The sequence below is a fragment of the Eschscholzia californica genome, unplaced genomic scaffold (assembly GCF_041429995.1).
Source record: "Eschscholzia californica isolate CP2 unplaced genomic scaffold, dmEscCali1.0.p SCAF_4, whole genome shotgun sequence".
Taxonomy (NCBI): Eukaryota; Viridiplantae; Streptophyta; class Magnoliopsida; order Ranunculales; family Papaveraceae; genus Eschscholzia; species Eschscholzia californica.
This window is the reverse complement of record NW_028238461.1, coordinates 34,661,735-34,733,823: the sequence shown is the minus strand read 5'-3', so window position 1 is coordinate 34,733,823 and position 72,089 is coordinate 34,661,735. Positions and strand designations below refer to the sequence as shown.

General features: G+C 35.5%; 4 protein-coding genes, 1 non-coding gene and 1 pseudogene across 9 annotated transcripts; 5 read left to right on the top strand and 1 right to left on the bottom strand.

Annotated features, from left to right (window-relative positions):
* The first annotated feature begins 5,341 nt into the window (after positions 1-5,341).
* TRNAG-UCC (transfer RNA glycine (anticodon UCC)) lies at positions 5,342-5,413 on the top strand. The gene has a single exon. It is a non-coding gene; the product is annotated as a tRNA-Gly (tRNA).
* A 4,707-nt stretch (positions 5,414-10,120) lies between these two features.
* Positions 10,121-12,052, top strand: LOC147544290 (uncharacterized). Its single transcript, XM_086635671.1, has one exon. It carries the CDS (start codon positions 10,121-10,123, stop codon positions 12,050-12,052), a length of 1,932 nt encoding a protein of 643 aa, XP_086491797.1.
* Positions 12,053-20,396: 8,344 nt separating this feature from the next.
* CLPP4 (CLP protease P4) lies at positions 20,397-23,764 on the bottom strand. Its single transcript, XM_086635101.1, has 2 exons — positions 23,258-23,764; positions 20,397-21,042 (listed from the first exon to the last, which is right to left on the bottom strand). The coding sequence occupies exons 1-2, from the start codon at positions 23,680-23,682 to the stop codon at positions 20,559-20,561; spliced, it is 909 nt and encodes a 302-aa protein (XP_086491227.1). The 5' UTR covers positions 23,683-23,764; the 3' UTR covers positions 20,397-20,558.
* A 7,339-nt stretch (positions 23,765-31,103) lies between these two features.
* LOC147544288 (Tetratricopeptide repeat (TPR)-like superfamily protein) lies at positions 31,104-34,026 on the top strand. 3 transcript variants are annotated; one of them, XM_086636366.1, is made up of 2 exons: positions 31,104-31,765; positions 32,316-34,026. In XM_086636366.1, exon 2 carries the CDS (start codon positions 32,461-32,463, stop codon positions 33,799-33,801), a length of 1,341 nt encoding a protein of 446 aa, XP_086492492.1. In that variant the 5' UTR covers positions 31,104-31,765; positions 32,316-32,460; the 3' UTR covers positions 33,802-34,026. The 3 variants fall into 3 exon arrangements, with proteins under 3 accessions (XP_086492492.1, XP_086492491.1, XP_086492489.1); XM_086636365.1 differs by having other exon boundaries at positions 31,121-33,313; positions 33,682-34,026; XM_086636363.1 differs by having other exon boundaries at positions 31,121-33,313; positions 33,581-34,026.
* On the top strand, positions 33,907-38,125 carry LOC147544287 (T-complex protein 1 subunit beta-like; annotated as a pseudogene). The gene is made up of 9 exons (XR_015223549.1): positions 33,907-33,916; positions 34,954-34,970; positions 35,113-35,184; positions 35,299-35,410; positions 35,574-35,713; positions 36,110-36,188; positions 36,377-36,494; positions 36,950-37,014; positions 37,538-38,125. The product of XR_015223549.1 is annotated as a T-complex protein 1 subunit beta-like (transcript).
* Positions 38,126-58,937: 20,812 nt separating this feature from the next.
* LOC147544286 (putative methyltransferase PMT20) lies at positions 58,938-63,813 on the top strand. 2 transcript variants are annotated; one of them, XM_086638574.1, is made up of 8 exons: positions 58,938-59,381; positions 60,323-60,621; positions 60,749-60,897; positions 60,987-61,182; positions 61,511-61,721; positions 61,867-62,542; positions 62,624-62,701; positions 63,239-63,813. In XM_086638574.1, exons 2-8 carry the CDS (start codon positions 60,346-60,348, stop codon positions 63,459-63,461), a joined length of 1,809 nt encoding a protein of 602 aa, XP_086494700.1. In that variant the 5' UTR covers positions 58,938-59,381; positions 60,323-60,345; the 3' UTR covers positions 63,462-63,813. The 2 variants fall into 2 exon arrangements, with proteins under 2 accessions (XP_086494700.1, XP_086494701.1); XM_086638575.1 differs by having other exon boundaries at positions 59,281-59,838.
* Positions 63,814-72,089: the final 8,276 nt, after the last annotated feature.

Here is a 72,089-nt window from a genome sequence, read left to right as displayed (position 1 = left end):
ACTCTTAACCTCCAAATGACCAAAGTGCCCTTAAGTGTATCTTTAGCCCGATTTTATCCGGTTTTTGTATTAAACTCCGTAAAGACACCTGAGAAAGAGAAACAAGTAATTCATCAGACTAACTGCTCGAAATGGACTAACTAACCCACGTTATAAGATCCAGATGAGACATTTTCATGTCTCATCAGGAAGCGGAAAAGGTAACGTTGTTTGAAAAAAAATTATGATTTGTATGGAAAGCTAGATGTGACAAATTATTCTCCTCGAGAGACCAATCTCCCATGTAGGTGAAGAGTACCATGACAAGCACTATCGCAAATAAAACTGATACAGGCACCAACACCAAAATCGAGTGGACACCACCTGGAGCCCGACACATCAAAATTAATATCGATGCCTCCTTTACGTCTCTTGATGATCCAGTAGGTATCGGTTGTATCATGCACGATCACAAAGCTCTATGTTCATAGGAGCTCTAGCAGACACCACCAGAGGCCACAATGCAGAAGAATGTGAATGTCAAGCAATTCTATTGGCGCTCCAATGGGCAGCGGATCTCAAAATTCACCATATTCATATTGAAAGTGACAACAAGAACTTAATCCGTTATCTAAATAGCAACAACTTTTCGATCCAATGGCAATCAGAGAAACATATGAACAACATCTCTAGGCTCAGGAACGAGTTCGATAGTCTGATCTTCTCTCACACCCCGAGGCACACCAATGAGAAAACAGATAAATTAGCTAAATGGGGGAAGAAAAACCGCTGCAGACGAACTTGGCACTCTGTTCGAGACCTCTCTTTTGTTTTGTTTCCTAGTTCTTGTGTTCTGTTCCCTCGACAAAAAAAAACGAGTCATGTTAATCTATACATATTACAAACCAGGGGCACAGGAGTTTTTGAGGAAAGCAGCTGCCATTAACACTTACCAGGGGTACCTATATAAAAAACTTGGGTTATTTCCCATATGGTCCCCTACTTTGTGACCAGCTTCCCGCCTGGCCCCCCACTTTACGAAAAATATCCATATGGCCCCCTTCCGTTATAACACCGTCACTCTCTCTCCTCCATCTCTTTTTCTCTCTCTGCCATGTCACGCCACATCATCTGTTACGCCACCTCATGACCTTCTCCGGCAAAGGTCGTCAGCCGGCCAAATTTTTCTTTCCGGCCGGCGACCTTCAAACTAAAAAAAAAAAGTTTTTTTTCTCTCTCTCTCACTAAAATTTTTCTTTTTTTTTTTTTTTTTTTCTTTCCCCTCTCTCTAGGATTGATCCGTTCAAGGTCTGTTCGGACCTTGAACAGATCTGTTCAAGGTCTGAACGACCTTGAACAGATCCGTTCAAGACGGATCAATCCTCTCTCTCTCTCTAGATCTAGAGAGAGAGGGGAAAGAAAAAAAAATTTAGTGAGAGAGAGAGAGGAGAGAGAAAAAAAAACTTTTTTCTTTTTTAGTTTGAAGGTCGCCGGCCGGAAATTTGGCCGGCCGGCGACCTTTGCCGGATAAGGTGATGAGGTGGCGTAACAGATGATGTGGCGTGACATGGCAGAGAGAGAAAAAGAGATGGAGGAGAGAGAGTGACGGTGTTATAACGGAAGGGGGCCATATGGGTATTTTTCGTAAAGTGGGGGGCCAGGCGGGAAGCTGGTCACAAAGTAGGGGGCCATATGGGAAATAACCCAAAAAACTTCCATTGAAATTTTTATTTTAGAAAGCTTGTTCATTAAGAGAGATAAAATATATACATGTTACAAACCCTTGTTCTCTTTCATTCGTTCCCATTTATGTCTACATGTACCAGCAACTAATAGGAGGAACCAGAATTTTTAGTTAGACAGGGCAAGCCTAAAGAAACAAGAGAGAAAACGAGTAAAAAAAACTAAAAAAAAAGTTGAAGAGGGAGATATTTGACCCTAGGTCATACACATCACTAATTTCACCCCTTACCACCGCAGCATCAAACCTATTAGTGTAAATATTAGCTAATTTATTCTAATTAACACACGAAATCTAGACTAGGCGAGAGCCCGGTCTAGTCTCCACATGGGTCCGCCCATTACATTTATGATCCACCATGAATATTCAGATGCAAATTGAGTACAGATTGATTAAAGAAATTACTATTAATTTGAACGAATAACAAAGCAATTACAAAATATGTTACAAGCTTTATTAGATGATGAGAACCTGTGAGATTTTTTAATCAAATAAAAGCTATGGCTACAAGAGAAACTCACTTCTAGATCACCATCGTTCTCTCGATTTATTTTGCCTCACACAAGTAGACGACGAGAGTTTCTCTCTCAAATCCAACCAAACTCAAACTTCTCATTAGAAAAAAAAATTGTTTCCTTTTCGAGGTAAAAAATTGATTTTCCCATCCACGCATTTCTTATGTAACAAATGAACCCCATTAGAAAAATAAGCACAACCAAACCATAAACTCCCGCATTTACCTAGACCGATGTTGATAGGCTATGTTACTTCCTCTTCCTTCTTTCCCTCGTCTGCCTTCGTTATTTTCGTGCCTACATGGTTCTTGTTCATCCTCTCAAGGCGCAACTTTGCATAGGCTTTGAGCGATTTCATCTCATCAGTAACCTTGACAAGTTCCATCGCGAGCCTCTGGCAAGTAGGTACCATGGACTTAAGTAGTTGAGTGGCAGATGTCAGTTCCTCAGGAGTAGAATCACCAGCATGGAGAAATGGATTTGCAATTTAGAAATGAGATTTCCATTAAAATCAAGGATGCAAACATTTTACAAAAGTTCTACATGAAGGAATTTTATTTTATTAGCATATTACCTTAAACTTACGAGCCCGTCTAGGGAAGACAACTAACTTCGCTTTATGTTTAAGCTCTGGATATTAGCTCGAAGACCTTAGAAAGAACGATTCCTTCGACGGTGATCATTGAAATGCCAACCGTGGGAGTTAACTTCTTTGGAATTCCAGTTGCCAGCAAAGTATCTGACAATTATATTGATGTATTCAACACAACAAACAAGACCCCTAAACTGTATACTATATGGAGGAGACCAGGACATGCAATGACAACACTGCAAGGTTTCCCAAGATAAAACAATATTCAATGTTAAGCAAAACGTTTATTCAGAACGTGGAATTCACTTAAGACAAGGTTTTTTTAAAGTTTGACTACGGTGGGGACCGCTTTTGTTTCCAAATGAGGAAACATGTCACCCTCTAAGTACCAATTTCTAAGTCACTCTATCATTTCCCTATTCAGAAACACAACTTAGTTAGGTGGTATTATATGTTGCTTTCAACGGCTGAGAGTGAGTCCCTATCCTCGGAGGTGAGGTTCTTTATTTTCTTTAAAACCATGGCGTCATTAAAACAATCAACTAGGCAACCTATTCCCGAAATCCCTTGAGCTCTTCTAGAGAGAATCCCCTATCAGCTCTAATCTTCATGTTGTATTTTTGGGTTTGCCTGTGAACAGTAGGACGAAGGGTACCAGCTCTAGGCCTTGCGAAAATATTTAGTGCCTCCATTTGCCTACTAGAAATCAGTGATTCATTAAAGAGAAAGCAATCGGCAAACCAAAATGAATATCTCACCATGCATAATTTTAACACAACGGATTAAGTTGTTTACCAAAACGTCGTATAGTATTGCCCGCAGGTTGGTTAATTAAACCATGCTTCTTGAAGTGCCCATTGGGATAACATTGTTGTGCTTCACCATGACTTACCTAAAGACTGTCGGAAAAAACTGATAAGAAAGAGCAAGCAGACACTTGAGAAAAAAAACTATGTGTGTAAATCCAGTGAGACAATGTTTGGCGCGCGAAAATCGAATGTGATTTTTGGGAATTACATTTCTATAACGTGATTCTTGGAAATCAAATTATTTTAGTTTGATGTTTGGTTTGACTAGGAAATGGAGTGTAAAATTTTTGTAAAAGTTCAGTTATATCCCTCTACTTAAACTACATAAATTACACGTCAACTTTATTTACATTTTAATCAGTACTATCTATTCAAATTTGCAAATATGAAATAGAAACGCTATACACTAATTTTAAGTAGTATTTACTGATTTATTTAAAATATATAAAGGTCTTAATAATAGCAAATCAACAACAAAATCTCAGTTTTTGTCTCCTCCTTTATCATTTTTCATTTTTTCTTCTTAAACAACAAATTTTATCATGAAGAAGAAACGGATCAATATAATGTAGGAGCAGTTAACTGAACCATAAGTAATTTGATAGATTGAAAGAGAAATTTGTCATAGTACGATAACTTTTCTTTGTTTATTCGTGGTTGTTCTAATTCTTCATTGAACTAGAAAGAAGCAAGAAAATAATATTTAAAAATAATCTAATGAAGAACCTTAAAAACCCTTATTTTCTTCGCCAAATCATATCCATATGATCTTATGCCCACCTACGAAACCCTATTTTCTTCGACATGAACCAAGCTCTATGCTAATGTTTGTCGATTTTGGTAGGCATAAGATTAGCTCTCGATGTCAAAATCCATTAAAATTAGAATGAACAAAGAAAAAAGATCTCTCTCTCTTTACTCCATCAGCTTCACTCCATCAAAACATCTCCTATATATGCCGAAAGATATAAAAAAAAATATAATCTATTGAAATTAACTTCATTTTCTTATACTAAATCTCTCGGATAAATTTTTTCTTTTTAAACGGCATAAAATCAATTGGGTGAACAAATAATGAGGAGAAGAAAAAGAACTAAAGAGAGAGAGGGTTATGTTGGAGGGAGAGAGATGCTATGGTGGTGCCTAAGAAATTTTTAGCTTTTGTAGTGGTGATATTATGTTAAGGACGATTTTAATATTAGTGTTTTCAATATTTTATTAACGATAATTTTCTCACTAAATTTGAAAACAAATCATTCCGGTGGATTGAAATCATATATTGTCTACAATTGTCATTACAAAAGCATTGAATACATTGATACGATGTGATAAGCACGATAACTACTACTGGCCTAAAGTCCAATGAAACTAACGGCCTAAAACCCGACGAAGTTAATGGCCCAAAGCCCAAAGATATTACTATATTTATATTCAAGTTCAATATTTCTGAATTTGCACTTCCATAGGATCGAACATGAGACTTTCGTATTGTGGAGTAGATGCACTTAGCAAATGAGTTACCAGTTGTTGGCAGCTCTCTCTCTTATAGCTCTTAAGGAACGACCCGTCGAGACTTCCGAGCAATTTAAATCCAAAACCCTAAATCAAGAAACCTCCAACTTTACACCTTTCAGATTGCACATTTAGGATTGAAGATTTTTCAACTTCTCTAAAAAAGTTGTAGTTCAGCAATTGATATGTCCAAGCGTTTGTAGTACAACGGTTAGGATAATTGCCTTCCAAGCAATAGACCCGGGTTCGACTCCCGGCAAACGCATTCGTTTCCTTTTTATTTTCTTGTTACCCGTACCCAAATCAGTCTTATGAGTTATGATCACCCAGGTGCCTGACTAACTCCATTATCGAGCATACGTGTATATATGTTTTTTTTTTTTTTTGTTGAACTAGCTTTGCATTAATTTATAAAAACGTTATTACAATATTTATCAACTAAAATACAAGGAACATTCTTCCACGTCTTGCTTTTGTTTCTTTTCCTTGCCCATTTCGCTAATTTGTCTGCATTCGAGTTGAGTTCTCTCCTTGTGTATTTGAATTGGACCGCATCGAATTCTTTTCTACTTTCTCGAATTCTTCTGATGTGGATATGAGATTGCCAGCTAATTGTATGATGTTTGTTGTGAAGGTGTTTGATGAGATTGATGTTGTCACTTTCAATGATTATTGATTTATGATTCTTTGCTTTCGCCCATTCTAAACCGAATAATATTGCCATGGCTTCACATTCTTCACTGTTTCTCGCTCTCGCTGATTTGACTTGCGCTGCTATAAATTTTGATTCTACATCATGAGCAATTAAACTGATTCCCGTATTGGATGTTACATTTAAGAACGATGCATCTACATTAATCTTAATAAAGTCATTGGTCGGAGGCTGCCATTTTTCTTTGGTTTTTTGGTTGTTTTTCTCGGGTTTTTTGTTATATTTCGGAAAGTTTTCTATCATTTTGATAATTTGATGGAGATCATTGATTTCATGTTGAAAACAGTGGTCACATCGTATTTTCCATAAGATCCATAGGATAGTAGTAAAGTGAATATTCTCTTTCGTATAACAAAGGTCAGGATTTTCTTCCCACGAGAAGATCCACTCCTCAATGGACGTGATATTCTCTGAGATGATATTGAATTTGAACCATATATTTTTCGCTATAGCACAGTGTAATAGAGCATGCTCAATAGATTCAGTGTCTATGCAATTTGGGCATTTAGTGTTGTTATCAATGTATTTACCAATTCTCTCTCTAACCGGGAGAGCTTTGTTACAAATTTTCCATATGAAGATTTGGATACGTGGAATGGTCGGGAGAGACCAGATGAACTTCCAGTTATGAGAGCTAGGATTCTGGGTGATATTATTGGTGCTTAAGTGATGGTACATAGATGCAACAGTGAATTTACCCGATTTGGTGAGCTTCCATTTGAGTTGATCTTTACCTTCGTTGTTCACCGGGATGGCTCTGATGAGGTTCTGAGTATTGGAATCAAAGTTGGCATTGAGTGCATCATTACTCCAATTGTTATTCAAAGTACAAAAGTGTTTCCTGGTTTAATAGTTATCTTTTTCTCAATGGCTCTTTTATGTGTCTTGCTGTCCAGAAAGATTAATATAAAATACTTATTTTTTGGGGTCAAAGGAGGTTAATACCTCAAAGTTATTTTGCTATCTTCTTTAATTCATGTTGGACAAATCTATCTCCAACTGACTTACAAGATAACTCGGAATCTAATAGATTTTTGTAGTCTGATTAACATCACTATTGTAAGCATGCTTAGCAAGAGTGTGAACTACATTATTTGAAGGATATACACGTTTGGTCTGAAGGAGATGTCATTCTGAAGGAGTGTGTTTCGACTAAGGTGGCAATGCGTTCAATTTGTCAGTTAGGATTACGATGACTTAATCTGGAAGATCATCATCTAGTCTGGTCCAACTAGGAGTCGTAATGCTTAGCTAGAAGTCGCTTACGATCGTCGGGTCAGCTAACATAGACTGAATCCTACAACGGGTTACACCAAAGAGTGGTGGCTTGATCGGAGAGAGTTGACTAGTGAGAGCCTGCCTATAGATGGATATAGACTGAATCCTACAACGGGTTACACCAAAGAGTGGTGGCTTGATCGGAGAGAGTTGACTAGTGGGAGCTTGCCTATAGATGGATATGATCCAGTCTGATAGTGCCAAAAGATAGAAAGAATCAAGCTCGAAAGAGAAGTCCAAAAAAGTGAAAACCCCACTTTTGGGCTGACCAGATCAAGCCTAGTAATAGGTTGATCTGAACCGGCCACCAAAGGGGAGTGGGAAGGCCAGGCTAAGCCCATTAATGGGCTTAAGTGGTCGACCACACTAAATTAGGGGAAACCCTAATTTTCAGTCAGAAAGAGTTCTGATGAGTTGTTTTTTCTGGGACTCTTATTGAAATCTAATTTGAGTGAGACTCCTATTAGGATTTCTCTATATAAGGGTCATTAGACAGAAAAGGTGTGAATTTTTCTCAAGATAAAACAACTTTTCTCTCACAATATACAGTTAAGTGGAGAGAGAGGGTTTTAGAGAAAAAGCTCCCAATCTATCTAATTAGTCAAAGGAGAATGGTTCTTCTTCTCAACCTTCAATGGAGTCTTAGCAGACAACAAAGAAGGGAGATCAAGTCACTTACTCGGGTGTCTCAAGTAGAGGAGAGACAATTGGAGCTCTCATCTTCTTCGGGATAAAGTCGTTGGAATCTAGTTCGGAAAAAGCGAATCCAGGTATTCTTCTTTCAGTTTCTAGTTCATTATTAGTTCATGTATCTGATCCTGGTAGCTAGCGTTAAACATATGATGTTTGAGATTCCGCTTACAACGTTAGTTAGATGATTAAGTAATCTTAGAGACTTACAAAACCCAACATTATTAGCTTTACACTTCAATAAATCATTATTTCGTAGCGTCGAAACTTCCTCTGTAATCTCAATGATAAGTGGTTTGATTTCCTATGGAACGTTGTTCTTCTCCTTCGAACAAGCATTTATTTCAATACGCCCCATTGAAATTGATTTTCAAAAGGCCGACCTCCATTGTCAATGATGCATTTGTTTTACTCGATAAAGCCATTACAAAATTCTCATCTTCATTTCTATCCACTGCAGCCGCACCCGCTATAGTATTTCAATACGCCCCATTGAAATTGATTTTCAAAAGGCCTTTTAGAGGCGACTTCCAACCATCCACTTCTTTCACCACCTAATGATCCCTGAATATTACAATTGTAGTGGAAAATTATTAATACAAGCATCAATTTGTCTTCTCCATAAATATACAATTAAAGCATTTTATAACTTTTACAGAGCTTCTTTGCCTCTACTATTGTCATGTCGAGGGATAAAACTTGAAAATGTTCAAGTTTTTTCTTCTGCGATAACCGCATTCAGATGAGGTATTTCAGATAAATTTTTGACACTCACCAGATCTTCAAGCTTATCCTCTATAATCATGTTATGCAGTATAATGCACGCGCACACTATATCAAGAATTACACTTTTTATCTAAATAGATGTTGGGTCCCTGATAAAGGCAAACCAATATAGCAAACTTTAAATGCTCCCTTAACCTCTTTTAATATTGTACTTTGGTTGTTGGTATTCTAAGTCTAGTGGCGGCGCGGTGCATCAAGTTAATCTTCTTTAACGTTATTATCTAGATAACTAAATTCATTAGCGGGTTATTGACAGTAATATAACATACATCATAATTTATATATATTACTAGTTATAACCCGTGCCCCTAGGGCACGGACAATTTTGTCTCGCAAATCATAGAAAGTCAATGATTAAGTACATCGCATAGTTTTGAAGTACATCGCATAGTTTTGAAGTCGTATAATGAAGGTAAAAATTCATTTGACTTTTACAGGAGGTAATTCGAATTGTTTAAAAGAATTGATAAACAATTCATATTTATTGAAATCAACAGAAGAAATCAAGAAAAAAGTTATAATAAAGAAACTCCTGTTAAGAAATTACCGGCAAGATATATATATATATATATATATATATATATATATATATATATATATATATATATATATATCTGTTTACATAATTTGTGAAGTCTTGTTAAAAGATTGTAAGACTACCACCTAATTGACACTTACAGGGGTGTGCAGTGCCCAGTGCGGGCAGGGCGCCCGCACTGGGCCCACCACCCATGTGGGGCCCAAAAAAAATTTTTGGTTTTCAAGTTTCAATGTTTGGTAGTCTGTTTTATAGTTATGCCATTTCCAATTAAAAAATAAAAAGGGAGTTTGAAAAAGTCAAACTATAAAAGGAGTTAGTATATTTATATTTAAGTAAGTATGGGGCCCACTTTCCACTAAAACGCATTTATTTCTCTCTCTCTATTTTCCTTCTCTCTAGGATGTTACTATTTTTATCTCTACTTACCTTTCTCTCTCCGGATTATTTCTCTCTCCGGGCTATTTCTTTCTCTCTCTAGTTTCTTGTTTTTTATTTATTAGTGGGTTGTTCCTATTTTTTAGAACCGGGCTTAGACGGCAGACCCTTAGTCGGTTTAGATATCTTGTGGCATAGTTAACTTTTTTTTATATATAAATTGTGGGTGTAAAACAATTTTTTCATTATCCTACTTAAGTCTTCTTCCAAATTTATATAGAAGTTGAAATAATTGCATCAATATCACCGGGTAATTTATCTTTTTTTCTATTTTTATTTCTCTTCTTGTTATTTAGTTGTTATAATTTGTTTTTGATGAAACTAGGCAATTACCTTAATTTATTAGCTACTAGAGCAATAATTCATTGTGGTTACATCAGTCGCTTTAATTTAGTTGTTATAATTGCTATATCAGATTAAGTCTTTAGTATTTTATTAAAGAAATATCCAACTGGGTATACGATTTTATATTTCAATAATTTTTATTATATTATTATTGATAAGCTATTTTATTCATGTAGTTATAATACATGGCACCAAAAAAATACAAATCTGGGAATTTAAAAAGGCAAGAGAAAAAAAAAGAAGAAAAATTGATTCAATCACAAAGAGGAGCTCTTGATAAATTCATTATAAGAGAACAACAACCGATTTCGACTGAAGAGGCAGTAGCTGAGCAAAATAATGAAGAATCAACTGAAGTCCGCATTGAAGACGAAAGTAATGGTGATCATAATATGGTTCACGAGGGGAGTTCCGAAAACGTGGATGTTGATGAAGAGTTTGACGGTGGTATTCCTAATCATGATTTGAATGAGTCAGTTGACGAACCAACTGATGAAATTCCAAATAATATTTATGATCCGAAAATTTGGGACTGTCTTGCTGGAAAATGGAGAGATCTATTAGTTGAAAAAGGTCCAATTAGAGACTTATCACTAAAGAAAGGTCCTAAGGATAAGGCAAATAGATGTTTTTCGTCAAAATTTTACACTAGACAATTACCAAATGGAGAAAAACATGATAGAATTTGGCTAGTGTACTCAAAAGATGTCGATAAAGTTTTCTGCTTTTGTTGCAAATTGTTCAAGAAAAAACTCTCAAAAAATCAGTTAGCAAATGATGGTTACGGAGACTGGAGACATCTTAGTGAGAGGCTTAAAGAACATGAGCTTAGCAGTGACCATGTATCTAACATGGCCACCTGGATTGGATTGCAGCTTCGATTTCAAAATAAGCATACCATTGATCAAGCTATACAAGACTCAATTCAAAAAGAAAAAGATCATTGGAGATTCTTGTTGCAAAGGTTGATTTCAATAGTAAAATATCTTTCGAAGTATAATCTCGCATTTCGTGGAAGCAACCACAAGATTGGTCAAGAATGCAACGAAAATTTTGTGGGTCTTGTTGAGATGTTGGCAGAACATGATCCATTGATGAAAGAACATCTTCGTCGAATTCAAGACAATGAAATTCGACATCATTATCTTAGTAATCGTATTCAAAACGAATTGATTCAATTATTATCTTCTAAAGTTAGAGATGCGATTCTTAAAAAGGTAAGAGAAGCAAAATATTATTCCGTTATACTTGATTGCACTCCTGATGTCAATCACCAAGAACAAATGACTTTGGTTTTGAGGTGTGTTGATATGTCTGGAAGTCCTGTGAAAATAGAAGAATACTTTGTACAATTTTTGATTGTCAATGATACATCTGGATCAGGACTCTTTGAAGAGTTACAAATAACATTAAAGACTTTAGATCTCAAGATTGATGATGTGCGAGGTCAAGGATATGACAATGGATCAAATATGAAAGGGTGCAAACAAGGTGTACAAAGAAGACTTCTAGATATAAATCCACGAGCATTCTATACTGCATGTGGTTGTCATAGTCTGAACTTAACTCTCTGTGACATAGCTAATTGTCATGGTAAAGCGAAAGACTTATTCGGAGTAGTGCAACGAATTTATTCTTTGTTCGCGAATTCTACAAAGCGTTGGCAAATTTTAAAAAATAATTTGAAAGGTGTTACTCTGAAATCATTGTCGACTACACGTTGGGAGAGTCGTGTTGATAGTATTAAGGCAATCATAACGCAACCTCTACAAATTAGAGAAGCTTTACTTCAACTTGCAGAAAGTGACACTGAACCTAAAATAAGTAGTGAGGCAAGATCAATAGCAAGAGTTGAATTTGATAATTTTGAATTTTTACTAAGTCTAACAATTTGGTACAACTTGTTGGTAGCGGTTAATAAGGTAAGTAAACGTTTGCAGACGAAGGACATACATATTGACGTTGCTATAGAGTTAATAAAAGGTTTGATTGATTATCTGAAGAAGTATAGAGAAACTGGATTTGAAGAAGCCATGACTGATGCTAAGAGAATGGCTATTGAAATGCAAGTTGACCCAGTTTTTCCTGAGAGACGTGAAATTCGTCGAAAAAGATGACGAGACTGGTGATGGATCATCACAATTAGTTCCACCATCAGGTGAAGAAAATTTTAAAGTTCATTATTTCATCTTATTAGTAGATCAAGCTATTGGTTCATTAGAGAGAAGATTCGAACAATATCAAGTATATGAGAAAAATTTTGGCTTTTTGTTGAGACCGGAAAAGTTAAGTGAGTATGGCGTTGAAGAATTAAAATCTTGTTGTCATAATCTTTCAAATAATTTGAAGAAAGAAGAACATTTTGATGTTGAACCAGACGACTTGTTTGTGGAGTTGAAACTCTTGCAAACTATTTTGCCAGGAGAGATTACAAAAACTACTGATGTATTAGATTTTTTGAAGAAGATGAATTGTTTTCCAGCTAATAGTATTGCTTACAGAATTTTATTGACTATACCAGTCACAGTTGCATCAGCAGAAAGGAGTTTCTCAAACTTAAAGCTCTTAAAATCATACTTGAGATCAAGCATGTCGCAAGATAGACTAAATGGATTAGCTTTGCTCAACATTGAAAGTGGGTTCTTAGACAAGATTGATTACGAAGATTTAATTGATGATTTTGCTTCAAAAAATGCAAGGAGAACAAATTTCAATTAACATTTTTTTGCTTCAAATACTTTTTAAATACATTCTGAGTTGATAAATAAACGATCAATTATCTTTATAGTCAAATTATTTTGAACTGTTATCATTTTGTGTGTAATTTTTTTTATATTTTGATTATACGAAGGGCCCAAATTAAATTTTTGCACTGGGGCCCCAAATTCTCAGGCACGACCCTGGACACTTACTCATCTCAAAAAAAAATTGAAAAGTAAAAAAGATAATAGATTTAAATTGTAAAATCAGAGAAAGAATGACAACTAACTCTTCAAAATAGATGCTTTTCAAATCCAGTAGAAACGATACAAAAAATCAATTCTTCACTTTAGAAAGATTAACATAGAAAGCGAAAATAAAGTAGATCGGTAGAGAAAGAGATACATGTAGAGATAATGAGATTTACCATACAACAATTGTATTTACAATTAAATATTTCAGTAAACTTATGGAGAATACACAATATTAATAAAAGATCTATATATATACTGAATTTTATGTATTAATCATACATTACTAATATATTGACAAAATTAAGAAAAGCTAGTACTAAATCAACTAAGAAAAACTAATGTTGAACCATCGACAAAAATTTCTTCTACTAACAAATGAGAAATTTGGTAAGAAAGAGGGAGACAGAAGTGTAAGAAAGAAAGATTGTAGGAGTAAAGTATAAATAGAGAAAGGATTGGGAGATAAAATTCATTAACCTTCTTCTTTTATAACCGAAAGACAATTTTTTTTTGAAAAATTATGGGTATAGAGAGGTTATGAGGGAGATATCAAGGGTTAAGATTTAAGGAGATTTTAGGGATTGAGATCTAAGGGTTATGTTTTATAACCTAAAACACAATTATATTGAAAAGTTATGGAGATAATAAATTGTGAACATGGTCATCAGTATAAAATTAATCTGTCATTAATTTTATGATGGTGGCTATAATTTGAGATAAGAATTAAGGGTTGAGATTTAAATGTGGGAATTGAACGGTTAAAATTTATCATGGGTTTGTATAATAGATTTAGTGAGTGGGTGAACGAATTGTATTTTTTTTAAGTAGGTAAGAGATCTAAAGGCTAATATCTGAGAAAAAACACAACAAACGGTTAGATTTATCTTTTGGTTTGTCCCAGTCAGCAAAAAACGTTGCGTTTTATATAATAAATTTTGTATATGAAATGTCGGCCAAAATAACTTAGTCTAATGGAAAAAAAATTCACTGAAATATCAATATGAAATGAAAAACAATATAAAATAGTCTAATGACAGTTTAGGTCAGTAAATGGCAGTTTCAGCCACGAATATTTTTCATCCAAGCGGGTGAGTGACGTTCACATTTTCTAAAATGACGAGACTATCCTTCTATGCAAATAGTTGTTTACTTTCTACAAACTGTTGTTTGTTTTATGAAAATTGTTGTATGTTTTAGAAAATCAAATATGTTTAGAGTTATGATGATGTTTTTTTATCTCGTTTTAATCTTGTTTATGATGTTTTTCTTAATATGTTTTTATAAATATTTGATATTTTTTAAATGTTTCTCATAAATCTGATTTGTTTTCCAACCATCTAATAGTTCGGTGCAAAATGTTATTTGCTCGTTGCAAGTTGTTATTTGCTAAATGCAAACAATTGTTTGCTTTCGACAAACAGTTGTTTGTTTTCTACAAGTGTCGTTTGTTCGACAAAAGCAGATATGCTCTAAATTATGATGATATATTTTATCTGTTTTGATCTATTTATATATATATATATATGATGTTTTCTAAATATGTTTGTGATGTTTTATAAACTAGACATGTTTCGACCATTTGTTTGCTTGTTACAAACGGTTGTTTGCTTGATACAAAACAGTTTGCATAAAAAATCAGTTGTTTGCTCGATGCAAACAGCTGGGCCAATGCTATGAATAATACTTGGTAAAAGAATGAAAAAAAATAGAAAAAACGATGAACAATCATTAGTCTACTCGAGACAAACAACAGTCTGTTCAAGACGAAGAACCGTCTGTTCAACAAAAACAACAGTTTGTTCAAGACAAACAACAGTATGCTCAAGAAAAATAACATTATGTTCAAGACAAACAACAATCTGTTTAAGATGCAAACAAAATTAAACAGTGACCACACATATATTTAAGACACTAGTGAAAACAAACAGTAATTTGTTCGTGAAAGTATAATCTAGAGAGAAAAGTGCGTAGTTTGGACGGAGTTGAACGCGAAGCAGCTAAGATTTATAGGTGGGACTCATGGTCACCTTCCTTCTTAGTAATTTCTGTCCAGTGGCTTTTTTATCCATTATGAAAAAACGGTGGTTTTTTGTCCAATCTTTTGTGCCCAAATCTGCCATCCCCCCTTTTTCCTTAGGTGGCCAATACGTTGACAACTGTTTTTTATATGGACAACTATTTTCGGGCCCAGTGCGAGTCAATTATGCTTGACTTAGTTGACTTTGATTTCATAAGGGGACAACTCCATTAAGTCTCAAATACTAACAGTTACTAACTTGTGGACCATTAACAAAATAATAGTTCAAAATTAAAAACCTAAGTTGTCTTCTTCTTCTTCATCATCTTCTTCATCATCATCTTCTTCTTCTTCCTTCTTCTTAGTCTTATTCTTATTCTTGTACTGCTACTAAAAGTAAACTATAGTTTCTACCACTTCCTTTTGTTTTTATCAAACCCTAGATGAATGAAGAAGATAAAACTCATCAATCTCCACTTCCCTTATTTTTTAGTAAACTATAGTTTCTACCACTTCTCTTTGTTTTTTAGTGAACTATAGTTTTTACTACTTCCCTTTGTTTTTTTATCAAACCTAGATGGGTTTTCATCAAACCCTACATTGATGAGGTAAAACTCTAACTTTTTTAATTTTATTTTGTATTTTTGTTTGGGCGGTTTGAAAGAATACAAAACGATTTCAAGGCAAAAAATCGAAGTGAAGAAGAAATTTCCAGAATTTCGTGGGAAATTTACGAAAATATGCTAGATTTTCGTGGCAAGTTTCCTTCTGTCTTGCCAAATTTTCGTAGGAAATTTACGAAATTGGCAAGTCAGATTTATTTTTATTTTTTTTACAAAAACTCAGAAATTAAGATCTCTCGTGTTTTGTCGATTTTCTACGAAGCACGAACAACTCTAATTGTTTGTAAAAAAATCTAGGGTTGTGAAATTTTTGATTTCTAGGTTTTAAAAGTTTAACAGGTTTTAGGGTTTTTAGATCTGATCTTTCTAGTTAGGAATATCCTTCAACAATTCTATTCCCTTTGTTTGATGTCATAATCTTCTCCAAAAAAATTCTCTCTCTATAATTTTGGGTTGATGATGAAGATGAAGTAGTAGAAGAAGACCAAACTAATTAGGGTTTATGAGAAAAGAGGGAGGTGTTAAAATAATACATCTAATTCTAAGAGGACTTGAGTGAAAATAAAGAGAGTTGTCCCATTATAAACTGGTATCAATATAAAAAAATTAATTATTCTAGTTGTCCATATAAGAAAAACGGTTGCCCACGTATTGGCCATCTTTTCTTATAACTATTTTTTTGAATTGGAGACCAGATGGCCCTACCTCTCCTTACCTAGAATCTGTCCCCATGCCTAATTTTCCTTATGTGGATAAAAATTTGGCTCTCTTCTAAGCAAATGGGTGTACCCTTCCGGGATAGTTTGGGACAATATGGGCCAAGTCAAAGCCATGTGGAGTGCCTATAAGGCTATAACCAAGTGAAGTCATAGAGATATACAAAGTTTTTATCATGCCCATAGCCATAGGCATCACACTTGCCTCGCAGCCAGTCAATTGTTAATACCAATGGCTAATGTTGCTTGGTATGTGGATCATTTTGGTAAGTGCGGGTAGTGATACCCGGTACGCTAACATGTGAGTATCCGATATGCTAAGGACATATTTTGCACACCATTTTCTATTGCAATACGTTTTGGATTATTTTTCTAGACAATATAGACTATGTATGATACATTTATAATAGATACACCTACTCTCAGACATCATTTCTTCATAAAACTTACAGTTTAATAAGTTAATTAAAAAAATTCTTATAGTTAACTAACCAACTAGCCGAATTTTTGGATTAAAAAATCAGCATATTAATTCAGACTAAAATTTCTGGTATGCTAATTCTGAAGTACCAGATCACAAACCTACTTGAAAAAGGTACTGGTTGTCAGATACGGGGTTCACTTGCAGGAGGAGAGTATTTGGTAATTTGGTGAATCTCATAAACCCATTCCTTTTTGCACCGTAACAGATCCGCAACACAACTATTACGTTTATTTTTCAAGTGATTCATATCATCAAGTGTACCCATTCCAAATTTCATTCATATCATTAAGTGATATTTACTTATTAAGTGTGGGCCGGAAATTTTTGTCGTTTGTTTTTTCACTTAAGAAGTGAAAACCACTTTAAAATGGTTGGAGCTCACTTTTTTGCACTTACTTTATAAGTACTAAAAATGACATTTTTATCCTTCTCATAATATAATAATTACTAATATAATTATAATCATAAAGAAAATATTAAAAAATTGATAAGTACAAAATCTTTTGGTAACTTTAGCGACGACTCTTCTCCTACTTTCATCCTTCACCTAAGCTTTTCTCCTCAATTTTTTAACATCTCTTCCTTCATTAATCGTGGAACCACCCAAATTTCATGATGCAACGTAAGTTCTTTCTCATTCACAATTCTTAATTATTTGAAGTTAATATTCTCGACAAAAATGTTCATAAACCGTAATTCTCTTGTATCCAAACTCGCGAACTCCTAATATGTAAATACTTTAAGGTCAAAATAGACCATTTCTCATTTTTGTAACATTTAAAATTAATATAAAAACAAAAATCAAGTACTTAGAAGTGGTGGAAAACAACGGTTATAACACTTGCAAATGTTAAAAAATCAAACACCCTTTTAAGTACGAATGACCCTTTTACGAATGGCGTGGGCTCATATGCACTTCACCAAAAAAAAATGGGAGAGGTTTAAAGAGTGCCTTCAGCCGTATAGGTGGTGTCAATAGATTCTTTTTATGGCCCACACTCTCTACATTAATTAATGAGGTATGATTCATTGAGCTCGAGCTCATACCGTAGAGGTGTGAGCTCGAGCTCCTAATCGTTGATTTGGAAGAGTCTCTTTCAAACGTGAGTTAACAGATCCTCCATTTTCTCCTTAAATTAAGGGTCATTTATTCTGACACAAAAATAATCCTTTAAAACCTAGTAAATTATAAATATGCCATCCAACCAAAGTAACTACATATTTTTTTGTATTCTCCCGTCAAGTGACTACGTCCTTACAACAACAAGAAAAAGTGACCACGTCCCAAATAATATCCGCCCACTTTATTTATCCCATTAATAATTAAAAATATTAATTATAGAGATATTTAATTATGATTTCAGAGAAATTTATTTATTTTCAAACAATCCTATATACAAGAATTAAATGTGTTACTTTTATAGACCTAGTTTAATGTCCAAAATTCTCAATATTTCAAATATTATTTTTTCTTCTCATTTTGGTTGAAAATAATTTTTTAATTCAACATAAAAGTAAATTAAGGGGCTTTTAATACAAGCAGCGACTTTGAGATGTAAAGGAAAATCTCTGAACTTCAAATTTAGTAATTCAATATTGACATAGGGACATATTTATCTGTTAGCCCAAAGACTTACTTGAATAAAAATTACCCTCGACTCTTCATCAACTCTCTCCCCCTGAAGAACTTCCGACCACTACCGTCATCATTTCCGACCACCAACCATTTCGAACACTCCCTCTCATTATCTCTCTTTTGCTGTTTCTCACGATTTCTCTCTCTCTTTCTCTTTCTCTTGCTCTCTATCTTTCTCAACCAAAAAGAGAAAGAAAATATAATTAAAATTTTGGACACTAAGCTCGTGAGGTGATAGTAACTTATTTTTTTTTGTAATATAAAATTATATTTTAAAATATCTTAGAAGAAATAAATATAAATAAAATCATAACTAAATATCTCCATAATGAATATTTTTTAATTATTGGTCGGGCAAATAAATTAGGCTTAGATTATTTTGGGATGAGGTCACTCTTTATTTGTTGTAAGGATGTAGTCGTTTGATGGGAGTACACGAAAAATTTCTATGGTTATTTTGATTAGATGGCAGATTTGTAATTAAGTAGGTATTAAGAGTTTATTCTGTATTGGATTAAATGACCCTTAATTTGAGGAGAAATAGGAGGATCCATTATCCCATCTAATCAAAATAACCATAGAAATTTTTTGTGTACTCCCATCAAACGACTACATCCTTACAACAAATAAAGAGTGACCTCATCCCAAAATAATCTAAGCCTAATTTATTTGCCCGACCAATAATTAAAAAATATTCATTATGGAGATATTTAGTTATGATTTTATTTATATTTATTTCTTCTAAGATATTTTAAAATATAATTTTATATTACAAAAAAAAATAAGTTACTATCACCTCACGAGCTTAGTGTCCAAAATTTTAATTATATTTTCTTTCTCTTTTTGGTTGAGAAAGATAGAGAGCCAGAGAAAGAGAAAGAGAAAGAGAGAGAGAGAAATCGTGAGAAACAGCAAAAGAGAGATAATGAGAGGGAGTGTTCGAAATGGTTGGTGGTCGGAAATGATGACGGTAGTGGTCGGAAGTTCTTCAGGGGGAGAGAGTTGATGAAGAGTCGAGGGTAATTTTTATTCAAGTAAGTCTTTGGGCTAACAGATAAATATGTCCCTATGTCAATATTGAATTACTAAATTTGAAGTTCAGACATTTTCCTTTACATCTCAAAGTCGCTGCTTGTATTAAAAGCCCCTTAATTTACTTTTATGTTGAATTAAAAAATTATTTTCAACCAAAATGAGAAGAAAAAATAATATTTGAAATATTGAGAATTTTGGACATTAAACTAGGTCTATAAAAGTAACACATTTAATTCTTGTATATAGGATTGTTTGAAAATAAATAAATTTCTCTGAAATCATAATTAAATATCTCTATAATTAATATTTTTAATTATTAATGGGATAAATAAAGTGGGCGGATATTATTTGGGACGTGGTCACTTTTTCTTGTTGTTGTAAGGACGTAGTCACTTGACGGGAGAATACAAAAAAATATGTAGTTACTTTGGTTAGATGGCATATTTGTAATTTACTAGGTTTTAAAGGATTATTTTTGTGTCAGAATAAATGACCCTTAATTTAAGGAGAAAATGGAGGATCTGTTAACTCACGTTTGAAAGAGACTCTTCCAAATCAACGATTAGGAGCTCAAGCTCACACCTCTACGGTATGAGCTCGAGCTCAATGAATCATACCTCTTATAACATAATGTAGGTCTGGTCTGAGACTGGAATATTCCATTGAGGGGTTTTATGCAAATTCTTTGAGAAGCCTTTTCTTCTAATCCAGATTAAATTAATCAGATATAGTTTTGTCATCTGAAACCTAATGTCCCAAGATACAAACCTGAAAGCAACTCAGCAAGGAAGTTTCAGTTTCCAAATGCTGAATCAACTTGAGACTAGCTGGTAAGGGTATATCTTGAAACATTAAAAAGTTCAGAAATTTTGGTTGTCAGCCTCTTTTGATTGCTAACAGTCTAACACTTGGATGACCCTGCCAACATATATCAAATTCACAATCACAAAACAAATAATTATCGCTACCTTGACGCGACCTTCTGTCACCTAATAATAATCAAAATCATCAAATTTTGTATTTTGCATCACCAAGAAGACCATTCTGCGTCACCAAGAATATCCATTCTACAAATGTTGTTAACAAACTATTTTAACTAATGCATAGAAGGAAGGTTTAGGTATGTAATTTTGCAGATAAAGCATTAGACACTTTAAACTAGTATATCTCGTCATCCGGAATATCCGGTGTCAAGAATTTCATTGGGTCTTTACTTATTTCCTCATAACTCATCCTTGGCTTCACCTTGTCCGGCACTGGCATAAGTGGAATAATGCTATCTTTATCAATAACCCCGTCTATGATTCCATATTCAACAGCTTCAATTGGAGACATATAGCGATCCCTATCGATATCTTTCTGGACTTGTTCCAATGTGCGACCAGTGAAACCCGATATAATTCTTATGAGATTGTTCTTACTGTGCATAATTTCTCTGGCTTGAATTTCTACATCTATTGCTTGACCACTGGCACCTCCGAGAGGTTGATGAAGCATTATGCGTGTGTTAGGCATTGCAAGACGCTTGCCCTTCGTCCCACCACCAAGAATGATTGAAGCTGTCGATGCAGCAATTCCAAGTGCAACAGTTGAAACATCAGCTCTCACAAGCTGAAGCACGTCATAAATAGCCATTGTAGCACTGAAGATTTGAGAAATGAACAAGCTTAGTCGAGATAATAGCAGAAACAAGAAAGCAATGTCAATAAGCGAGAAAACACTCGACGTATTAGTTGCCAGATTTTATATCTTATCCTTACTTTTCAAACAAAACATATCTTACAGTAGACAAACCAACAATTTGATGGTTAGACCACTGACCACAGTACATGATCGATTGAACCCGCGTAAAATACAAATACTCCAAGATAGCATTCAAATCACCCAAATACTACTGAAATGTGGGGTTTCCAAGTCCCTTTCAATAAGTAAAATTGAATCTTCATTATGGTAAATGCAATGTACAGTTTGAGAACAACTCTTACAGTTACCCAGTAAAACCTTGGGAACATACTGTAGGAAGAAAGAAGATCCAGCCAAGCATATAAAGTAACCTATGCTAAATGTCACATTGCTTTTAATGGTATAACATCGCTGAGACCCACTCTAGCAGGTTGAGAGCTGGAGATGGTTAAAACAAGACAAAATACGATACGATAAGCTGCACAGGACTCAATAAAATATGGACTTGTTTGCTTGAATACCTTTGATGACTAGAGCGTCTAAAATCTGGATTACTTTAGATATCCAGGGAATAAGAGTTAAAATATGGCATACAATCAACTAAGAATGCAAGATAGTCATTTAAGGATTTCTCAAGATCTATTTGATAAAAAAATAATAGAACTTTTGATACTAGACAATATTTAAATGCAAAAGACTAACGAAACTTCTTTAAACAGCAGTATTGGAATGGATTTTTCCAAAATGAAAGGAACTGCAGGAACCGACACATTGGTCCCCAGAGTAGTATATATAATAGCCAGATATGTAAGTCACAATTCTATCTACTTTCGTTAAAAACATGAAGACAATGTTTGGCGAGTGGAAGACGAATACGACTACCAAGAATTATGATCTGGTAATGTGATTTAGTAATTGTAATACCTTACTTTATTGTTAGATTTAGTCAAGTATATGATTCTTCAATACTTATTTTGTCCGTAGATTATATGACTTATGATTCAAATTCCTTTACGCCAAACACCTCTAGTATTTTGCTTAAACTAGTAAGTCTATGTGGGTAAACTCAATTATTGAGGGTGTAAACTCAGTTACCACTTAGTGTTGAGGGGGTAAGGTCAAAAAACCCATCAAGAAAAGCAGTAAAGAAAGTAAACAATCACAGAAAACACAAGAGATTAACACGGTTCGGTTTATGAGACCTACTCCACGGGCAACAATGACGCGATGATTTCCCCTAGCATTATCAATTCCATTTGGAAGAAGGCAATCCCCCAAGAGTAGGTTTCTTTTTGTGGGTTGTAGTTCTGAATAAAGACCCTACTTTTGAGCACTTTAAGCATAGAGGTTTCGTGCTTCCAAGTTCCAAGTAGGTGTATTTTATGTAAGAACGAGGAAGAATCAACTGATCACTTATTCCTTAGGTGAAAAGCGTCAACTACCCTTTGGGACTACTTCACCTCATCCCTAAATATCCAATGGTGTAAGCCGGACAACACTTACATGATGGTGAACCAGTGGGAAGGCTTATGGAAGAAACAAAATAGAAGACTGGTGTGGAGTATAGTTCCATCAGCCATTATATGGAACATTTGGAAAGATAGAAATTAAGATTTTCAAAGAGGAGAATTTAACTACCACGGTAGATGTTGAGGATGTGAAAGGAACGATCTTCCTGTGGATTAAACACTTAGAGTCTTTTAGGCTTGTTTCTTGTCAGGATTAGTGGTGAATTGGGAGGCATGGATGATGTGAGGAGTCTGTTTTTCACATTGTTCTCTTCCTTTTCTCTCTTTTTTCTTTCCTTGTATAGCTCATTTTCGTCTTAATATATTCATTCAAATTTAAAAAAAAAAAAAAAAAAATTCCCCTGTGAATGAAGAACAAGTTACAAAGATATCTCTAAGGTTTCAGTTTTTCCCGGGACTGCGCAGGACGGAAACCGGGTTGGATATCAGACCCATATTCAAGACACTTCAACTTATCCTAGGCATCAGGAACAAACTAAGCACCATTTAGAGGTCACCTCAAACTTAGGCAACTAAGGTGGTAGCAGAATTAGAAAGGTTCCAGTTACAAGTTAACAAGAAACACACCTTTTCTAAATCGATTTGATAAACAAACAAGAAGAAAATCACAGTGAATTTCATGATGAAAAAACCTAAAAATCGTACCTTAAAGACCCCCCGGGGGAATTAATAAAGAGGCGAATGTCTTTAGTTGGATCTTGAGCATCCAACAACAGCAACTGACTAATAATAGCATCGGCATAAAAATCATCAATACTATTTCCCAAAAAAACAATTCTTTCTCTCAACAGCAACCCCATTGGGTCCGAATCTGCTCCTCTTTGGGCAGTTGCTGGCGCTTGAGACATGTAAGGTTCGACATTGAACCCTAACCCTAAAGTTTCAACATCAGTTAGGGTTTTTGAGTGGAAATTTTGGGGACTTGTTACAGATGAAGAAGATAGATGAGATTGAATTGAAAATTTAGGGGATTTAAAGCAACAATTGCGAAGTTTAAATGAAGATGGATTGGAGTTGGGTAGAAGAAGAGAAGGAGGTGTGAGGATAGTGGATATGGAGAGAGAATTCATGGTAAAAAAAAAATAGTTCAACACTCCAGAGAGAGAGAGGATGGGAGAGAGAGAGAGAGTATTTGTGTTAATTGTGTTTGTTCGGACGGTGATGCCTTGTTGATACGCAGATAAGGGGGGAAGATCTAAACCGTCCATTCAATTGACTATTTGGAAGAAATAAAAAGAGATAATTCGATTTATGACCGGCTTAAAATTTGGCCCCGTTTTGATTAAAATGTTGACTTATCTTTTCCTTTTTCTACCCCTCTTCGAAAGTCTTTCTCTCGCTACCACTTTTCGTTGGTCCGTCACCAGTTGGCGATTATATTATTAACAAGTCAAGTACTCGACCATTCTCTTTTCGTATTGATTTCAAGTGTTTTGTCTTCGAATTCTATTTGCCTTTTCACCATGAACTTTTCCTTCAAATCAAGGAAGAACAAAATCAATCACTCCTCTTATCTTTTCCTTTAGAGAGAACACCCTAACTGAGAGAAAAAAGTAAGAAAGGGTTAGCTAGAGAGGAAAAAATAACCCCACACCACATGATAGTACCATTTTCTATTTTTCTCCCTCATACAAGAACAACCAGGCTCATTTATCAAGAGGCTTATCTTCTTTAGGAGGATCCAAGAGAGATATGATTGACTCAACAAATGGGGTATTTGATTCCCCACTATTGATCTACCATTTCCTTTGGAGAATTAGGTAATGATCGACATAAGAAAGGGGAAAATTTGAAGGTAACTACAAATCTCACATAAACAACTTTGTCAACGATCATATGAGTATAACTTGGATGATACTTGCTGACATCAACTCCACTGCCATGAATAATCTTAGATCGAACCTTTAAAGTAGTTATCAATTCATCAATCACAGTCACCAATACACAATAATGAGCAAAATGAAATAAAAATGGATGGAGAAATGTTTAACCTTGAATTCTTTTGATGGTTCAAATCGGAGGAAAACGAAACTTACTCCATGGAAAAGGATTGAGGAATCACCTTCATAAGATTAATGAGCTAGTTTGTCGTTTTCAATCCCTTAGTCGATTTGACCTAATTTACAGTTGAAAGGTTTTTGTATTTTATTTGAGAATCAAAATTAGGGGCAACCGAAAGCTGAACACACTAGAAAAGAGAAAAAATATTGAAGAAATTACTAGAAATGAAAAATTAAAAAATAATGGGAGATTTTGACTTTTTCTAAATGATGCCCGTGGGGCGGTCATCGATCGACGTTTGGCGATCGACAAGAGGAAAGTGGAGGGATATGGGGGGAAGAGTTTTGAAGAAAGGGGTAGAAAAGGAAAAGATGAGTCAACAATCAAAGTCAACTGACGAAAATAATTAAAAGGGCCAAAAGAGATTTTTTTTTTTGTTGAAAGTGATAATTATATTAAAACTAGAACTTTAGAGTCTTATTACAATACATATTAGAAACTATATACGGAACATTCTTCCATGATTGCGTCTTATTTCTCTTCCTAGCCCACTTTGCCAACTTGTCTGCCACTTGATTGGATTTCCTATTCGTGTGAGAGAATTTAACTATTTCCAACCTTCGCCTGATATCCTGAATTTTTTTGATATGAATGTTGGATTGCCATTGTATTTCATTCCTCATATTTTGTAAATATTGTATGATATTGATGTTATCGCTTTCTATGATGATCTTGCTATAGTTGTGGGATTCAGCCCATAACATTCCATTTAGGATTGCGATCGCTTCGCTCTCCTCTGCATTTCTGCTTCTAGTGGTGGTTGCATATGCTTCAAGAAATTTAGATTCATTGTTGTGTATTACCAAACTTGTACCTGCAACATTCTGGATATCAATGAAGGACGCGTCTACATTTATTTTCAAGAAAGACCTGTCAGGAGGGTTCCATTTTCCTGGAATTGTTTTGGTTGTGGTTATATTATTTTCTATATATTTAGGGAAGGTAGTAATCATATTTTGTATTTTGTCAAGAGTATTAATCTCATGTTGAAAGCAATGGTCGCAACGAACTTTCCATATAATCCATAGAATTGTAGCATAATGAATATTATTGCTCGTGCTACTACCCTGAGGTTTCTGTTCCCAAGTAAAGATCCATTCTGCCACCGAAGGTATATGTTCCGAAATAATATTGAAGTAAAACCATATATTTTTGCTATAGGACAGTGTAGCAAAGCATGATCTATAGATTCAATTTCGTTACAATTAGGACACTTCAAGTTATTGTCAATGTATTTACCTATTCTTTCCCTAACAGGGAGAGCTTTGACACATATTTTCCATATGAACATTTTAATTCTGGGGATGACTGGAATGGTCCATATAAAGTTCCAATTAGGAGATAAAGGTATAGGCGAGTTCATACTGATGCATAGATTTTGATATAAGGATTTTACCGAAAATTGGCCAGATTTTGTAAGGGTCCATTTTCTTTGATATTCTTCATTACCTGCTATAGGAATTGAGAAAATTAAATTTCTAATATTATTATCAAAAGTAGTATTTAGCAGTTTCTCATTCCATTTATCCTGCTCTATCATCTGCGAAACTTTAGACAATTGAGAGTTAGTATGATTAATAGGTGGTTGAGTAAGTGAAGGAATCCAGTTATCATTCCAAATATCAATTTTTCTACCATTGTGAACTTCCCACGTGGTAAACTTATCAATGTTATTAAGTTGTTTGCTAATATTTTTCCAATGCCAAGAGTGATGTGGCTTAGCTTCCACTGGATTGTCCGTGTTATTAAAGTACTTTGCTTTAAGGAATTGAACCCACATTGAATTGGGTTCGGATTTAATCCTCCAAGCAAGCTTACTCAGCATAGCTTGGTTATCTAGCTCTGGAGAGTGAATCCCAAGCCGTCCTAACTTTTTAGGACGGCAAATCGAGGACCAGCTTTTAGTACAAATACTTTTAGACTTACCCCACCAAAACGACTTTTGCATAGTCGAAATGCTTTTGCATATACCCTTAGGGAGAGTAAAGCATTGCATTTGGTATCGGGGTACGGCCGCCGCTATTGTCGAGATGACAACAGTGCGCCCAGCTTGAGAAAGGAAACTATGATTCCATTTCTCTAATTTCTTCTTAATTTTAAGAAGAATATCATTGAACACCTTCTTCTTATGCGCTCCAATAAATAATTGGGCGCCCAGGTATTTCTCCGAAGCAGAAGCATATTTAACTTTAAGCGTTCTCATGATTAAACGTTTGAACTTAGGATGGGAATTTTTGGAATAGAAAATATTGGATTTACTATAGTTAATCATTTATCCTGAAGCGTCACAAAAGATTTTAAGGATATTTTTAAGAGTATGAATGTTGTCTAATGAATTCCGACCAAAGATGATACAGTCGTCCGCAAAGAGTAGATGGGAAATCTTCAGGTTTGGATTATTAGTAGGGAAGCCTTGGAACTTGCTTCCATCGTGTTCTGCATTAATAAGCCGGCTGAGGCCTTCCATAGCAATCGTGAAGAGGAAAGGGGAAAGCGGATCACCTTGCCTAATACCTCTAGAGGGGTAGAAGGTAGTGCCCGGACGACCATTAATAAGAACCGCCATAGAAGTCGTGGAGATACATTGGGTTATCATTTTGATCCAATGCTCCGAGTATCCTAATTTGGTCATGATATCCGTAAGAAAATTCCACTCGATTCTATCAAAAGCTTTGGACATATCCAGTTTGAGCCCAAAGTATCCCGTAGATCCTTTCATGGTTTTGAGCGAGTGAATGATTTCCTGACCAATGATCACATTATCAGTGATTTGTCTACCCGGGATATAAGTTGCTTGGAAAGGGGATATAATGTTTTTTAAGGAGTGCTTAAGTCTATCTGCCAAAATTTTAGTGATAATCTTGTACGTGGTATTGAGAAGGCTAATAGGTCTATAGTCCGCTGGAGTTTGAGGAGAAGTGGTTTTGGGAATCAGACAAATATGGGTGTGGTTAGTCTCATAAGGAAGCTCGGCAGAGATGAAGAAATCTTGAACTAAACTATATATGTTGGGGCTAACCGTATCCCAATTCGATTGAAAGAAAAAGGGAGGATAACCATCAGGTCCAGGGGCCGCATCTCTTTTAAGGCAATTAATGGCTCTATTGATTTCTTCTTGATCAGGGACATTGACTAACTCTTGATTTTGTGCCGTAGTAATGGTGGGTTGAAAGAGATTGAGAATGACGAGGTTAGGATTGTTATTGGTAGAAGAACTAATGGTCGATAGATGATTAGTGAAAATAGATTGAATACTATCCAAATCCTCTAGCCAATCTCCATTGATGTTTTTTATTGCTTTAATTTTATTATTTCTATTATGTTGTATAGCCTGAGAATGGAAAAATTTGGTGTTTTTGTCTCCCACCGAAAGAAAATTGTTTCTAGATTTTTCTTTCCATAAAATTTCTTGATGTTTATACCATTCTTCCAGCTGGTAGTTTAATTTATAAAATTCTTCTTTGTTAGTGGTGGTATTAATTTTAGTGATGATATTATTAATATTGTTCTCTATATTACCAAAAACTCTTTTATTCCAATTAGTAAGTTGTCTACTAAGATTTTTGAGGTTCACTTGAATATTAATGTTATTAGTCCAGTTATTCGCTATAAACCCATGACAGTCGGGATGAGACATCCAAGTGCGGAGAAATTTAAAAGGTTTAGGTTTATTGTGACATTCTTCCGTGTCAGACAGAAAAATGGGGAGATGATCTGAACCCACAGATTCCAAATGGCTGATACTAAATTTTTTATTACTTTGTAGCCAAGAGAGGTTAGCCAGAGCTCTATCCAGCCTCTCTTGGATTAAATTTTCTCCAAATTGCCTATTATTCCAGGTAAACGGGTAACCTCTAAATCCCATATCTAATAGTTTCATCCTGTTGATATAAGACAAAACTTTAGGAATGTGAGAGTTAGTGGCTAAAGATCCTCCTTCTTTATCCTGATTGTCTAGTATAGTATTGAGATCTCCTATGACTATCCACGGAGACTCGTTATCTATATTAAGCGCTTCTAAAGTTTTCCAAGGTTTGAGTTTGTTATGATGGTGAGGGCAGCCGTAAAAACCCGTAATAATATTATGTGAGTTATTATAAGTATTTAAGATGTCCATATGGATAATATTATTATCAGAATAAATTATCTTAAGATTAATGTTGTGTTTCCAATACACGACTAAGCCACCCCCTTTATTGATAGGTTCCACAAAGTGATTATTGTAATGTTTAGTGATCTTAATATATTTATTTATATTTATCGATTTAGTTTTAGTTTCAGCTAGGAATATTATGTCCAGGTTTTGTTTGTTAATAAGATACATTAAATGTTTACGAGTACTAAAGGAAGAAATTCCCCTCACATTCCAACTAAGAATGGAAGGGCAGTTGTTTACTACTGACAATTAAGACAAAGAGAAAAATAAGGGTGCCTAAAAAGGAGAAAAGATAGTGGGTCTCTAGAAACCGATGGGTATCTAAAAGATATTACAGTTAGTAAGACCAAAAACGACTAAAACGGGTTTAACCCTCCTTGGCTACTTCTAGGAAAGATGAGCTTACATGGATGAAATGGGCCTCCACTAATATTATGGGCTCTGCTGAATGAAACCCCAAGAGTCTAAAGACACCTTCCGTCACGATGGTAAAGAGGAGACAAACCTATAAAAGCTACCCACTTATCCTGAATCCCTATCAACCTATAAGGTACGAACCTATCAAGCAAGAAGCAAAATCTAAAGGCACCCTATTATTCCTACTTCCTCTTTACACACAGAATGGATTCTAATGGAGGAGAGTGCTAGAACAGCAAACTCACTCGAACACTATAAACAGCTATCTCTATTCACCTCAAAGAAACAGAAAAATCACAAGATTATAGAAATATAAATATAGCTACTGTAACAAGACTAAGAGAATAAAAGATGCTAATTGCCACAGGAAAACTAAAGGAAAGTAAAACAGAAAGAAGACACAATGGAACACAAACAAAAGTAGTAATTTTATTTTATTTTCTTTTTTTATTATTGAAACACAAGCAAAATAACTAGAATAAAGGTAAATAAAAAGTAAAGTGGTATGCTAGCAAGAAGAGGAGAAGTGATGGAGGAAAACTGAAAGCATGTAATACCATCTCTAAAGGGAACATTAACCGTGGTTAAGGCTCTACTCTAAGTTCTAGAGAAGTAAGGGAGGTCTGCGGAAACCAGCTCGACGTCTTAAACATGTCATGCGAGCGGCACATGAAGGCGAATTTGGGTCACAGTTTACCAAACCTAACTCATGACTTGATCTGAGGTCTGAAAAAGAGAAAGAATGATCAACTAAGCACATACAATTTGTCCAAACTCTAAGGAAAGCTTGAACAAAGCTAGCTGACGTAAAAGGCTAAAATACTGCTAAAACCAACTTTCCATATATGATCCGCAAAACGCCAAGGAAGACCTATCAAATCCAAAAGATACACAATGAGGAAAAGTTATCCTTTTGACGACCATCAAAGCGTGGTTTCATTTAAGCCGCTCATTCGTCACATCATCACCTCAGTCGATCATCATAATCGGTCATCAGAACCTATATAAACAATTAATTATACGAGGTTCGTCCAAATCAATCGACAAAGGTTCTACTTCTAAACTCAAACTTTCAGTTCAATTTTTTAGTTGCAAAACACCCTACTAACTTGAGCTTCATAAGGATTTGTGAGTTTTTGCAGGTTTAGTGCCTCAAATTACAAGGAAAAGTTTATTGTCTTGTTTGTCAATTCTTCATTGTGAGTGATATCCTAAAATCATTTTTAAACATCATCATTTACCATTTTTACCCAACAACTATAAAACAGTCAGGATAAGAGTAAAAATTGGAAAAAAAACCTCGTTGATTAGTTTGGGCATGCTCTAGAAGAAAAAGTTGAATGTTGTGATGGGTTGGCTCGGCCTGTTAACCCAATAAGCTCAAATAATCCAACAAGCTCAAGTCCTAGCCCAATCCAGGATCGATTCGTTGAACATTATTAATATCTGGAAGGACTTAGATAAACTCGTTGAACATTATTATATCCAGGACTTTTTCGTAAAATTGCTACGAGATATTATGGTGTGTTTAGATGAAGTACATGTCAACATTTTAACGGACAACCAAGTGTTGACTTAGATAAACTCGCACGATTCCGCCAAATTTAACAAGGACTAGCTTAAAGCCCAACTACATTATTTATATCATAATAATCTCAAATTCAATAACCTAGAGATTCCACCTCTTTTGGAGATCGAACCGGGACCTCTGAAGACTTTTGGAATACATGTCAACATTTTAACGGACAACCAAGTGTTGACATTTGATGGTCTATTTGATGGTCTATTTGGTAACCCAAAAACAATCATAAAATTCATGATTATTTGAATTTTTATCTTTTTTTTAGGAAATCCTATTATGTATTCGTGCAGCAAAACACACCGTTAGTTAAGAATGAAGAAAATAATCACTTCACGACCTCCTCCTCTTTCTCATATCAAACCCTAATTTAGACTCCCTCATCAAAAAAAAAAAAAACCCTAATTTAGACTATGCATTCACTAATTCGGAGAAGGCGCGAGATTTCAAATGATCTTCTCAACCCTAAATTCGAAGTTACTCATACCACTTCCACTACTACTCAGACTCAAATTCATCCCCGCCTCTGCTTCTTCTCTCCTCAACTTTACCTTCTGCAATTCCTCCACCACCACCGCCGCCTCCACTTTCATCTCCTCAACCGCCATAAATGAAATGGTAACTGCATTTCACCAACTAAATCCCCGCCTCTTGAAACAAATTACACTATCTATCTCCAACATAAACCCCAATCAGGTTGAACTTATTCTTTCTCGTTTAAAATCAAACCCTAATTCTGCTATTAAATTCTTCGAATGGTCCGAGAATTTAAACAAAGGGTTTTACCCTTACCATCCTATTCGTTCTTACTCCAGTATTTTACACATATTACTTTATCATCAAATGTTTGAACCTGCAAGAAAAGTTGCCAAGCGATTTTTCTCTTATTTTGGAGATTCAGACATTTTTGCTTCACTTTCTGAGGGTTTTCGGACTTATGGTACGAACCCTAGCACTGTTTATAGCTTTTTAGTCGAATTTTACTGTTCAAATGGGATGCTTGAGAAGTCTGTAGATACATATATTCGAATGTCGAAATTAGGGATTGTAGTTTCACCTCACTCTAGCTCAAATTTGTTTAATTTGTTAGCAAAACTGGGCTGTTTTGACCTCATTTTGAAAATTTATGGAGAACTACGAAATGGGTATTCCATTTTTATGGATTTATTTATTAGCAATGGTGAAATTGAAAAGTGTTTGAAGTTTCACCGAGCCCTGATTGAGAGAGGGTTCATACCTGACATAATATCTTGTAATAAGATCTTAAATAGCCTCTGTAAGGATAATCATATTAGAGTTGCTTCTGATTTCCTTTCCTTGGTCTTAGACTTGGGTCCTAAACCTACTGTTGTAACTATTAGTACATTAATCAAGTTATACTGTAAGACGGGTAAATTAGATGAAGCCCTTAAGATGTATCATAAAATGATAGAGAATGATATGGCTCCTGATGTAGTGCTTTACGGAATTATCATTGATGGCTTATGTAGAGTGGGACGGATACAGGATGGGGACGATCTTCTTTCAATTGCTATAGATCGAGGAACTAAGCCAGATGTTGTGATTTTCAGTTCAATTTTAGATGGATATGTCAAAATTAGTGATCTAAAAGGAGCGGGTGAAGTGTATACAAGAATGGTGAAAGAAGGGATTTCTCCTAATTTGGTTACTTACAGTGTTCTTATAAATGGATTTTGTAAGAAAGGTCGGATTATTGAAGCTTGTGGGGTTTGGTGTACGATTTTGAAGCATGGTTTTGAGCCATCTGTTTTAACATATAGTAGTCTTATAGATGGCTTTTGTAATGCAGGAAATTTGAGAGATGGGTTTAGTTTATACGAGTTAATGGTTAAGAAAAATTGTGTTCCTGATGTTTTTGTTTATTCTGTGCTTATTAAGGGTCTTAGCAAAGTAGGCATGGTGAATGATGCTCTTAGATTCTTTCTAAAGTCTATGGAGATTGGTTTTGAACCTAATGTCATCACTTTTAACACCTTAATTGATGGATGTTGTAAAATGAGAAGAATAAAAGATGCATCGACGATGTATATACAAATGGGGAGATATAATGTCGTTCCTGATGTAGTAACTTACACTGTTCTTATCAAGGGGATATCAGATCAAGGAAGGTTGCGTGAAGCATTTGTTTTATTCTTGCAAATGATTAATAGAGGATTTGCACCAGATGTTATAACATACTGCACGCTTATTGATGGACTACTTAGGCAGAAAAATCTAAAAGCCGGGTTATGGATTTTCAATTTGATGTTAGAAAACGAAGTTACTCCGGATATAGCAATTTATAATGTTATCATCGATTGTTTATTTAAGGTAGGGCGCGATAAAGAGGCAACCAGGCTGTTTAAGCGAGTTATAGAATGTGGACCCCAACCTGATCTAGTGACATACAACACAATGATCTGTGGGTACTCCTGCGTGAAACAGTTGAATGAAGCTCTTTGCCTGTACAAAGAATTGTCAAGTAAAGGTATGCAACCTAACACGATTACATACAGTATACTGATCAATGCTTTATCTAGAGAAGGTAGAATGGATGAGGCAATGGTTGAATTCAATTCAATGGTAGAAAAGGATTCTTCTCCTAATGTCTTCACTTACACTTGTCTGATTGATGGGTATTTCAAATCTGAAAATATGTCAAGTTCTTTAGAGCTTCATGAAGATATGCTTCAAAACAAAGTTTCTCCAAATATTATTAGTTATAGTGTTCTTATCGACGGTTTTTGCAAAGCAGGCAGAATGGACGAGGCATTACTCTCATTTCATATTGCTGTAAATAGGGGTTTGTTTCCTGATGTTGTTGCATATGGGATTTTGATTCGTGGATTTTGCAAGGTTGGAAGATTACACGAAGCAAAATTGTTATACAAACAGATGAGGACTGATGGTGTTCCACCCGATAGCTTGTTACTAAGAACTGTTCATGAATACAAACTTAGTGATTATTCAGGTTAAAGATTTCCAGACACAACAAAACAATTGAAAAAGCAAAACATCTGCCTCAATCGTGCAGTCTCCGTTGGTGATAGAAGGTATTTTCGATGAAATTCTACCACGGTAATGTTAGCTTGTATTCTTATGTATATACTTCATCCTCATCATATATAGATTTGGATTCTTCATGTAAAATGTAATTTCGACCTTCTAACTTAACGGGTAAACCAATTGATTGTAAATTCATATTTAATAGTTGCAGTTCTCTTTTCTTCTTTTCTTTGAACTTAACGGCAACCGACCATTTCCGGCAACCTTCAATTTTTTTGAGAACCTTTCTTCTCTTCCGTCCACCACCACCGTTGTTTTTCTCTCTTCCTTCCTCTCCACCCCCCCCCCCCCCCCCCCCCCCCCCTCTCTCTTTCCCCAAGTTCTCCTCTCTCTAGCCATTTTCCGGAGAAAAAAACATTGCCGGAAAACGGCATCGATTTGGGATCTCCCAAACCAGATCGGTTTTCCGGTGAAGGGCTCCCCTTTGCTGGATTAGGTAAAGAGAGAAGAGGAGAATGAGGAATAGAGAGAGAAGGGTACAGGGAGGAGGTGGTGGTGGACGGAGAGACGAAAAAAGAAGTGGGGAAAAATAGTGGTGGTGGTGGCTAGATTTGGTGGTGGGAGTGGTAAGAGATGAGCAAGAAGAAGAAGTGTTTTACTTCCCTTTAAATTTTTCACCCCAGGAAATTGGTCAAAATTCTCATTTTCCCTTTAAACTTTTCTACCCTGGAAAATTTTCTTAGTTCCCCAAAGCGCCGGCCTTTCGAAAAAGAAAAAGATGTAAGTGAAAGAAAAGATGTGAGTGAAGAAAACCAACTTCCTAATCCGAGTGCCAAGAGATAGTTCAAGTCAATTGGCTTTGATTGGAGTCTACTCTAACTTCATAGCCATCCTCTTATAGCAGCACAAAGACGGGACGCATAGCCATGTACTTCAAAATATTATGTATCACGAGCCATTTTCACAAAAAAAAGAGGCAGATACCGCAAACTTGATGTTCCCACTGACGTTGCCCTTAACTCGTCAAAGGTGATCTTCGTAATTGTTCTATTCGCTCCAACCCCAAACTCATATATCCGTCGTACGTGTCCTAGATCAAACAAATCCAAACCTTGTAAAAAGGCGACCGAGCTCAAATGGTGAGTTCACATATCATATGATCCTTGCATAGTATAGCTCAGGTGACCCACTTCAAAGGGTTACCAGTTCATTTTCTATGGTTGTTTCCTTGCGTACACAATTGATTAAATTCATGATTCTGCTTTTATCTCTATGATATAGAATTCTTTCATCGGTGCTATGGCGCTTGCTGATTTGGTAAAGACCACTACTACTTTAGGGCCAAACGGCATGGTAAAGTTTCCTTCGTCACACTAGAAAATGTCCGTTGGCGACACTGATATATCAATGTTGTTCATTGGATCTTGAGCTCGTACTTAGTAGTTTATCAATGTGTTTGTTGTGTAGGATACAATATTACAATCATCGGGCTGAGGATGTAGTATTACTGTGACAAATGATGGTGTTACTATCTTAAAGTCTCTCCATATTGACAACCCAGCTGCCAAAGTTCTTGTTGGTATCCTTTGGCGCATGTTTTATGCTAAATTATGTCGTTGGAATTTGGCAGGATTAATTATTTACCGTTTATAATCGTTTGACATCACAATTGTCTGTTAGTAACTGTTTATGGATGGTGGAAACAGTAGTTTCATATAGCTTCTTCAGTTTCTCTTAACTAGATATCTGGACATTTCGAAAGTTCAGGATGATTGGCGATGGTACGACAGTAGTGGTTGTTTTGGCCGGAGAGCTTCTAAGGGAGGCAGAAAAATTGATTTCTGCCAAGAGCCCAAGATCCATCCCATGACAATAATTGCAGGTTTGTTTTATGATGAGTTTATTAATAACAATGTTCAGTTTTTGTTTGGTTGGACGTATAGAACAATCTTGTAATCAACTATCTGTATTAGTAATTTAATACTCAGATTATTTCTGAGTCAAAATGTCTAACAAATTCTATATTCGAACCCGTACAAAATATATTTATAGAATCAACATATATGCAGGACACAACCATGCATACTGTGCCCTGCATTCCTATTGATTTAATTTGCTTCGACATCTGTGCTATTTTTTTGACTTGTAGACACTTACCGTGAATGTTTCATTTATTACTTACAGTTCCTTGCGCTGAGAACTTGTAGACACTTACCGTGAATGTTTCATTTATTACTTACATTTCCTTGCGCTGAACACTTTTTGTTTGATTTCACAGGTTACAGGATGGCAGCTGAATGTGCACGAAATGTTTTGTTGATGAAAATTATGGATAACAATTAGCAAAGAGGATGCAGGTAAAAATTATGTAAATAATTGTGCTCGACTGCTCATCATTCTAAAGATGATGAGCTAGATTGTGTCGCCTGTACCTTACTTTATACACTCTATTTTGATCTAGTACAAATAATGCAGAGGCATTATAATCATAGAAAATGATGTGCAAGATTTTCTCACCGACTCATTTCTGCTATCGTTTGGATAGAGAGAAATTTAAATCTGACCTTATGAAGATTGCGATGACAACATTAAGCTCGAAAGTTCTCTCTCAGGACAAGGAACACTTTGCACAACTAGCCGTGGATGCTGTTATGAGGCTTAAGGTATTAACTTATAATACCTCAAATACTTACCAGCCTCTTTATCATTATTTTTTATTTCCTAGCGTGCATCATGGTTTAAAGCGTAGAGTGCATTATGATTACTTGACATGCCAATTATCTGTCTCTCCCAGATGTGATAACCACATGTGACACCAATTGATTTTGTGTGTTCAATATTCCTGAATTTTTTGAAGATGATATAGACACTTTTCCAGCTTTTGCTTCCACCAATTATTGGGTTACATATTAGGCCGTGCAATAAAGCTTGGACTGACTCTAGAGCTTGAAATGAATGTTAGTAATTTTAGTGATGTATGTAATAATAGCTCAATGCCAGGAATGCGAACTAATTGTTTTATTCCTGTTATTTGCTGAACGTGTCCGATACCGTTTGTATAGCAGACTTTCATTTTACGTTTATGTATTTCGTTTGAGATATGTAATATGTTTTATAGGTTATGCTGTCCATTCAAATTATTAAGAAACCTGGAGGATCCTTGAAAGACTCCTTGGACGAAGGGTAAGATTATGAACTTACATAGTGGTACGCCATTATAGGTTGCATGTGTTCATTATTAAAAAAGTACAATTATTCGAAAGTGGCACTGGTTCTGGACTCCTTGCTTGTCGTTTCGATAATATGATTAATGTATATGCTATTCCACATCACATATACGTGACCTGGCTTTATGATTTTCCTCTGATTTTAATGAGTGATTTCCCAGTAGTACTAGTAGTAGAGCAGAAAGTAGTGTTTATTTATTAGTTAGTAGTTTAGGTTATGAACTTATAATATTTAGTTATGTACTTATGTATAACTCGATGGAGGTCCTACGATCGAAGTATCTTGACCTTCAGGAACATTTTGATTCTCATGCTTGAAGAATGATATGGAAGCAAAAATGTACAGAAAAGCATTTGTTACTGGTTCGTTTTGTGTTATCATGTTATCCTTTCACATCTTATTTTTGTATCCATTTATTTTTCCTTGGTAGTATCATGTATGCATGCATAATCTAATTGGATTTATTCTAACTCTACAGATTCATTCTTGACAAGAAAATAAGGATTGGCTAGCCGAAGCGCATTGAGAATGCAAAGATTTTGGTAGCAAATACTGCCATGGATACTGACTGATAAAGTAAAAATACATGGGCCTCGCGTTCGTGCTGACTCAATGTCCAGGGTTGCACAAATTGAAGGGGCGGAAAAGGAGAAAATGAAAGAGAAGGTGGGAAAGATCATAGGTCATGGAATTAACTGTTTTATTAACGGACAGTTGATATACAACTTCCCAGGAGCTCTTTGCTGATGCTTGAATTCTTGCTATCGAGCATTCTGATTTTGATGGCATTGAGCGCCTTGCCTTGGTAACTGGTGGTGAAATTGCTTCACCCTTTGATAATCCCGAATCTGTTAAACTTGGACATTGCAAGCTTATCGAGGAAATCATGATTGGTAAAGATAAGTTGATTCACTTCTCTGGTGTCGAGATGGGTCAAGCATGTACCATTGTACTGAGAGGTGCAATGTATGTGCTTTAGCAGTATCATGTTTCTACAGTTTCTAGTCTATTGCTTATTTTTGTTAGTATGTCACCTTTTTTGTCCTAGTAAAAGTGAATGTTAGTTTATGCGGACTACCTTAAGATAATATGTTAGTAAAACATAATGGTCCTACCTAGTCAGAAAGAATTAACCAAACATAGTTCCTAACCTTGGATCAAACGCGATTATATCATAATGGGTAACTTGGATAGGGAAGAAGATTAAATAGTAGGGAGCAGTGTAGAAGAGTTAACTTATAATTCGTCTTGAAGCACTTTTGGTCGCTTGTGTTCTGATAGACTTCACATAGTCGCCTAACTATGTGAAGTGCATGACAAGACACATGAAAATATAACTTAGACTACGATCGATATCGAATACTTCGTTTCGTCTATTAACTATGCGAAGTGCTTGACAAGACACATGAAAATACGATCGAAACGATAATCGAATCAAATGAACATCAATTGGTAATCAAAACATCAAATCATATAAAACATAATCACATTTCATCTCATATAATCGACACACTTAAGTTAGCTAAACATGGTGATTGAATAATAAATGGAAAGAAAATGAAGAGAGAATCCCCCTTTTTCGATGTGGTTCGGGGCTAAGATCGTCGGAGAATATGAGTAGTTAAGTTACAGCCGATCTCCCCTTAGCAAAATTCTGTGTTCCCTATAGCGACCACCATCAAGAACACAACCTCCATTAAAGCTAAACCCTAGCTTTCTCTCTCTAGCAATTCTAGTCCAAAACCAAATCAAACCATATAGGAAGCAAGACAATGATGAGGGGAACAAAAACCCTAAGGTTTCGAACCAAGAAGGTTTCCGGAAAAGTAAGAAAATCCGGCCACAAGTTTTCGGCCAAAAACCATAGTATCCGGCCAAATCCACTAGATCCGGGCCAAAGGGTGTTGTCCGAGAGTGAAGCACATAAAAACATGACCATGTAAAATCTACCACTAACGCGGGTATACACGATTGCATTGAGCTATGCAATTAGCCTTTGATTCTCTTGTTTTCACACAAGAGCACGAGTTATGTCTCGCGGAGGGTTTCCAGAGATGCTACCCACAAACATCAAAGGCCACCTTAATCGGCCTAACGATTGTATAGCAAAAGACGGAAGATTTGGGGTTCAACTCAAAGTAAACTATATACAAATGCTCAAAGTCTCACAAGAACATTAAACGAAAGAAGTGCACGTGAGACGAAAATCGAAAAGAGATCATCCCCAAACTTAGTGGATGCACGGTCCACTAAGTTAGCATAAATGCTAGGGACGACGACTAAAAAATCGTCAAAAGGATCGACATATAAGTGAAGGGCTAAGAGGTCAGTCGAAGGCAAAAAGTCATCCTCAAGCTTAGTGGATAAATAATTCACTAAGTCCGTAGACATGCTAGGGAAGACGTCTGAAGTGTCCCAAAAGGGGTCAACAACCGAGTTTGAGATCATGTGGAAGGTCGAACTAGACTCTAAGGGTAAGGCAATAGGCTCGGGGACCAAGTCAAGGTTCGTGATTTCCTTAGGTAAATAATCCAACAAGCTATCCGCGATCTCTTCAACTACCACGTTATCGACGCCCTAAAGGCATCGGGAGCCTCAAAGTTGGTTGAAACACCTTCATTTCTACATAACTCATCCAAGTAATCATAAGTGGTAGAAGTTGGAAAGTTCAATATCGTGTGATCCCCAAAATTGCTCATAGAGCTATCATCCTGAACATTAAAATCTAATGTAGCTTGATCATGGTGAGATGACAATGGTCGAGGGAGTGAGCAATAAGGTTCATCGGTCAGTTCATGCTCTAAGGGTCTATCAGAAGCTTCTTCGACATTTAACTTAAGACTAGAGTTAGGTGTATTACCCTCACCATCATTCATAGTCTCCTCTTGAGTTTGGGATGCGCAAACCCCTTCCTCGTCGATGATAGGCTTCGACTCAATTCTATCAACAATATTGAGAATCCGGTCCGTGATTTCTTTTATATCTCGATTGAATCTAGTTTGATACTCTAAAAATTCTTGGAGAGTATCTTCAGACATCTCCTCGTAATAAGGCACATGAGTATAACTAGATGAAAACTCTCGCTGAACATGGATCATGGGACAATACTCGGTCAAATGATTTAAGCTCACACAAATAGCACAAGTCGAGTTAATGGTCTCCATGGTCCTTTCTTCACTACCTTCATGTATACACATAGACTCGACTCTTTGAGTGAAGTCATCGAGTCGAGAATTGTCATCACTAAATTAACCGTTCATATATGCTTGTCGATAAACACGAAGACTTCGACGTGGTCGATCAATATTAATAGAACTATAGTTATCATCAAATGACAAATCCATACATGAAGGTGTGGTCATCCCAAATTCTTGTCGATAGTCTCCAAGACTTTTACGGGGTTGATTACCCTCATGCTCATAATCCCTACGACTATATCTATGGCTTGTCTGACCGACTCCATGCATTTGACGGTATTCACCCATAGTAATCCGAGGTCGGTCAGGTTCAACTCACCTATTCCTATCACTAATCGGACCATTCATATATAAGTTTGAGTAGTCCTGATGACTTCTAGATGGTCGACTAGTGTTGGAAATCGTTAGAATAATGTCATCCTCATCATCCTCAAATGACAAACTTGCCATGGTCTCACAATATTCAAGGATGCAAACACACAATCACAAAATGGGAACTAACACTCATATACTAAACAATCACACACAAGTAAAAAGGATGAGATAGAATGCGATACTATCAAGTGCTCCTCTCGTTTCGTTCGCCTTTCTTCTTAAGCTTCTAGATTCCTTCATTTTCCTTCGCCTTTATGTCACTTTTGGCTCTTTTCTTGAAACGGTACCTAAAAGAAAATGAAATTAAGAAAATACAAAATAAAATAAAAACGCCTAAGAAGCAAATAACACTAATGAACAAAACAACAGACGTTATCCAAACTACTAAACCTATCCCCGGCAGCGGCGCCAAAAACTTGATGCACCCAAAAAGGTTGCACACCCAAGCGGAGGTATCAAGTAGTAACTGGTAAAACCAGAGTCGATCCAAGGATAGGTTGGTAGTCCGGTTATCGGGAGAGTCTAGCCCACCGGTCTACGAGTCACTCACTATCTTAGACTAAAAAGACAGGGTTTCAATTTTGGTTTCTGATTGGTTTATAAGAAATAAAGAAAACAAATAAAACAAATAAAACTAGTTAAACAATTTAAGTAAAAGGCGAGAGATTCGAGAGAAGAGTCTGAAGAACAAGAGTCGGGATGCAACAAATAAATGAGAGAGGTGTCGAACTGGGAAACCGATATGATAAACCTACGACTATGTGTTGTCCGATCTAATGTTCTAAAGTATAATCGATGTTCGACTCCTAAAGTAGATGTCTCTAAGTACTACGTATATCCGGAGATCATACTTAGTCAAACAAACGTTATAATCGGTTAAACCCGAGTCATCGACGGTGTTGTCTAGTCGCCTAACTATGTGAAGTGCATGACAAGACACATGAAAATATAACTTAGACTATGATCGATATCGAATACTTCGTTTCGTCTACTAACTATGCGAAGTGCTTGACAAGACACATGAAAATACGATCGAAACGATAATCGAATCAAATGAACATCAATTGATAATCAAAACATCAAATCATATAAAACATAATCACAATTCATCACATTTCATCTCATATAATCGACACACTAAAGTTAGCTAAACATAGTGATTGAATAATAAATGGAAAGAAAATGAAGAGAGAATCCCCCTTTTTCGATGTGGTTCGAGGCTAAGACCGCCGGAGAATATGAGTAGTTAAGTTGCAGCCGATCTCCCTTTAGCAAAATTCTGGGTTTCCTATGGCGACCACCATCATCTTCTCCATTTAGAACACAACCTGCATTAAGCTAAACCCTAACTTTCTCTCTCTACCAATTCTAGTCCAAAACCAAATCAAACCATATAGGAAGCAAGACAATGATAAGGAGAACAAAAACCCTAAGGTTTCGGACCAAGAAGGTTTCCGGAAAAGTAAGAAAATCTGGCCAAGTTTCCGGCCAAAAACCATGGTATCCGGCCAAATCCACTAGATACGGGCCAAAGGGTGTTGTCCCGAGCCTTGCAGCCGCATCCCATGCACGTCTCAGCTGTAGGTCCGAGCTGCAGGCCGCGTCTCATGAAGATCCGAGCTTGAGAAGCTGCTGCCGAGAGGAAGCTGCTGTTCCTGAGCTGCTCGTGCACGCGTCCCTGTTGCTGCTACGTGCTAGACTGTGCTGCTCCTTGCACATCCGAGCTCCAGGTCCGAGCTGTGGAACTCACCCGATCTGCTCCTTGCTCGTTCCGACCGGCCTTGTTGCTGCCCGAGTCGGCCAAAGCCTTGGGCGGCTTCCTCTTCTTTCTCTTCCCTCTAGCTCTTTCCAAACCCTAAAGCTTCAAGAACAATAAACCCTAGAAACTTCAAGCCATAACCTCCTTCTCTCTCTTCTTTCTTGGTAGCTTGGTTGATAGAGAAGAAGATGATGAATAGTAGCCCTTTACTACTAAAACCCTAGGTCAAGACTTTGACTTTGACTCAGACTTGACTTGGATCCATAAAGAGAGGGTGTCCATATAATCTTTCCTTGTCATTCTTCTTTGGCTTGGACTTGGCTTTGGGCTTTAATTTAGAAACAAAGAGGTGCCTGCATCCTTATCTCTACATCTTCAAATTGTTACAAAGGACTAAAATACCCTCGGACTTCTTTCTTTCATAACTTCCCCGTCCGAGCTCGGAACTGACTTTCGTTTTCACCGTCAGACTCATCATTGCCTCCACTTATAATTTGATTTGCTTGAAGTCATTTTCTCTCGTTTTGGGCACGTGAAATGGTAGTGATAATTCGCTCCTTTTGATTCTGAATTACATGTTTAGCTCCAAATATTGTTCGCATTGCCATCTTAGTCGAAGGACATCTCCTTCAAACTCCCACTTGGACTTAGAACAAGTGCAATGCCTCGATTCCCATGTCAATTTAGTATCCCATCTTATATGTCACGTCATTCAGACTTTCTTGATCTCCGAGTACAACTGTAAAAGACAAACAATTAATTCTTAATCCGTTTGAGCGCGGCCACGCATTTCAGTTGTCACTCATCAAGTGGTCGTGGCCTTGAGACACTTTTGACCTAATGTGATTAGGATGACACAATCCATTCTTGTGCTCTCACTTAACTTCATGTCTATCATGTCCTTCCTAGTATCTGTCTTTATAACCTCCTTTTACGGCGCGGTGTTTGACGGAACCAAAGTCGGACATTCCTTACATAAGATGAGTTGAGCACTCATGTTTTGAGGAATCTCTCCAATCTTGTCTTAGAAGTATTTGACGTTCATCAAGAGTGATGTACTTCTCATTAGAGGGTTATCCAGTGTATAAACCTTTTACACACCCACGTAGTCGAATCGAATACACTATTCCTATAGCCCATGAAACTGCGTTATTCCATCGACTCCCGTACTAGTCTTCATGAGTCATTGTTGTCCATGCAATGACCTGGAATAGGGATTTGACAATAAATATTCCAAGTTCACTTAATAGGGTTTCATTCATCAGATCACGTATCTGACAAACCTATTCGGAATGTTTTATCATCAATGGACTGTCGTTTTATCATCTATGCTTATCGATCTTCAGATGCCCAAAATGGCATTTCATCCTTGTGTATGGTCCTTTTATTGAGTCAATGTGTTCACTGTTACACAACATCTTATGTCGTACTCAATCTTTTGTATGTACTCTGCATACGGACCCGGAAGATTTGTTTCTCCCACTTACCTTCTTGAAACTCGTCATTCAAGATTTTTCTTCATTGCTCAGGAATCAAACTTCTTTGATTGTCTCTTTGAATCGAAGATTCCAACTCTTGCGTGCTTTTAATCCGTCGATGGATTTCTGAAGCATGCCTATGGACATAACTTGATTGGAAGAATCTTATTCTTCTTGTCTAGTTTCGGGAAACACGAATGTTTTCATCCTTCTCAGTTTTCTACTTTAGAAAACCAATTTAGGTCTTCCGTTGGCTTAAATTATCAAGCTTCATGTCTTGACGAGATATGGATTCCATGATGACATTGGCTTCTAGCCAAAATCTAGAGTCAATTTCTGTTTCTGCGCAGGTCTTTTATCTCTTCAGAAATAACCTTTATTTTCCAAGTCTTTGAGATTTTACTTTTGACCTTTTAGGGCTTTTAAACAACAATTTGGAATTTTCTCAACTACTTTGAGATATTCCTTTAGAGACACTTTCACTTGCTTTGAGAGTTCTCCTGCGAATGACATTCGCTTTTGTGCGGTGGGTTTATAAGATCATATCTTTAACCTTTCCTTTTCCGCGGAGCCGCAGTTTGTTGCTCTTGGTCGAATTCAATCGTCTTGTACAAGTTTCGTGATTGTTCTTCATGACTCTTCATGATTTTTCTCATGATCGAATTAAATCGACTTGTACTTTTCTCCCACTTATTCTTGTAATAGTTAGTACTTTTCTCTCAGACTACTAGGTGTGCTAATTACTAGAAGAATACTATCATGAGCAACAAACACTTTGTTCTCTTGATTGGTTGTGGAAGAAGCCCAAACTTCTTTCAAAAAGAAATTGCGTCAGATATTAGCTACTTTTGTAACGCTCGTAAAACACTTTTACACAAGATTTAACTTTTAGACGGATTTTTGGTAAATTTGTGGAAACAATCGGTTCTAGAATATATCCCAAAGTATTCGGAGGACGGGCTTTAACCCATGTTTGATTGAATCATGCATAGTAATGTTCGATTACTCCCACTGAAACCACCATCCGTCGGATGTGTTCCATGGAGCAGAGTTAGAAACTGTTTCTTAACTCCTTTGATGGTTATCAAGTGTTTGACTCAAGTTTTCACCACTCCAATCTAATCGGATGGCTTAATCTTTCTTGTCAAAGTGATTCATTGCTTCGGTGTGTACTTTGTTTGAGCCTTTCAAACGTTCTGAAGTTATCAGAGTACATATTGAAGTAGCTCTTGTTAGCTTCTACAAGTAAACTTATAGGTCTGCATAATACTGTATGAGTGCTAATAGGTTACCAGTCTTATGCTCTTTTGAAAGGGTGACTTCGTCAATTAGTCCTTAAGACCAAATCGACAATGCTGAAGTTGATGAGTTTGAATCTCTTGATTTTAGCCATTATCGATGTTAACCTTCAGTTAATTTATCACTGGTTTAAAACATCAGATGTTTTTAGAAGAACAAAATGTTCTAAGCTAGATCAGTGTCTAAGAGAAGACTTCGATCCCTTTCAGCATCCTTAGCATTACTGCTTCTTCTCCCTCTTGGATCTTTACTTCTTTCAATCAAGTATGTGATTTCCTTGAGCTTTACCGAGCTGCATATCCGGTTTAAAATACCTGATGAAGGAATTTTAAGATACTTGTTTTTAACTTTGTTAACAAGGATACGGAACCGGAATTCATAATGTCATTCCTTTTGTCCTCTATGTACTAAAGGTAGTTTCCTTTTAAATGGTGTAGCCATTGTTTGGAAACATTCACAGTAACGAGGAATACTCTTGATCATGTACTCGACAACTACTTTTCTTTGATCAAATGTTTGTCTCACTTGACTGATCCTTTGCCCCATTGAATCTCAAGAGCTCTTTCTTAGATTCTTTGTACCAAATCTCAAGAACCTTTCTTAGACTGGATATTCTCGTATGTTCTGCTCAGTTTGTTCGTAACAACCTGAGTGACTCATTTAAGGTCTTTATCTATCTTTGTTCAATCGATATTGAATTGGGTGATAGATGTATTCTGTTGTCTTCCCTTAGGATGACTTTCAGATTGCCTTTGAGGTCTCGTACCTCTCCATTTATGACTTCTGTAGGAATTTCTTCCTCAGTTTGTCTTAATGGTTATGCTAGCATCCATTACTCTTCCAAAGAGAATGTTATACGATTGCTTGCAAATGGCTTTTGACCTTCTCTTGTATGAGTCAACATTGGGATTGGGTATTCTAGTGACCTTCCTTTTGAATCTGAGAACTACTATCGGATTCATTCTTCCATTCTAGGAAGTGGATCAACACCTCCCTTAGGTGTGATTTAAAGTTGAACTCGTTTCTTTGTGTCATCATAAAACTACATAAAAGAAATGGCAAAGTTTTAAAACTCGTTATCGTTTTTGAAAAACATTAGTTTTCCCACATTATTCAATAAAATCGTCCCCGATTGAATAAGTGATTCCAAGACCCCAGTTCTTCGGAGTAAAGCGGACGAAGGCCCTACCATTTGACTCCGTCTTTCCGGGTGAGCGAACTACTTCACTGATCATACCTTATGACTCTTGGTTGATAGATTTCATTAATGAATGAATAATCTATCCTTTTGCCTCGAGTATCCAAGACTCTCTTGCTAATCTCGTTGAGTAGAACCATTTAGACGTGTAGTCCTCTTCTATAGACCTACCCGCATTAACCCAAGGTAGAGGAGGTACTCTGCGAAGGCCGACCTACCTTCCTCGAACAAGGGCGCAACGAGTGTCTTAATCTGGATAGGCGATTACTCAAGATTACGTTTTGGGGACTTTTACGCTAGTCTGGCGTTTGTTATAGTGAAATATTTAGCCTAACTAACATCCACGACATAAAGTGTAAATAAGTAAGTAAATGCGCGCGAGAAAATAAATCAACCAGACGTGGATCCTAGTATGGCCCCTAACCTAGAAGATCTAATCTCCTTTGGTTTGCTTCTTGTTTCGTTTTTTGGTTCGTCTAGATCTCCATATTTGAACCTCCATTGATTTCTCCCACTCGCCTTTGGATTCCTTCCTTGAGTTTCTTCAATGGACTCATAGACCCTAAACTCTAATTACAAGACTTTAACGATTCGCAGATCGTATAAACTTGAAATTAAAATTAATTACAAATATGCGCCCATCCGTGCTTAAAACAAGAATATAGAAACAAATCTATGGCCATACTAGTTTCCCGCATTCACATCACATGCATTCATATATATATTAAGGCTAAGAATTATATATGCATGATTCTTGGAGACACTTTTGTCGACATCACATGTCACATTGCGGACCTTAAGTCTAAATTCGAAGAATTCGACTAATGGTACGTTCCGGTTTTATCTTTTATGATTTCTAAAATCAACTTCAAGAAAAACTCCGTTTCGGGTTTTGAAAGCCCGGGTCAATTTCGGAAAAAATATTGGTTCGATTCTTAATGATTTCATAAATCAATTTAAAGAGAAATCCCTTTTCGCCTTTTGGATGGCCCGGATTAATTTTGAAATTATTTGGTTGGAATCGGAAGAAAATTTGGCAAAAACTCCCACTCGAATGATGGTCCCTTTTCGTGGTCCGAAAAGCCTCGAAAAAGCCCGGACACGTCCTAGACAAGTCCCGGCCCAAACCTACAAAAAGGCTCGGAGAAGGTCCGGACATAGCACGGCCCATAGGGCCGACATGTCCTGGCCGGAGCCAGGACGTTAGTCCATGTACCAGACGTGTCTTAGACGCGTCTGGTGCTGGACCGGACCAGCACTAGGTGTCTCGGACCTAGTCCGAGACACCCAGAACCTCCCAGACGCGTCTGGTCTAGAGCTCTGGACGCGTCTCCAAGATGTGTCCAGATGCTTCGATCGCAGCTGGTGGTCGCGTCCCATGCACGTCTGAGCTGTAGGTCCGAGCTGGGAACCGAGGAAGAGGAAAAACCAGAAACATCTAAAGAAGATGATTTGGGAACCGAGGAAACAACACTTGAACCTCGAAGAGGTAAAAGGACAAGGATAGCCAAGATATTTGGTCCTGATTTTCTAACCTATATGGTGGAAAATGAACCTCAGACCTTCATAGAAGCAATGGCTACTCTAGAAGCTCAATTCTGGAAAGAAGTTGTTAATAGTGAAATAGAATCCATCATGGAAAATCACACATGGAGCTAGTAGACCTCCCACCGGGTTGTAAGCCTCCAAGCTGCAAATGGATTTTCAAAAGGAAATTGAATACAGATGGTTCTATAGACAAGTATAAAGAAAGACTTGTAGCAATGGGATTTAGACAAAAAAAGGGTTAGATTATTTCGACACCTATTCTCTAGTTAGTCGAATGACCTAAATAAGAGAGTTAATAGCTATAACATCCTTGTATGATCTTGAAATTCAATAGATGGATGTGAAAACCGCTTTTTTAAACGGACAACTCGAAAAACAAATTTAAACGAACCAACCAGAAGGGTTCATAGCTCCGGGTCAAGAAAAGAAAGTGTGTAGATTAGTGAAATCACTATATAGGCTAAAGCAAGCTCCAAAACAGTGGCACTTAAAGTTTGATGACACATTAATATCAAATGAACTCAAGATCAACGAATGTGATAAATGTGTCTATACAAAAATCACTGTTGAAGGATGTGTTATTCTATGTTTGTATGTGGATGACATGCTAATTATGGGAAATAACTTAGATGTCATTAATACAACTAAAAAGATGCTTTCGAAAACTTTCGGCATGAAAGATTTAGGGAAAACAGAGATCATTCTTGGAATTAAGGTTTCCAAAATAGCTTAAGGGACAAGTTTATCTCAAACGCATTATGTTGAGAAAATCTTAGACAAATTCAGCAAAGATGACCTGAAAGTGGCGAATACTCCAATAGATCCAAGTATTCACTTAATGAAGAATACAGGTAAAGGAGTAAGATAGTTAGAGTACTCCTGGATTATCGGAAGTCTGGTGTATCTAATGAACTGTACTTGACCAGACATAGCCTACTCAGTTACTAAGCTAAGTAGATTTACGAGTAACCCGAATAACACACATTGGAACGCTATAAGAGAGTGTTACGATATCTAAGAAAGACGAAGGAGTACGGACTCCATTATACCACATATCACGCAGTCTTAAACGGATATGCAGATGCTAATTGGATATCCAATACGATGACACTAAGTCTACTAGTGGATATGCGTTCACACTGGGAGGGGCTGCCATATCTTGGAAATCTTCGAAACAAACATGCATTGCTCAATCGACAATGGATTCAGAATTCATTGCTCTAGATAAAGCAGGGGAAGAGGTAGAATGGTTGCGACAAATCCTTGAAAATATTCCAATATGCCCAAAGTCGGTGCCTGCAATCAACATTAACTGCGATAACCAAACAACGATTGCACAAACACTTAAAAAGATGTGCAACAGTAAGTCTCGACACATTTGTTGAAGATATAATACCGTTAAGCAACTTCTCTCTCAAGGGATCGTAACTATAAATTATATAAAGTAAATGAGTACAGGCATGGTGAAACCCTACCTAGATGACTGGAGATCCCATGATCTAGGTTCAAAGGGCAACTGAAGCTATATTCTGACTCGAAAGTAACACTGTAAGAGATTTCTATCTCTGACCCATTCCTAGGATGAAATTAGTATTGTTTGCATTGAGAGGTTAAGCATACAAGCTTTTAATAGATCCGAAAACTTAGAACTTGATTCTAACGTGAGGTATAGCAGAGTAAGTTATTACTGGTAACCTATATGTGTGTGAACTAGTGCCGGTTCTATCGGAAGGTCATCAAGACCAAATTCTCTAAAGCATACACGAAATCGAGATTGCTCAGGGTCGAAATGAAAACAACCGAGAACCTAAGTAAGTAAGGGATTAGCTGTGTGATAGCTATTTTGGCTTACAATTCCCAGAACTCAGTTCAAGACGAAAAGTTCACTGCCATCCTTGTAGACCTTGTAGTTACTCACTAGGAAAGGTTCAAAGTCGAAAGACACCTTCTTCTGATGTAGCGAAGTTCCACATATGAGCTTTACTAGTGTCAGTCTGTCAGTATAGTATGTCTGCATATATCATAGTAACTCGAATTTTTATTCATGTGGGGGATTGTTAGAATCAAAGCCGATTTTGGCTCGACCCGACTCGTCAAACTCAAAAACGTAATGGGCCATTGCGTTCGTCTCGTCGAGCTCTTCAATTTAGAGCCAAGAATCACTCAAATCCGATTCTGGATGAATGAGAAATCAAGTTTAAAGTTTGAACGAAGATTAGTTAAATTAGGAACTATAAGGTCAAAATGGACAAAGTTAGATTGGGGACCATCTAGGCGAAGCGAGCACGTCCATACCTGAACAACTCGCGTTCTACCCGAGCACATCCAACGGACGCGCGCGGATCCTCTCGAGATCGCGTTGGGACGCGTCCAGGAACGTTGGATCCGCAAGGATCCAACGCTGGGCGTTCACTCCGTGTCGGGCAGAGGTGGGATCTTCTTAGATCTCATCTAACGGCATCTGTTTCACTCGTTAGGCAACTTTCGAGACAGATCCAATCACGCTCACTCCGCGAGATTAAGCAAGATCTGACGGTTCGTCAGTTTTCAGAATAAAGAAGTACCATCTTAAAATTCTGAAAGGATAGTCGTCGTATCCCGAAGACACACACCCTAACGTTTGGTACTGTTACGGGGGTGTAAATGTCTTAAGGAAATAAAATTTATTCTCGCCTCGACTCCATTAATATTTATCTAACTCGGTTAATCCGAAAGAAGGAATATTGATAAATCATTATTCGCTTACCGTCTATCTCTCTATAAATTAGAGAAAGAAAACTTTGTCTTAATCAAGAAAAGACAGAGAGAAATCACTTATCGACTTCTAACTAGAGAAACAACAATTAGGTCTCAACTTTTGGATCCAAAATCAAGATTATCAGTCTTAAAAACTTTAGTGTTTTATAAATTATAATTTTATATTGGTTTCATCAACTAGCGTAATCAGACGTAAGAGAATCTCCAATCTAATACTCACTCTAAAGCACAGAGTGCCACATAGATTTTTTTTCCGAATTTTTCTTTAAAAATTATTTCCAATGTAAAACTCAACTTGAATCTCTAAAATGACGGGACGACATTTAATGTATGGATCCTTAAGAGACACTATAAATTTAGAGTATCCTCTATATGATCTCAAAGTACCACCTAAACGATTCCATTAATTTTATAATTAAATATAAGTCTTTTTTTTCAAGTGTTCCATTGGAAAAGCATTTCAAAAAGAGAACCTTTAAATGTTAAAATAGAAAAGAGACTACTTAAAAATCATTTTTCATACTTTAGAATTTTTCGCAAGTGATGTATTGCTGCTCTACGACCCAATGCCTACATCTCTGATCTTAAGGAAACTTGGATTTTATTGAGGTAATAACAATGGTCAATGGGCAATGAATGATATAGTGTTGTAAAGCAATCCCACATTGGTGGGAGACAGGGCCGGCCCTAGTATATCGGGGCCCCCAAGCGAAACCAAAAATTGGGGCCCCTATACAATGGATATTAGAAAAAATTAAGTAAAATTTAAACAATGCATATAGTAGGAATCGAACCCTTAACCTTTCATTTAAGATCTAAACCCTTTACAACCAAGCTACAACTTAAATTGTGTTGGAAATTGGTTTAAAATATATTTAGTTTTTTGAAAATTACATACGAAATATGAAACATGAGGCCCTTGATTATTTGGGGCCCAAAGCGACCGCTTTGGTGGCTTTGGTCACGGGCCACCCCTGGTGGGAGACAAGAGTGTGGTGCTCCTCTTAAGAGGTTAAACACCCTTCCCTAGTGAGGCCTTTTAAAACCGTGAGGCCCAAGTGTGTGAAAGAAGACAATATCACTAGCAGCCCGGAAGGCTGGTCCGCACCATCCTATAACACGTTATCAGTATGATTCGCTCTACTATGATGTGGTCTTGGGAGGGTGTGTTGTAAAGCAATCCCACATTGGTGGGAGACTGGAGTGTTGTGCTCCTCTTAAGAGGTTAAGCACCCTTCCCTAGTGAGGCTTTTTAAAACCGTGAGGTTCAAGTGTGTCAAAGCGGACAATATCACTAGCAGCTCGGAAGGCTGGTCCGCACCATTCTATAACATAGAGGTATTTGAAGGGGTAATATTATAAACTTTAGGAATCAATATAGATTTTGGAAAATTAGAATCCTTCAAGTCTTTAATTAAGTATTTGTATTTTAATTACTTTATATTAAATCAGTCATCTTCATTCAGGTAAAGTACAAAAGTAGGTGGGAGCCCCACACCCATGTGAACTCATTGAAATAATAGCATTGAGATTGAATAATGAAATCAATAGTCACACTCTCACTCTATTTCTGTCACTTTGTTTATAATTTTCTCTCTACTTTATGAAAACAACAAAATAAAACAGAGTTCCATCTTAATGCAAAATTCATGTACAGCATGCATTAATGTTTACTGTAATAGCCGACACTTTATGTTTACCTCTTTCCCAAAATTATCTCTAATAAAACACACACGTTCTTGTTTTTTTTTTTTAAATTATCTCCGATGTAAAATTAAACATGAATCTATAAAGTTGTGCGACAAGATTTTAGGGGGTAGTGGTTGGGGATTTGGAGGGACATGGCAATGTCCTTTAAAGTCTGTGTTATTGGTTGTGGACATTTTAAATGTCACCAAATGTCTGTGTTATTGTTGGGGACATCTAAAATGTCTCCAAATGTCTCTAAATGTCCGTGTTATTCGTTTGAGACATATCAAATGTCCTGAAATGTCTGTGGCATTCGTTAGAGACACGAAATTAAGGACATTTCAAGACAAATTGGTTTTGGAGACATATGAGGACATTTTACTGTAAATTTGGAGAGCTTTTGGAGAGAAAATGTCTCTCAAAATATGGAAGACACTTGTGGACATTTCATTTAGAAAGATAAAAATATTTTTTATTATCAAATTAGATTAAATAATTTATAATAAATAATATATAAAAATATTAATTACTATAATACTTTATTATAGTAATAATGATATTATTGCCATTACTATATTATACTATTATTATATTATTATATTATTATGTTATTATTATATTACTATACTATTTTATTATTATCTTATTATATGTTACTATATTATTGTATTATTATATTATATTATATTATTACTATATTATATTATTATTATCCTATTATTATTACATTGTTTTCTTATATTACTATATTATTGTATTATTATTATTGTTATATTATTGTATTATTATTATTATCTTATTATATGTTACTATATTATTATATTATTATATTATTATATTATAGTAATAATGATATTATTATCATATTACTATATTACATTATTATTATATTAATATATTAGTATACTATATAAAATAATACATATTTACCAATTGTCCATCAATGTTCACAGATATCTACGAATGGCTACCAAAGTCGAAAAATATATTTTCAAAATAATGGTACAATTATTTTTATTTCATATGATTAGACGATTATGATAATATTAAAATAATGAATGTCCACCAATTGTTGATCAATGTCCACAGATATCTACGAAAGCCGAAAAATATATTTTTTAAATTGTGGTACAAATATATTATTTCATATGATTAAACGGTAATGATAAAATTAAATAAATAAATGTCCACCAATTGTCCATAAATGTCCTCGGATATCCACATATGTCCACAAAACTCGAAAAATATATTTTTAAAATATGAGTACAAATATATTATTTTCTATGGTTAGACAATAATGATAATACTAAAATAATAAATGCCTACCGATTGTCATCCATTATGAGATAATAATAATAATAATAATAATAATAATAATAATAATAATAATAATAATAATAATAATAATAATAATAATTAAAGTAACAATAATAATATCCACTACACATTTTGTCCATGGATTCATTATGTTGAAATGTCTTAAAAACATTTTGTCTCTAAACCAAATGTCTTGAAATGTCCATAATGACATTTTGTCCATGAATCAAATGCCTTGAAATGTCTATAAAGACATTTACGAGACATTTTGTCTACGAGACATTTTGTCTACGAATGTCCTTCTAAATCCCTATCCACTACCCCCCCCCCCCCCCCCCCCCCCCCCCCCCCTTATTTAGAGATCCTTAGGAGGACACTCTAAATTTAGAGTGTCTTCTTGAAGATCCCTGATTGCTAGATAAAGAAATCAATTGATTTCACGGTTAAAATTTAAGCTTTAGAGTTTTTCTTAAGTGTTGCATTGAAAAATGTTTTCTAATAGAGTGGCTGATAGGCCTAAAAATAGGTCTATTCCCGCAAGTATACGGGGTCAAGTTATAGTATTTCTAATAAGTCGAGTTTCGTTCCAAAGGACAAGCTATTTTATCTAAATCTCGAATTAAACCCCCTTTCAAACTCTTGATTTGATTTGGAAACTACTATGAAAAAAAGAAAGCAATACTAATAGACTAATAAGAATATGAAATCAAGGTGAGAAGAAGAATCTAGGGTTTTCGATTTCACCACATAAATGGACTACTTAAAACATGCATTAATTAACAAATCCCTTTTCTCATGTATCACTCAAAATCTAACATAATAAACTATTTAGATTTCGGAATATATTCTTTAATAACACAATTCAAAATCAAGAATGTATGATTGACTATCATATAAGACTAATTTCCTACACTATCATTCAAGATCTAAAAGGCATATCTCATCTAATAATTCAATAAAAGCATGAAATATCTAATTATAATACATGAATGACAATAAGGTTATAGAATCAACATGAAATGACAATCAATAGGCATTGAAGCTCAATATAAGGATTCATTGATTTATAACATATCTCAAAATAAGCCCAAATATGGGTTTCCTCTACACCCTAGATACAAAATTTAGCTACTCATGGAATCTAAAATAATATTCATTGAATTCATAAAATAAATGGAATTACAAAAGATTAATGGAAAGAAATCACCAAGAATGTTCCCAATCCATATTCCCATGTATCTCCATTTTGATGTCCAATTTAAGCTCCAAGTATCTCAAGAATATTGCTCAAAACTCCAAATAATAGCTTATTAGAAGATAAAAGAAGAGAAATTTAGAAGAGAGATAGAAGAAGAAGAGATTTTAGAGAAGAAGGTATGGAGAAATTAGAAGGTTAGAAGAAGAAATTAGAAGGAGAAAGTAAATCTAGAGAAAAGATGAAGGTGGTAGAGAAAATAGAAGAAGATGGGTTTTTAGGGTTAGAAGATAGAAGGAGAAGTGGCTTAGAAATTAGATAAGGAAGCCTTTTGAGAGGGTTGTTGAAGTCTAGGTTTTAATGGAGGAGAAAGGGATTTATTTATTGGGTTAGGGTTTGAGTTGGGGTTAAAATTGGTAAAAAAATGGAAAGCTGAGGGTCAAAATTGGAATTCTAGGGGTTAAAAGAACAATCTGGTCGGTGGCTAGGGTTTATAATGGGTTTCGGATGCTTTAGTGTAGCCGGGTGTAAGATAATAAGTTGAATCGGCCACAGAAACCGTCGGATTTGGAAGGGCGCGGATCTGAGCTGTTAAGAGTGTGACACGCGTCGGTAGCAAGTAAGCTAAACAGCTTCGGTTTACACGGGATTAAGCAATAAAGGGATAGATCATCCGAAGCCGTCGGATCTTGAAAACGCGGAAGCGAGAGGCTGAGATTAAAACGTGGAGACGGGCGCTACCAAGTTAAGTTGCTACGGGTGCACGGAATAAGTATAAAACACGGGATGCACAGGAACCGTCCGATCTAGGACACGCGGAAGGTTACGGTCCAGATTAAGACGTGAACAAGGGACTACCGAAGCTCGCTGAGACGCGCTACACTGGATGATTCACGATGGTCCCACTTCGCTGCTTAGCGCGAACACGCGATTTAGATGCTCCAACCTCCATATTGCGCCACGTGTCTTCTTGTATACCGCGCGCCAAATCTGTGCCCGACACTGTCCCGAGTGTTGACCAAATGTGCACCAAATGTTGACTGACTTTGACTTTGCATATTTCACTCATCCGAACTCCGATTTGACTTTCGTTTTCTCCTACGGACTCGTCTCGACCTCTACTTTTCAACCACGCACTGACCTTGGCCAAATTACCAGAATTTCCTTCACTCCAAATGACCAAAATATCCTTCATGCACCTTTTCCTCGTTTTTAACCGTTTTTCACACCTAACTCTCCAAAAGACACCTAATCAAGAAAACCAACCATTTTATTATAATAAAGACTCGAAACGAACTAACTCGACTAAATTAAACGACTCAGATGGGACATTTTCATGACCCATCAGTGGCCTAGCATCCAGGGGCGGAACCAGGATTCTTAGTCCAGCCGGGCAAACCTTATCTTCAATTTCAGTTGCATCTACTACTTACAAAACCATGTCTAAATTACATAGAGGCATTACTCAAAAACTCCAGCAATCGGATAATACCATTCATTTGGGCATTTTATCAAACACCATCAGCTCAACTAGTTTGAGTAGCAACTAGGACAACCAAAACCCCCACTTTAGTTGTTTCTGAAATTGGGGTATTGTTATAATAAAGGGATGACCAATCTGTACAGATCAATCAAATAAACTGATAATAAAACCCACTGCGAATGAAGTAATATCTAATGTTGTAACTAGACCAGTAGTTGATTGAATATGGAAAACACATGAGGATCAATGGGGTTGGTTTAGAGAGAGACATGGAAGTAGAATTTTTGTTCCATAAGAGGGAGTTTGAGAGGACCAGATTGAAATTCAAACCATCTGAGAGTAAAGACATTGATACTGAATCCAACCCTTTCGAATAGAACTTAGTTGCTTCTGGGATATCTTGGGTAGTTGAAGAATCACCTGAATGTCGCCATGAAAACTCTCCCTCTTCAATTGATTCTTGAACACTTCCATGAATTTCTTCCTCCTAATTCCTTCGTTACCTCCCTCACCTCTCTGTGCTCCTTGTCGCCCAAAACTTAGTTAGGTTAAACAATAGTAAACCCTAAGGTGATTATAGCACGGAACTTACTAAATTACCCCTAGTTACATTAGAAAATTAGAAATTCCAGGCCGGGCAGCTGCCCGGCCTAGTCTCTTAATGGGTCCGCCCCTGCTAGCATCTTTCTCACTACACAGCAGTAACTCATACACTATCATGCTAACGGATTTCTAATCTTCTGCAGATGACCTCTCTCTTATTCTATTTTGTCCCAGGTAGTCGAAAGTTTCCTATCGTACCTTGATTATGAGGTTCATCATTTATTTCTCGTTGTCAGTCTCCATACCCTTCCTTAAAAACAAGTTAATCGCCCACTCAGACATCCCGAATACTACAGCAACAAGTGACCCAATCTCAGAGAGTTCCTTCTGTTGTGTCATCATCTTCTTCTGTATCTTCCTCTGATCTGAATGCGATCCTTCAATTTCAAAAGGTTATTCTCAATCTTTTTTTTGCATTAGGTTCTTCTCAATCTCATCACACCATAGTACGCCATTAACGAAGAATTCCAAAGTTGTTTCACACGACCATCCTCCTGCTCTGGGAGTTCGACTCTGCATTCTAGAGTTGTTCGAATTGATCATTCTTGACCTGGCGATTGGGTCTTCAAAACCGAGGGTCATGCCTTGGGTTTCTTATCATCATTTAGTGTCTAATAAGTGTCATATCGGTGAAATACTTTCTAAGAAAAACTAGAATTCCTAGTTTTAGAGTTTGAGTATTCCATTAGAGATGCTCTAAGAAAGATGATCTTAATTGAGACTTGACTTGTGATTATGAGATTTTCTTTTTTTGGTGTTTTGCATTGGAGACGCTCTTAGAGCATTTTAAATGAGACATTTAAGAAAAACTCAAAATCATCATTAATTGTCAATTATTATTCTTTTTTCATTTTAAACTTTTTTCTTTCTTCAGAGATCATTAAAATAACTCTATTTAATACATATGCCACTCTTTTTCTTATTGATACGAAATATTTATTAATAGCGAAGATTACGATTGCATACAACTTTGAAATGAAATTAGGAATGTAATTCCAGAATCTATTGCCTTGTTTCATCTGGTCTCATTTTGCTAGCTTGTTTTAAGGTTATTTTGTGCTTTATTGTTGTATAAAAACTTGATGTTGTTGAACCGCGTAATGAGATTTTTGACATGTTGAATATGTTTTATCGATTGTCATTGTATCATTTTCTTTGGATTGTTCAAAGTGTTGGATCAGACTTTGGTTATCACTTTCTATACCGGTTGTAATCATTTTCTATTGCCCATCAGACCCCGAATAAAATAGCTTTTGCTTCACCTCCTTCACTTCTCGGAGCTCTGAGTGTTGCCGCTTTGGCTTCTAAGAATTGTGTCTGGTGATTATGGATGATAAAGGTAATAAAAATACAACTCTTAATATCAATAAACGATGCATTTACATCAATTTTGAGGTATGGATAAACATCAATTTTGAGGTATGGATAGTTAGGTGGGGTCAAATTTGGTCATCGTAATTGCTTGATTATCATATTGAGGTTACCTAGAATGTGTGCGAGTGCAAGTATTTGGTTAATCACCTATGAAGGAAGATAATAGTGTTTTGAAAACAATGATCACATCGAACTTTCCAGATGAACCATAAGATAGTAACAAAATGTAAGTCATTAATAATGAACTACATTTTGCTTAAGTCTTTCCATAACCATTCTAGGATTGAAATAATATCAGTATAAACAACATTGAAAATAAAACCATACATTTCTAGCAAAGTTAAAATGAAGCAACACATGCTGTAAATTCCATATCAGCAGTGGGCAACATTAGTTCAATAAAAAAAAAAAAAAGCAGTGGGCAACATTTAACGACCTCCCAAATTTGGATCAAAATATAAATTCCATATTAGCGGCGCTGCTTTACCAAGAAGCTTCTACCAAAATTAGTCTAATACTCCACACGGATGTCATCATCCCTAGCTCTAAAACCCATTGTTTTCCTCGAGATACGGTCACAGAAAAATTGAATCTGAGGATGACAGTACTCTTAATTCAGTTGAAAAAAACCCGAAATTTTCTTAATTTCCACCGACAAAACGTCATCGTAAATCTTAACAATAAAACGATTAAAGGGTTTATCGTAATTTAGATAAATTACATGAGTAAATTCATAAATGAGACCTTCTTCTTTGTTTGTGCGTGTGATTGCTTGGCTTTTGTTTTTTAACCTGAGATTCAGAAGGAAGAACTACTTATTAGAATTTGTTACTGTGAGATAGTTTCAGAGAGACAAAGTTAAAAGTTTTAGAGAGAGAAAGAGAGGGTAAAGGAGAGATCTTGGGAGATAAGAAGTTTATTTATAAAAATTCACAGGAACAAGTTTTTCATTGTCAGACAAACGTTCTTCCATTTCTTTCTTTCTCTCTCTCTCTCTCTATATCTAATTCGTTCGTAATTTAATTGAGAAAGAAGACATTTTTCATAGAGGTAATTCCTTTTACAGATCTTTGTTTTTTATTTGCATTTGTTCATCTGGGTATTTATTTATTTTATGTTTATGGATTTTGGGTTATTTTCTTTCTAAAGAATTGATATTTTCTTGGTAAGAAACCAAGAATTGCCTTAAATGAACTCGAATTAACTTTTAAAGTTCTAGATCTCATTAATGAAAATGCCTTCTATCTCACTTTATATTTTGTTTGTATCATCATTGAGTAAGTAAAATGTGAATCAAAAAAACTAGAGAGAGAAAGATTATTGGATAGTAGTAGTAGGCTAGAGAGAGAGAGAGAGAGAGAGAGAGAGAGAGAGAGTTGCTGATTGAATGGGTACATGAGGAACTCTGTTTTTTTTCCTATCGTTTTGAGTTAGTGGGGAAAAAGAGTGGATGCTTATGAACATTTAGTTATTGGTCCCAAGATCTTGAGTGAAGGAGGAGAAAAAGGTTATTGTTTTTCTCATAAGTTGTTACTTGATCTTGAATTAGAACCTGAAATTTGAACAATAGATCTATAGGTTTTCTTTTTTGTTGATAAGTTGCACTCTGTTTAGTTGATTAAATTTTTTTTGATGAAGGGTTTAGTTGATTAAATGATTCATTGAAAATCTCTAAAGACTTGAGGATTTTTTATAATATTATTTAATATGATTCTTGATTTATGAAGGATCTTGCTCTCTTTCTAAGTGATGTATTACTTGTGTTGAGTGTCATTTCAACTCTGTCTAACTTATTATTAAATTATTATTCTGAGATCCAATAATTTTTTCTATATAATTTTTTTTTTGAGATTTGGGTAAGGAAGATCTGATCTTATTAATGTAGGAAATCTATGTTTGTAATTTGATTTACGACTCGATAGCTGAATTAAACTTGATTCTTTGTATTTAAAAACAATTCGGATTTTGAACTCTAGGATGCTTTGATGCAGGGTAATTGATCTTTTGAAGAAAAATGAAGAACAAAGATAGAGATGGCAAGCCACTTACTCACCCTGATAAAAAGTCTAGATTGATCCCCATGACTATAATGTTTGTTTTAGTATGCGGTTTTTCATTTTATCTCGGTGGGATTTTCTGTTCTGAGAAGAACAAATTAGTTGTCGAGGAAGTGTCAAAACCAGTTCAATCTTCTTCTAAGGACATGATATCGCCTCTCCAGATTAAGCCAGTTACTTTCCCAGAATGCAGCGCCGACTTACAGGATTACACACCGTGCACAGATCCAAAGGTATTACGCTTTTATTCTTACCAGTTACCACTTTCTTTTGAGTAGGATTAGGGAGATTCATGTTCCTCATCTGATCTGATCCACAGCATATGTATTTATTATCAAACTCTTTCTTTGAATGTTTCAGAGGTGGAAGAAGTACAGTGTCCATCGACTTTCATTTTTTGAACGTCACTGTCCTCCAATCTCAGAACGCAAAGTGTGCTTAATTCCCCCACCAGACGGTTACAAACCACCGATTAAGTGGCCTAAGAGCAAAAATGAATGTTGGTATAGGTAATATAACTTGAATTGCTATTTTCTACAACTAGATCTGCTCGTTAAGTTCTTTTTTAATTGATTTGAATTCATGTATATACCTTTAGAAACGTGCCGTACGATTGGATCAATAAGCAGAAATCTAATCAGCACTGGTTAAAGAAAGAAGGAGACAAGTTTATTTTCCCTGGTGGAGGTACTATGTTCCCTAATGGAGTTAGTGCATATGTAAATTTGATGCAAAAATTGATCCCTGGAATGAAAGACGGAACTATTCGAACTGCTCTGGATACTGGTTGTGGGGTGAGTCCTTTGAATATCTCACTCATTTTTGGAATTTTGTTCAGTAAGCCACACAATCTGTTAAGTTTGTGTATCTTCACACGTAAGTGTTAGAGAAACTAGTTATGGGTTTCAAGCTGTTTCCTAGGCTGGACCAGAAATCTCTTTCGAGGTAGCTGGTTTATACAGGATACTCCTATAGGCTACGATAGTGGATAGAGTAAACTGGAGGTTTTCTATGACATCGCCGGCTAGCCTATAGTAGTTTGCCCTTGCCTATGGCCCTGTTTCTTTGAAATTAATATGAATGTAATAGAAGGACTTCTTTTCTCGGTTTTTGACTTAACAGGTTGCAAGTTGGGGTGGTGATTTGTTAGATCGAGGAATTCTGACTGTTTCTCTTGCACCGAGAGATAATCACGAAGCTCAAGTCCAGTTTGCACTGGAACGTGGGATTCCAGCGATCTTGGGTATCATCTCTACTCAGCGGCTTCCTTTCCCTTCCAGTTCATTCGATATGGCTCATTGCTCAAGATGCCTTATCCCATGGACAGAATTCGGTAATTATTTGTATTTTAAGATTCGTTTTGCTTATCCTTTTGCCCTTTCCTATATAGCCACTAAACTCATCTTGTTCTCCTGTGGGGATATCAAATCGTTCAAACACCAACCAAGAGTAATTTCTTAAAAACGTCGTATTTTCAGGTGGACTTTACCTTCTAGAAATACACCGGATTCTTCGTCCGGGAGGCTTCTGGGTCTTGTCAGGCCCACCCGTCAACTATGAACACCGATGGAGGGGATGGAACACCACAATCGAGGAACAAAAATCGGATTATGAGAAATTACAGGATTATCTGACCTCCATGTGTTTCAAATTATACAACAAGAAAGATGATATTGCTGTTTGGCAGAAGTCCATGGACACCAAATGTTATGATAAGTTGTCTAACCCAGATGTCTACCCACCCAAATGTGATGATGGAACCGAACCAGATGCAGCATGGTACACTCCTTTTCGCCCTTGTGTTGTTGCTCCAAACCCGAAGTACAAAAAATCAGGCCTGGAGTCATTAGCAAAGTGGCCTGAGAGGCTCCATGTCCCCCCTGAACGCATGTCAGGTGTTCATGGTGGTAGTGCCGGTGCTTTCAAGCATGATGAAAGTAAATGGAAAGTTCGTGTGAAGCATTACAAAAAGCTACTTCCGGCCATTGGTACCGATAAGATACGAAATGTTATGGATATGAATACAGTATACGGAGGCTTCGCTGCAGGTGTAAGTGGCGATCCTCTATGGGTGATGAATGTCGTATCATCATATTCGGAAAATACCCTTGCTATTGTTTATGATAGAGGTTTGATTGGTACATACCATGACTGGTAAGTTCATCTTTCCCTAATCACATAAAGTACTTGCTGTTTCTTCTAAAATTTGAATTTGACTTGCTTATTATCCTTTAGGTGTGAGGCATTCTCGACGTACCCTCGGACATACGATCTCCTTCATCTCGATGGTTTTTTTACTGCAGAAAGTCACAGGTAACATTCCTTCTAAATTAAAGGTGCCACACTTTTTTTACACTTTTTGAGCATGGAAGTGTAGAACTCAACCCAGAAATCTGGTTTATAAAGAAAGGAAGGGTATCAAAATATTACCAAAGATGCTGACGACTAGTGTAATTGACTCTTTCTTAGCCTTCTTGTGAGAAAACCCTCAAAATCCTTCGAGGAAAGGACAATTACGACAAACCTATAACCCATACTATTCCAATTGCTTATATCCCGTAGACCGGTTGATAAGAACCACTAGGTAGAACTGGTCTACAAGAATCGACTTCTACACTACAAATCTCATACTCGTTAACACTGGGTAGAACTTGCTTCAAGAATCAACTTCTACACTACAAATCTCATACTCGATAACACTAGGTAGAACTTGCTTCAAGAATCGACTTCTACTCTACAAATCTCATACTCGATACTTTCAAGAATCGAATTTTACTCTACAAATCTTATACTCGATACTGCGAGTGAATAAGCGTCCGGATACTGATTCAGATTTGTTTCTTTTGTTAGGTGCGATATGAAATATGTACTCTTGGAGATGGACAGGATTCTACGTCCTAGTGGTTATGCTCTTATCCGAGAATCTAGCTACTTTATAGATGCGATATCAACCATTGCGAAGGCAATGAAATGGACTTGTCGGAAAGAAAACACAGAGTATGGTGTAGAGAATGAGAAGGTTTTGATCTGTCAGAAGAAACTCTGGTATTCTTCTAATCAGAGCTTAAGATGAAAAGCTTCGTACTCAAAAGATGTTATTGAACATGGATGAATGGCGAAAGCTTTTATAAAAATGGGTAACAGATAGTTTTGAATTCAGTAAAAGTAGAGACAGAGTAAGAGGAGTAAAAAGAGGTCCACAGAAAGAGAAAGACTACTCCATATCATCAAAGTTCAGATTTTTATAAGGTGTTGAGTAATCCAAAAATAAGTCCAAGATTCATTTGCTTCTTCTGGTATAAATATATTCTTTATAGATGACCTAGAAATCTTGATTCTATTATTTGTTTCTTCACTCTCTTTTTCTGTTTTTTGGGTCTAGTAAATGATATTTGCTCTAAGTGATTATTCATTTTGGTTTGTGATGTGACTCTATCTCTTTCTTTCTCCATTTTGGTTTTGGGATGGTATTTATAGCCCATGGTGGCCCTTCACATAGCATGGTGGCCTCTTCATATTGATATTGCAAAAGTTTTTCACTTTTTATTCTCTTAAAATTAACTTTTTTGGTATTTACAGATCAAATAGGGGTCTAAAATGAAACCTTTTTAAGAATCAAACTGAAAGTAATATAATAGATATTTTTTATGTCTTCTTAGAGCATCTCCAATGCAACACTCAACAAAAACTCAATTAATCTAATGTGTCAAGTATGAGTTGAGTTTCTCTTTCCTAGGTTGCACTATTAAGATACTCAATTTAAAATTCATCTCCAATGCAACACTCAAAAAAACTCAAGATTTGCTTTAGATTTACTTTTGGTTCTTATTTTAATATAATAAATGTTAATGTGGACCAATTGAGATACAACAATAAATGTTGAGATACTCAAAAGAAAACTCAACAATTGAGTTTTCTTTTGAGTATCTCAATATTTATTGTTGCCACATCATATTGAGACTTTAGTTGAGTGTTGCATTGGAGAGTGTTTTTTGTAAAAAACTCAAGTAGTCTTATGTGTCAAATTGAGTTTTGTGAGTTGAGTGTTGCATTGGAGATGCTCTTAGTCTCCAAATCCTATCACCACCCACCAACAACTATCCATTACTTAAACTACAGAAGTTTAATTAATGCAGACGGTTGAAATTTAAGATTCTGACTGCCAAGAAGAATAAGCTCTCTTCAACCAAAAAAAGAAAAAGAAAAAGAAAACTAAGCTCTATAACAATGCTAGATACAAGTAATCTATTTTTATGATGATTCTTTAAGAAAACTCAAATTTCTAGGTCAAATTGTTTTCTTTTATTTTTTGCACCGATAAAAAATTTCAGACAATTTACAATGAAGATCTTTAGACCATAGATGTTTTTAACAATGAAGATTTTCGGTCAATAAATTCTTTTAAAAAATGAAGATTTCGTTCAAAACTTGCCTATTGTTCAAAGATTTTGATCTATGCCTCTGTCTTTTTTATACAAAATTTCAAAAGAATATGAACATCTAAAATTTTCATCGTTAATTTATTAGTAAAAAATCATCACCGCTAGAAGCATCTGTTTGATGAGATTTTAGGCGGCTAACTAGAATAAAGAAAACAATTCGACCTCAAATTCTGATTTTATTTTTGAATCGCTATAAAAGAGTTTATATTTGATCAAGAACACATGAGATTCATTTTTGATAGTTGAAGTCGTTAATGCCAGCCTCCACCATCAATGAGGTGAGTTCACTGTGCAGGTTTGAATCAACTGAATTTTTAAGATTGCATTCTGACCCCTTTTAGAAAGATAAACCCACATAAATTAATACATCAAACAATGTATACTGATACATTATGTTTTAATTTAATGTATTGAATACCTTCTGGATGGACTCAATAAAAATAATGGTTCGTCCTATAGTTTATCATATTTAGGAAAGGACAATCTTGGACGAAATTTTTCTTCCAATCAACCTATTGCTATTAAATCTTCTTTGAACGCTCCTAAGAATTACGTAGGTGATTTTCATTATGTTCTTAATTATATTTATAGAGTAATTTAGTTCAAATTTTTGAAGAAAATGAGTTGCACAATTTCATATCCTATATAAACGAGAAACAAAAAAACACTTACTTTTTAGTGGACAAAATTACACGTGATCAAAATTTTAAAGGTAAATATAAATATATATATATATATATCAAAAAGAAAAAAAAGAAAAAAGAAAAAGAAAAATAAGCTCTATAACAATTCTAGATACAAGTAATCTATTTTTATGATGATTCTTTAAGAAAACTCAAATTTTTAGGTCAAATTGTTTTCTTTTATTTTTTGCACCGATCAAAAATTTCAGACAATAGATGTTTTTACAATGAAGATCTTTAGACCATAGATGTTTTTAACAATGAAGATTTTCGGTCAATAAATTCTTTTAAAAAATGAAGATTTCGTTCAAAACTTGCCTATTGTTCAAAAATTTTGATCTATGCCTCTGTCTTTTTTATACAAAATTTCAAAAGAATATGAACATCTAAAATTTTCATCGTTAATTTATTAGTAAAAAATCATCACCGCTAGAAGCATCTGTTTGATGAGATTTTAGGCGGCTAACTAGAATAAAGAAAACAATTCGACCTCAAATTCTGATTTTATTTTTGAATCGCTATAAAAGAGTTTATATTTGATCAAGAACACATGAGATTCATTTTTGATAGTTGAAGTCGTTAATGCCAGCCTCCACCATCAATGAGGTGAGTTCACTGTGCAGGTTTGAATCAACTGAATTTTTAAGATTGCATTCTGACCCCTTTTAGAAAGATAAACCCACATAAATTAATACATCAAACAATGTATACTGATACATTATGTTTTAATTTAATGTATTGAATACCTTCTGGATGGACTCAATAAAAAAAATGGTTCGTTCTATAGTTTATCATATTTAGGAAAGGACAATCTTGGACGAAATTTTTCTTCCGATCAACTTATTGCTATCAAATCTTCTTTGCATGCTCCTAAGAAATACGTAGGTGAATTTCATTATGTTCTTAATTATATTTTTAGAGTAATTTAGTTCAAATTTTTGAAGAAAATGAGTTGCACAATTTCATATCCTATATATAAAAACAGTAGAAAAATAAATACAACGAGAAACAAAAAAACACTTACTTTTTAGTGGACAAAATTACACGTGATCAAAATTTTAAAGGTAAATATAAATAAATATATATATATATATATATATATATATATGTTTACGTTTTTATCTTGTTTGATTTCTAAGACAACTGACTATCTACGATCACGTTTTTTACTAAAATGTTTTACGTTTTATTTTGATTGTAATTTAGTTGTTACACTTTTATTTAAATAAATAATCAAGCTAGGTAACTAATTTAATGTAGGAGTATTAAAAATGTAAATGTTATGCAAAAAAATAATTTTATTTCAGAGAGGAGATGATTAGAAAAAGGGATATTTGGTCAAAACTCCCTAAAAAATTTGGCCTTTGGTTAAAAAGGATTTGGCAACTTTTTACGGGTTTCAGCTCCCTGTGACATTTGTTTGTAAATTATCTAATATAGGGAAAAGACAAAACTGACCTTATTGCAAAGCAGTGCAAACTAGTTTGCAAACTTGCAAACCAGATTGCAAACCAGTGCAAACCAGATTGCAAACCAATTTGCAAAGCAGTGCAAACTAGTTTGCAAGGCAAATCAGATTGCAAAGTAGTGCAAACCATTATGCAAAGCTCTGCGAGGACAACCAGATTGCAAAGCAGTGCAAACCAGTTTGCAAGGCTTCGCAAACTCAAACCCTAACAAAATAAGTAACTAAGAAGTAAGATTATACATCGAAATAATAGCAGATTATCCTTCCATCATTGTCTATGAGTCCAATTATGAAGAAAGCAAGGTGTACATCTTAGCAAAATCGTCCCATGATTGATCAATTTGTACTTTCTCTCTTTATAATTTTTTCCCAAAAACTAATTGAAAACCATAAAAATCAACCTTAAACACCAAATAAAGAGATTCAAAAAGCTAAACCTAAACTAAATTAATGATTTGATAGATAAAAATTGATAGAAACCCTAGATACGAAAATCGGCTAGCTCCCACTTTCACTAGTTTTTTCTCTAGACTTGGAAAGTTTGAACAAATGTAAATATTAGGGTCTTTTTGAGATTTTTCCTATATACAAAGGTCAATTCAGGTATAAAAAGTTAAGGAGCTTTTAGAATTGTCCTTTGAGCCTATTTCCAAACTTATCATGGTGCCTAGAAGGAGAAAAAAATAATTTTTCTTATTGACAAAAAAACAAAAAATTGGGTCTCCGACCCAATTTCCTGTTAGAAAAAATCGTGTCAATCAACAGATTAGGTTTACCAAGAAATTAAACTACAAAAAAATTTGGTATATATCATTTCACGTACGAAGAATGAGAATATAGTGAGATGGGTTTTACATTATTTTTCCATGGACTCGAACTATAATTGCTTAATATTTGTGGTGGATACGTATGAGAAGTGGATTTCTCTTTTGTAATTAAATGGTGTGTTTCTTACCAAAAAAAACTAAAGGGTAGCCTTTATTTAGAAGTAGTGTTAATGGGAGATCTCAGGAGCTTGTTGGGTCACGTGCCCCACAAGGCCCGCCCCTAGTACACTGTTAATAGATAGCCATCTGGGATGGTCTTACAAAGCAAGAATCACTTATTGTATGCTTGTCACTAACAACTCCAATTAGGAAAACAAATCTTTGCCATTTTCATGCTTCCCCATAACACCATTTTTTCAAGTAGAGCATAACTCAAGGTACCTAGCTTACTTCTACAGAATTTCTTGCTCTGCCCCTCTGGTAAGAACAAGGCTCAGGAGCAGAGCTTACTCGTATCCACATCTTTGTTCGCCTTTATGCTATGACAGAGTTCAATGTGTAGGAGATTCATACTGACCCCTTTATAATCCCTCTAATTAGATAGGCTCAAGCGATAAGGCTCTTTCAAAATGTAATCCCCCACTAGAAGTTTAATTCTCCTGTATAGGTGTCCCAAAATACTTCTGCTCCACTCTTTTATATTTTGTTTCACACGCCGCAGTTTATCTATAATCCTCTACGGTGATTGAATCCACATATGAGACAAGTTATTTCTGTATTCATGATGTTTGATCCAGTAAGACTCAAAGTTGCCAACTCTAGGCATGGTTTTTGAATGAACCTGAGTTTTTAATAATATCGGGTTATGATCACTGTGATAACGTGATAAATGAAAGACACCTGCATTATGATAGTGGTCTAGCCAAGCCGAATTTGTTAACACCCTGCCTATTTTCTCTCTAGTATGACTAGGTTTCTGCTGCGTCCTACGGACGTGACAGATCCCTCTTAGTTTCGCCGGTAAATCACATTTTATGTGAAGGAAGAACATATAAAAAATCACTAACAAGAAAGTTTTAATAAAAAAATTGGGAAATTTCTTTTTTTTTGAATAAAATTTCTTTGTTGTCGAGAGAGGGAAAGCATGATGTAGAGAAAGAATTTGGAGAGAAAATGAGAGAATTTCAATTTTAAGTCAATGAGTTTGGCGGTTGAGAGAGAAATTAGGAAGATATGAGAGAGTGAGTTAGTTATTTCGATCTCGCCTACAATTTTCTACTGTAAAGTTGCTAGTTTCTAAAATGTAATCCGGGGGAGGAAAAAAAAAAGAATAGGGAGAAAAATATGTTGGTAGTAGTTATTCTAACTAATTTTGGCTAATTTATATAGATACCCTTCTTTTTTTTAGTTATTTACATAAAAAAGTTTTATATCATCTGTTGGATGTGTTCCCAACCAAATCTCTAAAATAAAATGGACGGTCAGACTTACCCCCTGGATAACCGACAGAGTTGTTTTAACATGATAGATTATTTCCAATATGTTGTGATTGATCATGTGTATGTCGGTCAATTGAAACCTTTATCAATTAATCCAGAAGAGTCTAGAAAAACTCCAAATAGTTGAGCAAAGGGTATTGAAGGAAAACCACCCCATTTGCGTCTCTAAATCAAATGGCATTCATATAATCAATACAAACCTAAGGAGTAGTTAGTTGGAGTAGAATTATTTGACGGATTTTGATTCAATGAGCTCAGGTTCATAAATAAGAATATGAGCTTGATCTTTGGATTTCTTACCATCTCAACTAATCGGCCTTAATTCAAGGATTAGTGATTAGTATGCAAATAACTTCCCATATTATATCCAAAGAATTACAAAAATGCCACGTTTTAATAAAAAATCATATTAGTAACTCCACGTACTTCCTTTTGTCATTTTTCTCACTATTTTTCTTCTCATCAACCGTTTCTATCTTTTCTATCATTTTATGTATCTCTCCAAATACACTACGTCAAGATATTTTAAATAATCTTTAAAATAATTAATTTTTGGGCTTATGACCCAAAAATCTACCCCTAATAACACATTTAATCCATTCTAAACTTCAAATGGTTTTATAAACCAAAATATTAAAACAAATTGATATCTAGTCCATTTGTATCCATCTCGAGAGAAAACCCAAATCTCTAGGATGCTTATAATTTCATAATACCTAATCTAACCTTATATATAATGAAACACTTCGTTTTAATCAAATCTATCAATATTCGGTTTCCATTTTTATTTCCCTCTTTCTCTCTCCAATCACGATCTCAATAACCGATACTATTATCTTCATTTCTAATCAAAACCGGAAACCAAAATTTTTTCTCTTCCTAAAGCCGGAACCTATATTCATTCTCTTTTAGTAGAAGCTTCAGATATCATTCCTATCCAATAAACCAGCTGAAAACTCCATTGTTGATTTCGATTTCCATAAAAATAATTCAGGTTCGTACCTTTGTTAAGATCTACAGTTGCTTATAAGGTTAAAGTAACAAGTTTAATCTTTCTTACTAATGTTTTTCATCATCATCTTTAAAGATATTTATGATTTTTATTATAATCGATTTCATCTCTGTATCATCTTCTCAACTATTCATCATTATTTATGATTATCTCTCTCTAAGATCTTCATAACCGATTTATGATGTTAATGTTAAATCCTCGTTTACTAATTCATTATCTTCGATTAAGTTATGTTTGTATCCATGTATTATTTTATTTTTCATTAGATTTAGGTTACAGATCTTGATGTTTAGAACATCTCTTGATATTAGATCCGGTAACGATACCATTTTTGATCCAGAGAAGATTACGTACGTTTTTTTGTGTAACAGAATGTAAACGGTGTGTAATTTATACGAAATTATGTGTACTTCATTAAACATCACAATTTTGTACCAGAGAAGATTCCGTACGTTTTTTTGTAACAAAATGAAAACGATGTGTAATTTACATGGAAGTATTTCCATTTATTGAATCACACATTTGTACCATAGAAGATTCTGTACGATGTTACTGTAACAGAATGTAAACAACGTGTATTGTGCAAAATATTATATGTACTTTATTGCGCTTTACACACCACTGAAGATTTTGTACAATTATACTGTAACAAAATGTAAACATTGTGTAATGTTCCAAAAATTTTATGTAATTTATTGCACATTATACATATTTTTTCACATAATAGTGACCTTGTGATTCAAACTAAAGTTCTGTTTGTCTCCTAACACATTATGGAGTTTAACAAACTGTATGCATAATTTATTCCATTATACATGTCGTTTCTAGTAATTGTAGTTCTGCTGTTATTTATGAAATTTCCTACAGAATAATCCAATCAAAGTAAGACCACAAAACTAAAATCTGATGGCTGGGATAAAATATTTACTGAAGTTGGTCAGTTGTTTCCTGCTGGTGCAAAAGAATTTCAATATGCTCTTCGACAATATAGTGTAACTGCTGGTTGTCCTGTTCAAGACTACAAATGGAGAGTACATGGATGGACACCATTTTCGAACCAGAGAAGATTTTGTACGTTTTTTTTTGTAACAGAATGTAAACGATGTTTAATGTAAAAGAAATTATGTGTAATTTATTCAACATGACACACATACATTTGATAAATTACGTTGTATACATGACAAATGATGGTTTCCTTGTCATAATTAACACATAATTTACGTAATTATTTCATAATTTGTATTCGATGTGTGTTTACTGTTTATGTATGGGCAAAAACGAAAACAAATTATGTTGTAATGTCCCCAGAAAAATATACTCTTTCAAAATCTGAAAGTTAAGTGAGAGAAAGTAATATATACGTTTTGTAAATTAACCCCCAAATCACGCTAAATTGATCCTAAAAAATATACGTACTCTTTCCAAATCTGAAAGTTAAGTGAGAGAAAGTGATATATACGTTTCGAATAGTAACCCCCAAATCACGCTAATTGATCTCAGAAAATATACTCTTTTTTCAAATCTGAAATTTCGTTAGGGTTTTGGTAACTAATCGTTAGTAAATTATATCCTTTTTTTTTTAACCCAGAATCACGATACAATATGCCGTTTGAATTTCGGTCTGGCCCCACGTTAAAAAATCCCGCGAAATTTGTTTAGGGACATAGAAGGTATTTTGTCTAATATACTAAGGGTTTTTAGTCTCAAGAGAGAAAGGACTAAAAACCTATTTTTTGGGAAGATTGGACCATAAACCCTTTTTGAACATTATTTTGGGCTATATACCCATGGACCCTAAAATAATTAAGTGATATTTGTTTGTCCAAAGAA

What these genes read in the sequence shown, in the direction of transcription:
- CLPP4 (XM_086635101.1), bottom strand. Translation starts at nt 23,682, where the DNA reads ATGAATTCTCTCTCCATATCCACTATCCTCACACCTCCTTCTCTTCTT. An exon ending in TCCCCCGGGGGGTCTTTAAG is followed by an intron (nt 21,043 to 23,257) that starts GTACGATTTTTA and finishes TCAAATCTTCAG; the next exon opens with TGCTACAATGGCTATTTATG.
- LOC147544286 (XM_086638574.1), top strand. Translation starts at nt 60,346, where the DNA reads ATGAAGAACAAAGATAGAGATGGCAAGCCACTTACTCACCCTGATAAA. An exon ending in AAAAATGAATGTTGGTATAG is followed by an intron (nt 60,898 to 60,986) that starts GTAATATAACTT and finishes ATATACCTTTAG; the next exon opens with AAACGTGCCGTACGATTGGA. An exon ending in TTTACTGCAGAAAGTCACAG is followed by an intron (nt 62,702 to 63,238) that starts GTAACATTCCTT and finishes TTCTTTTGTTAG; the next exon opens with GTGCGATATGAAATATGTAC.
- LOC147544288 (XM_086636363.1), top strand. Translation starts at nt 31,276, where the DNA reads ATGATCTTCTCAACCCTAAATTCGAAGTTACTCATACCACTTCCACTA. An exon ending in CAAAGAATTGTCAAGTAAAG is followed by an intron (nt 33,314 to 33,580) that starts GTATGCAACCTA and finishes TTTGCAAAGCAG; the next exon opens with GCAGAATGGACGAGGCATTA.
- LOC147544290 (XM_086635671.1), top strand. Translation starts at nt 10,121, where the DNA reads ATGGCACCAAAAAAATACAAATCTGGGAATTTAAAAAGGCAAGAGAAA.